Genomic DNA, 72,089 nt, shown 5'->3' with positions numbered 1-72,089 from the left:
CAATAGGTTCATGCTGCCATGCAAGCCTCTCTGCCACTTGGGCCATATGAGCCAACTAATCCAATGGTGCTTAAAGTGGCAGATAGAGATGCTGTTTGGAGTCTCTGGCAGGCCCCTATTGGTTAATCACAGCACAGACCCTTAGGATTTTGGAGCAAAGCCTTGCCATCCTCTGCAGATAACTACTCTCTTTCTGAGAAACAACTTTTGACTTGAAACTGGGCCTTAGTAGAAACTGAACCTCTAACTATGGGTCACCAAGTCACCATGCAGCCTGAGGTGCCCATCGTGAACTGAGTGTTGTCTAACCCACAGAGCCATAATGTTGGACGTGCATGGCAGCACTGCATCATTAAATCGAAGTCGTATATACAGTATTGGGCTTGCGCAGGACCTGAAGGCACAAATAAGTTGCATGAGGAAGTGGCTCAAATGCCCATGGTCTCTACTCCTATTGCATCACCTTCCCCTTCCCAGTCTGCACCTACGGCCTCATGTGGAGTTCCTTATGATCAGTTGACTGAGGAAAAGAAACCTTGTGCCTGGTTTACAGATGGTTCTGTGTGTATGCAGGCACCACTTGAAAGTAAACAATGGCAGTGCTGCAGCCCCTTTCTAGGACCTCCCTGAAGGACAGTGGTGAAGGGAAATTCTACCAATGGGTAGAACTTCAAGCAGTGCACCTAGTTTTTCACATTGCGCGGAAGGAGACATGGCCAGTTACGCGATCGTATACTGATTCATGGGCTGTGGCCAATGGTTTGGCTGAATGGTCAGGGACTTGGAAGGAACATGATTAGAAATTTGATGACAAGGAGGTATGGGGAAGATATATGTTGACAGGCCTCTCTGAATGGGCCAGAGAAGATATTTGTACCTCAGGTGAATGTTCACCAAAGGGTGACCTTGGCAGAGGAGGACTTTAACAATTAAGTGAATAGGATGATATGTCCTATGGAAACCAGCCATCCTCTTTTCCCAGCCACTCCTGTCGTTGCCCAATGGGCTCATGAACAAGGTGGCCATGGTGGCAGGGGTGGAGGTAATGCATGGGCTCAGCAACATGGACTTCCACTCACCAAGGCTGACTTGGCTACAGCCACTGCTAAGTGCCCGATCTTCCAGAAACGAAGACCAACGCTGAGTCCCTGGTATGGCGGTTCCTCGAGGCAATCAGCCAGCAACCTTGTGGCAGGTTGGTTACACTGGACTGCTTCCACCGTGAAAAGGGCATTATTTCATTCATACCGGAATAGATGCTTGCTTTGAACACGAATTTGCCTTTCCTGAGCACAATGCTTCTCCAAAACTACCATCTGTGGACTCGCATAGTACCTTATACACCATCGTGGTATCCCACACAGGATTTCCTTGGATCAAAGGGCTCAATTCACAGCAAATGAAGTGTGGCAATGGGCCCGTGCTCACAGAATTCACTGGTCTTACCATGTTCCCCATTATTCTAAAGCAATTGACTTGATAGAACAATGGAATATCCTCCTAAAGACACAATTATGGTGCCATCTAGGTGGCAATACTTGGCAAGGTTGGCAGTGTTCTCCAGGAGGCTGTATGTGCTCTACATCAGCGTTCAATATATGGTACTGTTTCTCCCATAGCCAGGGTTCACCGGTCTAGGAACCAAGGGATGGAAATGGGAGTGGCACCACTCACAATTATCTTTAGTGACTAACTGTTAAAATTTTTGCTTCCTGTCACAACAGCCCTATGCTCTGTGAGTTTAGAGGTCTCAGTTCCAAAGGAAGGAATGCTCGCACCTGGAAACACAACATGGTTTCCATTGAACTGGAAGTTAAGAATGCTACCTGGCCACTTTGGGCTCTTTATGCCTCTGGATCAACAGGCAAAGAAGAGAGTTAGCATATTGGCTTGTGTGATTGATCCTGATCCAAAGAGAATTCCTACTGATATTACATAGTAGAGGTAAAGAAGAGTATGTCTGGAATACGGAAGATCCCTTAGGATGTCTCTTAGCCCATGGCCTGTGATTAAAATCTATAGCACCCTAATTCCACCATGACTACTAATGGCCCAGAACCCTCAGGTATGAAGGTTTGGGTCTCCCCACTAGGCAAAGAACCATGACCAGCTGAAGTACTTGGCTGAGGGTAAAGGGAATACAGAATAGATGGTGGACGAAGGTAGTTCTAAATACCAGTTATGACCATATGAACAGTTGCAGAAACAAGGACTGTAATTGTATTTCTTTCTTGTTTTATTTTATGTATGTATATATATATATATATATATGGAAACCCTGGTGGCATAGTGGTTAAGTGCTATGGCTGCTAACCAAGAGATCAGCAGTTCGAATCCGCCAGGCACTCCTTGGAAACTCTATCAGGCAGTTCTACTCTGTCCTATAGGGTCGCTATGAGTCGGAATCAACTCGATGGCAGTGGGTGTGGTTTTTGTTTTGTTTTTTTTATACATAGAGAGAGATAGCAAATATTTTTGTTTTCTTCTCTCCCTTACCCCGTCACTTATAAAATATAAGATTTAAATGGGGCTAGTGCATTTTCAGTTGTACGCATGTTAGTTGTATCATGTTAGGCACAAGCATTACTTCATGATTGTCTTTATTTAGAGATTATGTGTGGTTTAAGTAGACATGGAAATCCTGGTGGCGTAGTGTTTAAGTGCTACGCCTGCTAAACAAAAGGTCGGCAGTTCAAATCCACCAGGCGCTCCTTGGAAACTCTATGGGGCAGTTCTACTATGCCTTACAGGGTCGCTATGAGTTGGAATCAACTGGACAGCAACCGGTTTGCATTTTGTTCTTTTTAAGCAGATATGTATAGGTGTCAAGTTGACAAGGTGTGGACTGTGATAATTAATGTTATGTGACAACTTGGCTAGGCCATGATTCTCAGTATTATGTAATTATCCTCTGTTTTGTGATCTGATGTAGTTATCCTCCATTTTGTGATATAATACAATAACTTCCCTGATATGATCAACCAGTCAATAGTAAGAGGAGCTTCCCTGGGGGTGTTGCCTGCACCCGAAATATATGTGAATGTTCTGGTAAAGTTTACTTGCTTGCTCTGGATCCTGTTTCCAGCTCATCATTGTCTGACCTTCCATTCTTGGAACTTGAGCCAACATCCTGTCCTCCAATATGCTGATTTTGGAATTTGCTGGTTTCTGAAGCCCTGTGAACCAGCAACCTGTTGTCTGACCTGCTGATTCTAGGTTCATTAGCCCCTGCAGCACTTGAGTCAGGAGAAGCTTCCAGCCGGTACCTGACCCATGGACTTTGGGACTTGCCAGCCTCTACAACCGCGTGAGCCATTTCCTTGATATGAATCTCTCTTTTTTTTCTCTCTCTTTATACATATGCTTCACTAGTTTTGATTCTCTAGAGAACCCAACCTAAGACATGCATTCCCCTCTCAAAGGCCTTTTGATTCTATTCAAGAAGATTTCAGTGTGGGTTTTGAGCTAGGATGTACCTTGGGGAAGGCTGGCTGACTGTGAGTACCAGAACTCCTCTTCTATCCATTTCCTCTCTCCATTCTGTATTTTATTTTAGAGTGAATTTGCTTCTCTTTCCTCCAGTTGTTATAAAATTTCCCTATTTCCAAGTTTTTGGGAAGATGGGGAGAGACCTCAGTTTCATCTCCATGAGCTAGTAGTATCATCACCTCCATGGATGTTCTAAATTCTGAAAAGAAACCCTATTCTTGTTCTGCTTATGCTGAGATTTGGACTATATTCTTAATCCACAAATTTTCTTTCCCTTCAACCTTTCTGATGACTGCTTGCTCTTTTCCAATCCATGGTATTCTCAAGGAGCCATGGTGGCAGAATGGTTAAGTGCTTGGCTGCTAACAGAAAGGTCCATGGTTCAAACCCACCAGCTGCTCCTAGGGAGAAAAGACTTGGCAATCTGGTCCCGTAAAGATGACAGCCTAGGAAACCCTATGGGGCAGTTCTACTCTCCTATAGGTTTGCTATGGGTCTGAATTGACTGGATGGTACAAAACAACAGCATACTATCCTCAGCTACATTGCCCTGAGGCCTAGTGGAGGCAAATTACTTTTGTAAGCCCATCCTTGCAAGGGCGTTGTGAATTCCCAACACTGATCTCTGACTGGGCTTTGTCTCTTTGAGCTACTTGCATGTTCTCCATTAACAGCTTTTTTTTTAATTACATTTTTTTCAACCATCAATACATATTTGACATTTTTTTCCTAATTACTAACGCATAATTACAGAATACATAATTTTGGAGTCCCTGCGTGGCACAAATGGCTAAGCACTCAACTACTAGCTGAAAGGTTGGCTGTTCGAACTCACCCAGATTCGCCTCAGGAGCTATCAGGAGACCTGGCCATATGCTTCTGAATGGCCACAGCCTTAAAAACCCTGTGGAGCCATTACTCTGTACACTTTGGGTTGCCATGAGTTGAAATTGACTTAACGGCAACTAACAGCAACAACACCGCATAATACATAATTTTGTCCTACACAATCTGAAATCGTTTAGAAAGAATGAAAAAGAAACGTGTCATCCTACTGTTAACTTTTTGTAATCAAGTTATTTGAGCCCATTATATCCTGTAACAGCCAACTTACATCCCTTTTACGATCCAGGTGCGAAGATAAGACTAGTACATAAGAAAAAATTAGAAGTATTCCAATAAAATTCATTACTTTTTTCTTTCATTCAGTGTCTTAGAGATGCACAGGCAGATGCTAACCTAGTCTCTGGAATCTTAGTCCATTTGGAGATAGAATCAAAGAAAGGTCATCAAACTGCAGAGGTTATAATTGAATTCAGAAAAACAGTAACTTTTATTTTTGGATGGAGGGTGGCTGTATCCTTCCATTTTTCTTTGTTGTCGTTAGCTGCCCTCACACAGACCCTGACTCATGGTGACCCCATGCACAGTGGAACAAAATGCTGCCTGGTCCTGTGCCATCTCCATGATCCGTTTCAGATCAGATCATTGTGATCAATACAGTTTTCACTGGCTTATTTTTGGAAGTAGATCATCAAGCCTCTCTTTCTAGGCCATCTTAGTCAGGATGAACCACGGCAACCTGTTTAGCATCATAGCAAGAGACAAGCCTCCAATGACAGATGGGTCATGGCTACACACGAGGTGCTCTGGCCAGGAATCGAACCCATGTCACTGGTATGAAAGGCAAGAATTTACCACTGAACCACCACTGTCCCCAGTTATTTTTCCTTTAGGGGAGTTAAAAGTTAAAATTCGTCATAAGAAAATTTTTTACCAACTCAATTAATAAAGGTGACCAAACCGCGAAGCTTCTAAGTACCATTTTACTAAGTGTCTCTATTCATTACTATGTTTGTGACCAAGTCCAAAAATAAATAAGTAAATAAAAAAGCCTAGAGTCTGGCATGAAAATAAGAACTGACTAAAGTGTGGTAATTTAGCTGGTAACTGTGGTCAGCTTCTCGGGATTGAAATCAAAAGGCCGTTGGAGGTCTGGTTGATGTTCTGTGGTTACAAATGAAGTAGCAAGAATTTCTCTTTTCCTTAGTGACTGATAACCTCAAATGTAATAGCAGGTATGTGAGTGCAATTGTGGCATGTGTGTTCTGGGCAGTAGGAAGTAGGAGTGAGGTTGGGTTGTAAAGCCTAGGCAGTGTTGCCACTGAGTTTAGGAACTTGGATAGCTTTCTTATCTCCCGAGGTCACTCAGAGGGGGTAGAATTGATGGAGGGGTTACAGATTGGCTAGGAATGGGGAGCTAAGTTAGTTGCAGGAACATCTGTGGGATTGATAGTGCCACAGGGTAGGGTATAAAATAAAGGCAGTGAAGGGAGTTTAGAACCCACTGTGCTACAGAATGGTGTGCCACTTTGAACCCAAGGAAGAACATACCAAAAAACGTGACAGTAATCTGGGTGGGAGATGACAAGTGATTGAGTGATTTGTCTTTTCTTAAGTCCCCCTTACCCTCCCCAAATTTACACCTATGTATTAAAAAAAAGAAAGGAAAAAAAAAAAACAGCTGCTGGGAAGTGGATTCCAACTCATGGTGACCCCAAGTATGTTAGAGTAAAACTGTGCTCCATAGGGTTTGCTGTGGCTGATTTTTTAGGAAGCAGATGGCCAGGCCCTTCTTCTGAGGTGCCTCTGGGTCAACTTGAACTACTAGCCTTTCCATTAGTAGTTGAACAAATTAACTATTTGCACCATTTTCCATGTTGTTGTTGTGTGCCATCAAGTCGATTCCGACTCTTGGTGACATTTTTTGTAGTACCAAAACCAAACCCATTGCCATCGAGTTGATTCCGACTCATAGCACCCCTATAGGACAGAGAAGAACTGCCCCATAGGGTTTCCAAGGAGCACCTGGTGGATTCGAACTGCCGACATTTTGGTTAGCAGCTGTGGGTCTTAACCACTATGTCACCAGGGTTTCCTTTCTATAGTAAGCATTTATTAATTTCTTAATTAGAAAAGATAATAAAGATAGGCAACTAGCCTTAAAATAGTGTTGCTATTCCATCTTGAGAAAAAGACTTAAGAAGTCAAATAAGAGCCTCCCTTCTTGATTCATTTTTAAAGGACGTGGTTCCCTCTAACCCACATGTTCACTCCTGTTCCTGTATGTCTGAAATTTTCTCTAAGAGATTTTTTCCAATGTTTTTGATCCTTGTGAAAATATTCCCAAGAGAAGTAACCCATTCCCCTGTTCCCAGTTATTAATATCAATAATATTCAGCATGTAGCTCTTCATTTCAACGTTTGGTTCTTCAAAGCCCTATAATTTCCAAATTGGAACATTATATTCTATTAGACTCTAAATGGCATTTGAGAGGTTCTTTTATGCCTTGTTTTTCTTCTACTCAAACCGTGAGGGGAGGGACAGATTCTCTCCCTACCCCCTTTCCCAGTCCAAGAGTAAACACCAAGCTCCCAAACTTTAAGGCGACACCTCGGGAGGCTTCTAGCCCAGGATGGTGGAGACCTTTATGAACAAGGGGCTCCTGCTCTTGGGAAGCTGATGTGTGGCTACAGTGATAGGAAAGGAAGTACAACTGGGCTCAGACAAGGATGTCCTTGAGCCTGTGTCCTATCCCAGAGTCCTATGCTGTAGGCACAAATCCACTGTTAAGTGCCGAGACAACCAAGAACACAGTAATAGCTGCTCCCTGGGGGCCAGAAGCATCAAGCTATGTTTCTGTCTTGGCCACAGTCTCTCCATTTGCTAAAGGGGAGGAGGTAAGAATGAGACTAGGCCTGAAAGAATAGGAACTCCAAGGTGCCTGAGAGCCATGAATCAGTGAGTTGGTTTTAAAGAAAACATACATTTCCCCCACCCCCCCCCCCCCCCCGCAAATTCCTTCCTCTTTTTTTTTCCAAAGCCAGGAGATGTTGTTATGGATTGAATTGTGCCTCCCAAAAATGTGTGTCAACTTGACTAGGCCAGATTCCCAGTATTCTGTGATTGTCCACCATTTTGTCATCTGATGTGATTTTCCTATGAGTTGTAAATCCTACCTCTATGATGTTAATGAAGCAGGATTCAATCTACAAGATCAGGTTGTATCTTGAGTCAATCTTTTTTGAGATATAAAAGAGAGAAGTGATCAGAGAGACAGGGGGGTCTCCTACTACCAAGAAAGTAGAGCCAGGAGCAGAGCATGTCCTGTGGACTTGGGGTCCCTGTGCTGAGAATCTCCTAGATGAGGGGAAAACTGATAACAAGGAACTTCCCCCAGAGTCAACAGAGAGGGAAAGCCTTCCGCTGGAGCTGGTACCCTGAATTCGAACTTATAAGGCTCCTAAACTGTGAAAGAATAAAATTTCTCTTTGTTAAAGCCATCATTTGTCGTATTTGTTTTAGCAGCTCTAGACCAAGGAAATCCTGGTGGCGTAGTGGTTAACTGCTACAGCTGCTAGCCAAGAGGTCAGCAGTTCAAATCTGCCAGGCACTCCTTGGAAACTCTATGAGGCAGTTCTACTCTGCCCTATAGGGTCGCTACAAGTCAGAATCGACTCGACAGCAGTGGCCTGGGCTTATGAGTTCCAAGAAAGACAATGATACTTTAAAAAATAATTAAAATATATATTTTATTATGAACCTCTATTTACTCACTACTCAGCTTCAACAATCATCAACCCAACACTATACTGACTGTTCTTCCCTCCTCAACCTGATCATTTTAAAGGAAATCTTTAATCTTATTTCCTTTTTATTCCTCACCTATCACTGGACTATGAACTAGAAAACTTGAGTTCTAGACCTGGTTTTGACACTCACCAGATGATTTTGGCATTCACCAGGGACAAGTCGTGTAATCTTTCTGAACTCCCATTTTTTTCACCCAGATGGGTGAACTAGATGACTTCTAAGTTTCCCTCAAGTTCTAGAAATCAAAAATTCTTGCCAGGGTTATCCGTTAAGCCTCCAGAGATTTATCGATTTGGTACAGGATCTGATTCCTGTTTTATTTATTTATTTTGGTGTAATGCCCAATTCAAAGTGGAGACCCTCTCAAGAAAGAGCCAAGAAAGAGTGCAAGAAGCTGCTGAGTGGTGGGATCTTAAACTTAGGGCTTTAGAAAATAAAAGGGCATTTGAAGCCATCCCTTGAAACGGTTTTGTGCTGCCCTCAGTGTCTCTTCTGAAAACCTCAATCTGTCTAAACATTCTGCTGAGTCGTGATGCTGGGAAGCTTAAAGTTCTCAAAATAGGTTCCCCTTTTACTATTATTTTTATTGTGCTTTAGGTGAGAGTTTACCGAAGTTAATAAAAACCCAGTGCCGTTGAGTTGATTCCGACTCATAGCGACCCTATAGGACAGAGCAGAACTGCCCCATAGAGTTTCCAAGGAGTGCCTGGCAGATTCAAACTGCTGACCCTTTGGTTAGCAGCTGTAGCACTTAACCACTGCGCCACCAGGGTTCCCATCTGAAGTTAATATCTCATTCAAATAATTTATACACATTATTTTGTGACATTGGGTGCAGTCCCCACACTATGACAGCATACTCCCCCCTTGCACCCCTGCCTGTCCCTTCCTGCTTTCTCATCCTGCTTTCGGACAGGAGCTGCCCGTTTGGTCTCGTGTATTTGACTGAACCAAGAAGCATGTTCCTCACATATATTATTGTTTATTTTATAGGCCTGTCTGACCTTTGTCTGAAAAGTAGGCTTTAGGAGTGGCTTCAGTGCTGGGTTAGCAGAGCGTCCTGGGGCCATAATTTTGGGGGTTCTTCCAGTCTCTGTCAGACCAGTAAGTCTGGTCTTTTTATGTGAATTTGAATTCTGTTATCCATTTTTCTCTTGCTCTGTCCAGGACTCTCTGTTGTGTTCCCTGTCAGGGCGGTCATTGGTGGTAGCCGGGTACCATCCAATCCTTCTGGTCTCAGGCTGGTGAAGTCTCTGGTTCATGTAGTCCTTTAGTCCTTTAGGCTAGTATTTTCCTTGTGTCTTTGGTTTTCTTCATTTTCCCTTGATCTGGGTGGAATGGGACCAATAGACGTATCTTAGATGGCCGCTTGCAGGCTTCTAAGACCTCAGATACTACACACCAAAGTGGGATATAGAACATTTTCTTTATTAACTTTGTTATGCCAATTGACCTAGATGTTCTCTGAGACTACGGTCCCCATAGATTCCCCTTTTAAAAACACCATGCTGAAACCCATAGCTGGTGAAGAGGCAATGTTTATATTCCTTTTTGGGAGGTTATGTTACTTTCTTAGCTAACAAGGAACTGATTTCTGCCAGGCTCCAGGATAATTGATAGGGAGTAAGAATATCTAGGAAACCCTGGTGGCGTAGCGGTTAAGTGCTACAGCTGCTAACTGAAAGGTCAGCAGTTCAAATCACCAGGCGCTCCTTGGAAACTCTGTGGGGCAGTTCTACTCTGTCCTGTAGGGTCGCTATGAGTCGGAATCGACTCGACGGCACTGGGTTTTGGGTTTTAAGAATATCTACGTCACAGGCAAATAAACTGAACGTGAAGTGAAGAGGGTGTATTTAAGATTGCCTGACAAGTGAAGGTTAAATTCTGGAACAGAATGTGCCTTTTTTAATTAACAGAACATATGCTTAAGTAGACGTTGAGGCTTAGGGGCAGACATGGGTCCTCTTTGGTTAACGAAGGAACCTTTGATGTCAACAACCGCAACCCTCAGTCTTTGCCATGTGACCATCTGCATTTCTCACCTCACTGTCAGAATGATGAAACCCTGAAGAATAAGTGGCCCAGCTGGAAAGTGAGAGAGCTGGGTAGGGACCCAGGATTTCTGGCTGCTCGTATGAATTTGTCTTGCTCCTCTATAGCTTGAAAGAGGGCAAGAAAATGAGACCAGAGGCAGGCTATCTGGAAAAAGAAACTATTAGTTGTCAGCGTGGTAGGAGAAGAGCAAATGCTTATGAATCCTGCAAAAGTTTATTTAAAAAATCACCGAGACCCAGAGAAGAAAAAAGTCAAGTACTCAAATGGAAAAGGCCCCTAAAATTACCGTTTTTAAAGCACAAGCTCTAATCAGCTATGAGAGTTTGCAGGGTACTATTGACAGTTTTGGTGCCAAGGTTTGAAATTGGGGGTTAGGTTTAAAAGTGACCAAAGACGAGGGCTGATATTTCAAGCCAAAACCAATATCCCATAACGGGGGGCTCGCAGGGTTTGTGATTTTCAGGGTTGGTTGCCATACTCAGGAATCCCTGGATGGCAGGGCACACTTCTGGCTGGTTCTGAGGAGGGTCAAAATGTGCACCCTTTGTGTCCTTCCACCACAGCTACTCAGCAGTTGGTTTCTGAGGCCAGCTCTTGGCAGGAAATGGTAAAGGAATCAGCAGGAAGTCTAAAACAAGGGCAGGGAAACTCCTCCCTCCTATCAAAGAACAGGCAAGAGTGAGGAAGAAAATGGAAAGTGGGGGCATGAGTCTTGAAATCTGTGGGGGAGCTGTAGGGATAGAGAGTTCAGATGGAACGTGGTGGTCGACTCCTGAAAGGAAGTACAGATAAAGTAAGTGCCCCCAGGGGAAGGATGTGTGATGAACTGTTGTATTTATTGTGTGACCTTAATATGGAGCCTCTACCTGGTGTTCCTCAGTCCTGTAGAAATCTGCACACCATCCCTGGGACCAGGGAAAATGCTCTGGCTTTATTTACAGGGGAGCCCTGGTGGCACAGTGGTTAAGAGCTCAGGCTGCTACCCAAGGGTCAGCAGTTAGAATCCACCAGTCACTCATTGGAAACACTATGGGGCAGTTCTACTCTGTCCCATAGGATCGCAATGAGTCGGAATGGACTGTATGGCAATGGATTTGGTTTTTGGTTTACTTACCGGGGGCAGTGGTTTGTGTGTTTTCTGAGGTCCGTCAGCCCACTGAGAGGAGAACCTACCTTTGTTCCTGGTTTCCAGCTCATTCAAGACAAAAAGGATCCAAAAATCAAGTTGAATAATTTTACCAGGAGAAAAGATGAAAATACAAATAGAATTGAACCATAAGAAATACTCGGTTTGAAGAGCAGAGGAATGAAAAAATTTTCTGTTCTACCAAGTTCTTTGTAAGTGAAAACCCTCACTGGATTCCTGAGGTAGAGGGAGGGAGCCAGTGATCCAATGGGGGAAACTGAGTCTGAGAAGAAGCTGTTTGTTTGAAATCCAGCAACTCATTCTTGCGGGTTAGAGCAGCTTTGAAGTTTCACTCCTCAAGCTTGGTTCAGTGAGCTATGTTTCTCCCTGATGAAAAAGAAAATTAAGAATATCTTATGTTGATGGCACTCAGTTAGGGAAAGGTGCTTGGCTCCCTGGTCTCATCAACAGTGCCGTGGATCCTTAATGTTAGCAAGCTCGTGTTTAGATTGTTACCTGAAGAAAGTCAAAACAAACTGCCCTGAATGCTGATTTTGCTGTTTCAATGGGAAAACATTTTTAACAGGCAAGTGGCAAAAAAAAAAAAAAAAAAAAAAAAACTTTTGAAAAAAGCAAGCCTGGGGAGTGCAGTTTCATAATGGGTATGAATAGTTATTTTGCTTCTGGGGTTTTTTTTTTTTTTTTGGTTTTGATTTGGATCTTTTTCTATTTGTTCAGGAAATTGTGACGTGTCTGCTGGGCAGGGTTTGAGGTTTTGGAACCTTGTCTAAAAGGGACAGAGATAACCCTGCCCCGCTTCCTAATTGCGAGGTTGGAGTGCAGGCGGCTGGAGTGGGAGTGTACTGGTCACCATGCATAGCCTCCTCAGGTGCAGCAGGCTGGTCCTGGCCCTCTCCCTCATCCTCGTGCTGGCATCTTCAGTTCAAGGTAAGACCCAGGAGTGGTTGGTTTTTCCTTCTGAGCTCTTCTTTGTAAGCCCCCCCCCCCAAAAAAAGGTGTTTATTTTAAGGCATGGGATATATAATATTGTAAGGAAGTAGAAGAGACAGGATTCGGGTGGCTGAAATCCTTAGTGTGAGTTTGGCAACGTTTGGTAACTAGAAAAATTAAACTCTGAAGCAGGTGCAGCCTTGTGAACTCTTACAATGACCGAGATGTGTTATTATACCCTGGCATGAAAATGTGTGGCTTATAAATCAAAAGGCCTAGGAAAGGAAGATAGAAAATGACCCATGCGTTCATCACATGGAAGAGGTGGTACTTCCGAGTCATTGATTTTGACACTGGGGACTGTTCTTTTTAAATAAGGGTTAGTTTGCCTGTGCATATATATACATATATTTTCTTTTAACTTGGGTCTTAGTAAACTTTCACATCTAGGTAGGCATAACTAATGTGATACTTTTCAGTTAGATTTTTTAAAAGAGAGGCCAACGAGTTTTAGTATTTGTGCTGTTACTCAAAGAAACATCACACTCGGCAATTTCTTGGTAAGTTTATCATTAGTCAGAGTAAACAACTTAAAACCTTTCACGACTAAGAAACGGAAAATGATTAGTTTGTAAGAAAAATACAATTTCTTTTCCTTTGGTAAATAAGGGATCATGTCTAAATAAGGCAGAAGGCCATGGGCAGCCAAATGGATGGCCAAATTAATAGTAGAAAAATATTCAGTATCCCCAAATCATAAAGGAAATGTTGAATCACAGTGACACACATCCTCAATTTGTTTCTTCGAAGCAACTTCTAGTTATCATGTTCTTATTTCCAATGGAGGTGAAATCTTACAGGTGATCTCAGGTACCTTCATCATATATTGGAAAATTCTAAGATTATTTTCTTCTAGTTGCGGAAAAAAAAACAGCAAGTAATGTTGATGAAGCATTTCCATTAACCTTATTTCTTAAGAAAGTACAGCGAAACCTGTGAGAGCTGGAACTTGACGGGACTGCCTTGTTTTTTTGAGTCTCGAAAATTTTTGGCCTTTGACAGGGTGTAGTCTTTTTTTTTTTTTAGTCTTACCATATTTCCATTGCTCTCTATTAGTGGAAAATATTTGAATTTTCCTTCTCTCACAGGTTTGAGTGTTTCGTTCTGTTGTGCGTAGGGTCGCTATGAGTCGGAACCAACTTGACGGCACCTAACAACAACAACAAAGACAGGTTTCTGTCTTACACAGTTTCTGGTTTTTGCAGGTTTTACTGTATAAAACATTGTTGATTGTAGGGAACAGGCTTTACTTGGGTCTTTTGGAAAAAATCTTCAACTTATGAAATAATTCCCTAATAACTATCTGCTCTGATGAGATTGAGATACTGAAATCCATGACTGTAGCACAGAGCTGAGTGACCAGTTGGTGCTGGGGATACCCTGGTCTTTATTTTTCCAAAATTTCCCAAAAGTGCCACTTCCTCATTGAGATTCCATAGGTAAAATAGACTTAACACAGACCGAAAATAAAAATAAGAAGTTCCTTTTATAGTATGTATTGGAATGAAAGGAAGAAGTAGAAAAAGAAACCAAAACAATATGAAATTGGATAAAATACTAACATTTATATCATCACCTGGTAGATTTAGATCTTTGTTGCAAATGGAAATCAAGAAAGAGACAATAAATGAACTGAAAAACTTGGAAGCTTCTAAAAGAAAAAGGCATTTTGCCTTGGGTTCAAGGCCTTGACAGGTGTCCCCATCTGAATACAAAAGGACACCGTTGCTGTGGTGTATTGTATTGCTTTGTGTGTGGCCTTTCTAGCCTTGGTCTTGGAACTCCCACCTAGGTGATTGGGTGGGGTTGTATGATAAGGTAATTGTAGTCCACCAAGGGGATTGGTCAGTTTTGCCATCCCTCTGGGCTTGAAATGAGCCACCCCAGAGGCAGGAAAGGAAGAGCCCACCTCCACCAAGGAAGGAGAGACCCGAAACAGGTGGCACAATGGGTTTCCTGGCCTACAGAGTGAGAAAGCTGAGTGCCTTTGAGCAGAGACTGAGGGCCAAGGAGAAGCCTATGCCTGACCCATGAATTTGGGACTTGCCAGCCTCCACAACTACATGAGCCACTTCCTTTATGTGGTTTGTGAGCTCTGTGAGACATTGCAGCGAATTAGGGAACCCAAAGACAGGTGAGAGAATACTGAGGGGAGAGGGAGTAGCTGATGTTAGAGATCACGGAGCGGTACAGCAGCTTGGAAAAGTTGGACATTTGGGACATCTTTAACCTCCACCTCATAGGAACCAGCTTTGTGCTGATCCTTACAAAAGAAATAACTCATTTAGATACCAACCCCTGGCTGCCTGTATAAGTGATAACGATACAGGCTATAATACAGTCAGGCCACCGTTTCATTCTATGTCCATGTGATGCTAAATATGATTTGATAACATTCTTTTCCCACCCTTTACACATGTTTTACTTAACCCATTGGTTTGACTTAACTGTGCAAATTAATTAGACTTGTCACTTGCATTTCCTGGGCATATTCCAAGAGTCTTATGTTACTATAAGCCAACCCGAAGTAAAGACACGTTGCAAAATCGGGTCTACAGAGTGCAGAGTGAAATGGAAGTTTACAACAAGTGTGAGACCCTGGAGAGTATAGATGGCTAATCTATTTCATTCAGAGCTCAGAGGATTATTGATGAGGCCTATGAGTCCTAAACTCTTTTATTGCCTCTCTGTTTCAAAGGTGCCCAGAAAGAAAGAAAATGGAAAATCTAAGAGCAAGTGTGGCCAGACTACATGTCCCCTCGATGCTGTCCCCTAGATCACAGTAGGGGTAGTAACTGCACGCCTGTGGTACTGCTGGGTGATCTCTGGTAATGATCATCGTCTTCCCTTTGAGGATGAGTTAGCGCTAATTTCTAGAGGCAAAAACAGGATCTGACAGAAATCCTCTCTTGCTCTTTACATCAGCCTCATGCAAAAGGCTTAAGAGACTTACGTAAGTCTCCTTGCAATTAATTAATGGCTATTTTTAAGGTTAGAGTTAACTTTCTGTTGCAACTCAGCAGTCTTCTTAGGTGGATGAGAGGTTTTCCTTACTTAAAACAAAAAGCAAAAAAAACCTTCCTTTGCCGGGAGCCTGGCAGTAACGTTTACCAAGTGGCTTCTGACTCATAGCGACCCCGTATGACAGAGTAGAACTGGCCCACAGGATTTCCTAGGCTGTATTTCTAATCTTTCTGGAAGCAGATTGCCAGGTCTTTTCTCCTGGAAGCTGCTGGTAGGTTCGAACTGCCAACCTTTCCGTTAGCGGCTGATCACTTAACCACTGAGCCAGCAGAGCTCCTTCCTTGAGAATTTTTTTTCTTCCTGTTGCCTTCTAGTCCATTCCAACTCATAGTGACCCCGTAGCGAGTTGAGGATAGAGAGGGAGAAATCGAAAGTAAACTTTGAGCTTTTTATAGCTTGTCAAACCAGGCAAGGGTGGAGGGATCTTGTGGAGCCCATAGGCCGGAAGGAAGTAACTTTAACTTAGATAATGAAGGCTGCCGTTTAAGTGCTACCATTTTGAATGAATCGAAATGGTCTTTTTTTTTTTTTTTTAACAAGGCAGTTTCTTTAGCTTGCATGCAGTAACTCTCCGTTAAGAACAGGAAGTTAACAAATTGTGATAAAAAATAAACCAACCAAACCAGCTGCCCTGGGGCCTATTCCTACTCCTGTTTGCCCCATTGTTGTTGTAGAGTAGAACTGCACTCCATGGGGTTTCAAGGCTGTGACCCTTCGGAAGCAGATGGCCAGGGCCTTCTTCTGAGGCATCTCTTGGTGGGTTCGATCCTCCTACTTTTGTTTAGTAGTCAAGCACTTAACTGTTTGTGCCACCCAGGGATTCCAAATTGTGATTACGTTGCAGAAAAATTGGTACTACAATATAGAAAGATACAGACAGATTCAAGTGGGGAAGTTGTTTGCTCCGGTAACATTTACCCCTAAGAAGTTCTTGGTGAAGCAATGCTAGTGACCTTTGTGTGCGGGGGAGGTGGAAGCCAGGCAGTGAGGGAAGGGATTCCAAACACAAATCCTTCTTCCGTTTGGAATCCACCACAAAATTAACCAGCAGATGCTGTAAGTAGGCCTTTTTAGTATGATAACATTTCCATCCATGAAAGTACATTCTTTTATTTCTTAAATTATTATAGTAATAAGATATTTATCTTATGTAAGATAGAGTCAAGATACTCTCACATCAAGGGACAGTCCTGCTGGTGAATTTTCATATCCTGCCAACACCATTGAATAGTTACCTCAGAAATTTTGTGTCTGTAACCATGTTCTTATTTTCGAGTACATTTAAAATCATCAACCCCAAATTTAGATAGACTTTGGGGGTGAAGGTGTTCTACCTTCTATTTCTTTATAAATTTTAAAAGCTGAAATTCTGAACTCTGGGAGAATTTTGTACTTTAGGAAATTTTCTTTCTTTTTTTTTTTCACTATGTACCAAAATTATATTTGTTATACCAGTGGAAAGATGCAGTCTCTCACTTGGCTGCCTCCTCCTAATATTGATTTTGTTTTTTCTGTTTCACCTCCTATTCAAGCAAAATTTTCTTGAGCTTGATTTTCAGCGCATCAGCTTCAGGTAGAGGAGACAGCCTAGAACTGTGCTGTCCGGCTATTGAGCACCAGAAATGTGACAAGTCCAAATTGAGACGTGTGTAAGTGCAAAATACACGACCGATTTCAAAGACTCAGTAGAAAAAAGGAATGTAAAATGCCCCATTAAGAACTTTTATATTGATAATATGTTAAAATGACAATCTTTTCAATAGATTGGGCTAAATGCATATATGAAAATTAATATTACCTGTTTCTTTTTAAAATATGGCTACAAGAACATTTAAACTTCCGTATGTGGTTCACCTTTTAGTTAGTTGTATGGAGCAGCGCTGGTCTGGACAGCGTAGGGTGTGAAGACGTCGCCCTCTGCTGGAGAAGAAGTTGTACTTTTATCCCAGCTACAAGAAGGGCTTCTTAGTTGTTAGATGCCAAACTAAAGCCTACGATGCACAAAGGACCGTGGTGCTTCACATACTTTTATCGCATTTAAACAGGACCTCTTTGAGGTATAATAACAATACATAAAATATATTTGAAATATGAGAATCAGAGAGATAGTTAAGTGGTAGAACGGGAATTTAAATTCCGGTCTCTATGAGCTGTCTACTATCAGAAACGGGTTGTCATACTCTTCCCCCCCTCACTGCAGCACCTGGTGCTGTTGTATCCCTGGGTGGCACACATGAGTAAGCAGCTAAATGACTGACTGACAGGCTGGTGGTTTGAATTGAACCAAAGGTGCTTTGGAAGAAAGGCCTGGCTGGCAATCTACTTCCAAAAGATCATACAGCAGAGTGCAGTTCTATTCTGAAACACACAGGGTACTATGAGTCAGAACTGATCATGGCAACTGGTTTAGCTGGTTTATCATGGTGCTAGGTACTATCCTAAGAAGCTAACATTTATTATCCCATTTATTCCTCTGAGCAACTGAAAAAGATGGTCTATTTCTATCCTCATTTTAAAGATGAGGAAATGGAGATACATACAGAGAGGTTAAGTAAGTTGACCAAGGTCACACAGCCAGTAAGAGGCAGACCTTGTTGATATCATTTTGCCTGCCTTGTTCACAGCCTCCAGGTAGAGACAAGAACTGACCCACTTTGGACAACTAGTGGTCCCAGATCAAAACCAAAAACCAAACCCATTGCCATTGAGTTGATTCCGACTCATAGCCGACCCTATAGGACAGAGCAGAACTGCCCCATAGAGTTTCCAACGAGCAGCTGGTGGATTCAAACTGTCAACTTTTTGGTTAGCAGCCATAGCACTTAACTACTATGCCACCAGGGTTTCTGGTCCCAGACCAGGCATTGTAAACTACACTGAGGAACCATGGGGAAGACTGCTAGAATAGGAATTCTAAAGAGAAAAAGCCAGTGGGAGAATACTTTTTTTCTACTTGAGAGTCCTTTTAATGCTTTTATTTTTAAAGTAATATTGCTTATCACAGCAATTTGGAAACCAAAATGAGAGGGAAAAGTCACTAATAATTCTACCACCTTCATACCACCATAGTTATTTTTGTATACTTCCTCCTATTTTTTTCCCCAATAGCTGTTTATGTAGTTGTAATTATTATACGTACAAAGTGGTATTCAGCTTTTTAAATCCATTTTTAAATATAGGTTTCCCTATAATGCTCCCTAATCTTTTTCATAACAACTACTTTTTTACTGTTTGATTAATATTTTCTTATGATGAGTATATGTCTCATAATTTATCTGAGTATTTATTTACTATTGTTGACTCTTTAGTTTGCTTCCTGTGTTTTCCTATTGTAAATAAGACTAAGGTGAATCGTTTTGTGTATTTTTTATATTCTAATCTTGTAATGATTTGGTAATACTGTATTTATAAAGGAAACCCTGGTGGCGTAGTGGTTAAGAGCTATGTCCGCTGACCAAAAGGTTGGCAGTTCGAATCCACCAGGTGCTCCTTGGAAACTCTATGGGACAGTTCTACTCTGTCCTATAGGGTCAGAATGGACTCAGTGGCAATGGTTTGGTATTTATAAATTTATAAAATTAATCAGAGATATTGGCTAGGACAAAATTGAATGTTAATAGTCATAAAGGAAGAGGACATTTTGAAAAAGTTCCCAGACTCTGCAGACTTTGAAGAACAAAGTCGTTGGCGATCCTATTGAGATGGAAAGTGAAGTTCCAGTTCTGAAATGGACTCCCCTTTTCCACCTCTGATAGCTGCTTGTGCATACTCACCTACAAACACAGGTGCCTAAGGGGGAAAAATCAAAAACAAAACTCAAATGCGTGGTTTTTGAGTGGTTGAGTAATGAGACGAGGGACAAATTTTCTTTTTGTTTTCCATATTTTTCAAATTTTTCTATAATGAACACGTTCCTTTTATAACATAAATATTATTTTTAAAAATTACAGTGAAAGCAGTCTAGATGTAAGGAATACCCAAATAGACTCTCCACTTCTAGGGGAGACTACTATAGGTAGAAACCCTTCTCTGCTACTCCCTGAGCTAAAGCCAGGGAACACTTGGGCAAGTTGCTATATCAGTCTATATAGCATTCTAGAAAATACAAAGTCATCTATTGTGATCTAAAGCAGATTAGGGGTTGTGTGGGGGAAGGAGGGACCAAGAGGAAGGAGAGGGTGAGGATTACAAAAGGACACAGGGAAACTTTTGAGGGTTATAGATATGTTCATTACCTTGGTTGTAGTGATGATTCTATGAGCACATTCATATGTTAAAACATTAAATTGTACACTTTAAATAAGTACAGCTTATTATGTCAATGCAATCTTAATAAAGCTGTTAAAAAATAATAATTCATTTTGAATAGGTGATGCATACATGTGGCTCAGAAATCAAAAGGTTGAAAATGACATACAGGAAAAAGTTGGTCTCCTTCATGCTGCTCTCCCCAGTGTGTTCACAAAGGTCGCCGTTTGTTGTGTGTCTTGTCAGGAGACGTTCCGTACATTAAGCACATATGTAAATACATTCTCAAAGAATGCAAACACACACTAATGGTAACACACTATGCATACGGCTCCTTGCTTTTTTTTACTTAATAATATACTTTGGAGAGGAGTCCCTGGGTGGTGTAAACAGTTAACCTGCTTAGCTGTTAACCGAAAGGTTGGAGGTTAGAATCTACCCAGAGGCACCGCAGAAGAAAGGCCTGGTGATCTATGTCTGAAAAATGAGCCATTTGAGAACCCTGTGGAGCACAGTTCGGCTCTGACACGTGGGATCACCGTGAGTCACAGTCAACGGCTGCTGGTTACACCTGGGAGATTATTCTCCACGAGCACACGAAGAGCTGCCGCGTGCCTTTTGATAGCTGTATAGCACTGTAGGGCTATCCTTTAATTTCTGTAACCAGTTTGTGGCTGATGGACATTCCATTTTTCTGTCTGTTGCTGTTACAAACAATGCTGCAGTGATTGCCAGCAACACCGGTTTTTGTCTTTTTTTTTTTTTAGTTCTTATCATTTACACGCCAATCTGTAGGGGACAACCAAGTGCTGGTCTTTAAAACCACCTTTCCTGCTTTTCGAGAATTCTAGACAGGCTCTTTTTTGCTAGGTGGTTACTAGTAGCACCTGTTTGAATAAGGCATCTGGCTGGCACGGGGAGGAGGTGAGCTCTTCAAAGGGTGGGGAAGCATTTCTCACCAGCAGCCCTCAGTCCTGGCGGAGCTGAGGAATGAAGAATTCATTTCAGGCTAATAAAGGGTCTCCTGTAGAACCTCCTAATACCAGGTTCGAAGTCTTTTTCATAGAAATTAAAAAAAAAAAAAAGCTATGACAGACTGGGATGTTAAAATATACTCCTCTGTGACTAGAAGAGGCTTGTTTTTGTGAAGTCTCTGACTGATCTGAGTATACGTAGAACACAGAGGATGAGTTTTGAGCTAATTTTCATTCCTAAAAATACCTTATGACCCTAAAACACGAGGACTAAGGCTACGTACTTTTCCAGGTATTCTTTAACTATTCTGAACATGTTTTAAGTCACCTCTGCAAAAAGAGGTGGGCTGTGGAGTCAGCTGCGGGTTTGAATCTCCAGTCTGCTACTGTGTGACCTCGGTTTTCCATTGTGTAAGATGGGATAATAGTACAAAAATAATAATAGTTAATCTTACCAAGTGTTTACCATGTGCCTGGCACTATGCGAAGGTCTTTACGTGCATTTTCTCATTTAATTTTTGGGACAAGTTTATGAGATAGAGACCTGTTGGTACCTTCATTTTACAGTGGGGACTTAGGGAAGTTAAGGTTTCACAGCTGCTACAGAGCTCCTGATTCCAAAGGCAGCTGGTTCCAAAAGACTGTTCTAACCTTAAATGCTCTGTTTCATTACCGGGGTGTTGTGAAAAGGACAAACAATGTGTATACAAATTGTTGTTGTTGGTTGCCATTGAGTCGTTGCTGACTCATGGCAAATCCCATGTGTTACAGGGCAGAACTGCTCCATAGGGATTTCTTAGCTGTAATCTTTACAGAAGCTGATCACCGGAGCTTTTCTTCTGTGATACTGCTAGGTAGGTTCGAACCACCAACCTTTAGGTTAGCAGTTGAGTGCAAACCATCTGCACCACCTAAGGGCCATGTCTATACCAATAATGTATGTAGAAGCCTGGCACATGGTGGGTGCTGCTGCTATATTAATGGGCATAAAGCTTTTATCCACACCCCACCTCCTACCATGTTTAGAATATATTTAATTCAAAATTTCTCAGGGAGTGTGATTAGAAGCTGTGTAAGACATACTCATTAAGCACGCGGGTTCCTTGTTTGGGCAGGTCATCCTATGCGGAAAGCCAGACACCAGTGGGTACGCTGCAACCCAGACAGTAATTCTGCCAACTGCATTAATGAGAAGGGACCAGTGTTCGACCTATCTCCAGGCGAATCCAACAGAATTCTCCCTCCAAGGAATGACCCTTTTTCGTAAGTAGGATTTCACAGATTTTAATGTGATCATAACTTCACAACCTCTGCTGAGGTCCTGTCATGGTGGTGGGAGGATTGTTTAGAGTGTTTCCTTCAGGCTTCTGTTTTGCTGGCTTGGTTTTTCACTGCCATCCTCAGAATGCAGGTTGGCGGTCCTTTGCCTGTGTTTTTACTCTTAAGTCCACAGTACTGAGTTTGAACTTCTGGTACTGTGCTTTCCTTCCTGTCCCTGTGGATGAATGATCCCTGCTTTTGTGCCAATCCTGCGCCTGTTTGCCCTCAGATCCATTCCTTGTCTTTCTCCGGCTCTGTTCTGTAGCAAGGGAGACTGACCCTTGTGGACTGCATTTCTCAGGCTCCAGGTCGGTGGCTGAATTAAGCCAATGGAAGCCATGGAAGGGAGAGTGCAGAGCATGGAAGAAGGGAGAGACCAGGGTGCTTCCTCTCACTGTCTGCCTTGGTGGCACTTCTGGCAGGGCTGTGTCTCGTCCATGGCTTCAGCTTCCACCAGGTGGCCAATCCCTGGGCTCAGGTAACACCACCTCCTTCCATCTTTCCCCCAGCCCAGGATACAAGTGTCTTCTTGCTGTCGATAATCTTTGGGCTACCTCACCATCCCCCGTTTGGCTTCACTTCTCTTCCATCACATGTATACCAATTCCTTCTCTGTTAAATATTCAAAGAAATTTCCTTATTGGACCCTGAGTGTTGCAGCTTTTAAGGCCACACCTCACGTATGTGAATCTCCATGCACCTTCTCCAGGGCTTCAGTTCTCCAGTTAACCCCTCTGAACTCTTCAGCATCTTTGCCCAGTCAGCATGCAAATGTTCTCTAGTATCTCCCTTGTTTGGATAAAAGCCCTCCTTTGACTCAACCTCCCTCCAGCTGTTGCCCATTCTCTGCTCCTGTTCACGTGACCCTTCCTGTGAGTGTTGCCTATACTTGCTGTCACCACCTTCTCCTCAACCACCTTCTGTGAGACTACTGCTAAGGTCACAGTTACTCCAGGTTGACACATCCACTGGTCTGTTTTTAGCTTACTTCATTTCTTAAGTCCCTTCAAGAACAATTGACCACCACCTCCTTTGAAATACTTTCTTCTGGGCTTCCACAACCCCGCTTCTCCTGGATTCCCATGACCCCACTTCTCCTAGGTTCCCACTTGCTTCCCTGGCTGTTCTTTGTCCCCTGCTCAACCTTTAATATGTTGGCATGTCCCTGGCTCTGTCCTGGGCCCCCTTATCTATCTATGTGCTTTTCCTAGTGACCTCATTCCATTCCATGTCATTTAATTCCATATACATGTCAGTAAAGGAGCCTTGGTGGCACAGTGGTTAAAGCACTCAGCTGCCAACCAAGAAGTAGGTGGTTCGAACCCACTAGCTTCTCAGCAGGAGAAAGATGTGGCAGTCTGCTTCTGTAAAGATTTACAGCCTTGGAAACCTTATGGGGCAGTTCTACTGTGTCCCATAGTGTCACTTTGAGTTGGGATTGACTCGATGACAGTGTTTTGTTTTTTATCAGTTAAGTACTAAATCTGTGTTCCAGCTCTGATTTCTTTTCCCTGATTCCCCAGTAAGGTAGCGACCTGGTCACCCTCTATCACGTTAGTCTATTTTATTCCTCTGCGTAGTACTTAGCACAACCTAATATTTTCCTGGTTTGTTTGTTTTGTATTGTCTGTCTTCCCCATTAGATTATAAACTTCCCAAGAGCAGAGGCCTTGTTTGCCTGTCCCTGTTCTTTTCCTTGGCTTTCGGAAGAGGGACCAGATTTTCTGTAAATATTTATGGATTGCTTGCATGTTGTATGGCTTGTGGTTTATTATTTTCATTGAGAAAATTACCCAGAGGCTGTGAAACTCACCTCTTTGCTCTGATGCTTTGTTGTCCTCTTCTGGCATTTAAAGGTGGCACCATTGCTCTGGTCACGTGGTGCTCAGGGGACTTGTAACCACTACACTCAACCCAGACACATCAGCCCTACCTTTCAGCCCTCTTGAGATGAAAGAATGGCCATTGAAGGCAGGATAATTTTTGGATATATTTTTTGGGAGGAAATTCAATGTTATATGGTGGCAGATATAATACTTCACTGTTACAAAGAATTTCTCAGGAGTGAGTTTTGTTCAAGTACTGTAAATTATTAGAACGTTTTTGGAAATTTTAAATTAAGAGAAAATATCTGTTTAGGCTAACTTAGATGTTTATCCTTTCTTTAGCGGGAGAAATGGAAAAAGAAATCTTTGTTTTTGATAAATGACCCCTTAAGTAAATTCCAAATATAAGGTTTGCTAACGGTTAAGAGCTGGACTACTAGCTGAAAAGTTGGTGGTTCAAACCTACGCAGAGATGCCTTGGAAGACAGGTGTGGCAATCTGCTTCCGAAAGGCCGCAGCTGTGAAAACCCCATGGAGCAGTTCTACTCCTCACACATGGGGTTGCTGTGAGTTGGAATCAATACACGGCAACTAACAACAACATGCTGGTTGTAAGAAAATTAACACTGCTTGTATGAGTCTGCAACGGGTAGATGTGGAATTGATAAGTGACATGCTGATTGGTAAGTTAGGCAGGATAAGTATAGCTAAACAGGTGGGAAGGCCTGACGTATATTTTTTTGCTTTAAATTGGGGAGCTTTTACTCTTTTCATTTGAGGAACAAGTGCCCGCGTTTGTTTCCTTATCTTAAAATTTGTTGTTATGATTATCTTCCTTTTGTCTCAAACTTTACTGTGTGTTTTCTTTTGTCTTCTTGTCATACTTCAGAACGAGGTTCCAGAACTTGCAAGATGTCTTCCCTCTTTCTGAGGACTTCTCTGGATCAGGCTCCGGCTCCGGCTCCGGCTCCGGCTCTGGCTTAAGCTCGGAAAGCATCTTCCCTAACGAAATCAACCAAGAATACCAGCCAGTAGACGGAAACAATGCTTTCTATCACAACTTCAGGCCTCGTGGGAGGGATCTGCCCTCAGACAAGCAGGACTCAGCTCAAGATGGATCGGAAGAAGATTTTAGCATATAAAGAGAGGGTTTCACCACCTTGACACCAGGCGATGTGTTCAGTATCTTTTGTGTGCCATGGTTAAATGATTAATTTTGGGAACAAAAAGTTTTATAGAAATCTTTAAACATTTGACAAAGAAGCTTAAATTTATATCTCTTTTCTGTTTCTTATAAAGTTTTCAAAAGACATATGCTTACGCTTTAACACTGTTATCTGTCCTATTGTTCTGGAAAATACTTGCATTTCCTTTCTACCATATTCAGCCAACCTTACTACGAAATTAACAAGGCTCCCATGTCTATAAAATTGCTTGAAAGAATAAGTTATACTTAAAAAAAAAATTCAGTTTGAGAAGCAAATTGACAGGCCATGCCTTTTTGTCTCCAGGAAGCCAACTGATTGTGAAGGAAGGTTATGCCTCTTTTTTTATGGCGGAAAAAAAAATCAAGATGCAACACACAGTGAATTTTTAGAGTGGGTGTTTGTGTTTTACAGTGTGAAGTGTGTTACCATAATACCCCGACTGGCTATGTTTGCAGAGTAGAAGGCATTGTTTATCTAGAAGTAGGATTGCCGTTAGAGTTGGAAATTTAAGACCCAAGTTAAAGCACGGCTGTGCTCTCTGTACCTCATATTCTTTACTTTTTTTTTTTTCTGGGTATCTTTGTATTTTCAAATGTTACTCTATTAAAGCAGAAGTATAACCAAAGACTTAAGCTGTCTGATACCTCTGTTCTAAACTCGGAATAATCGTTTTGGTTCAGGTGTTTCTAGAAGTCTTATCGACAAAATATCTTCAAAATTACTTTACAATCAGTACAAAAATTTTTTTTAACTAGAGTCAAATCATATTAACTAGCATGTGATAAAAGCAATCATGCCTTAGCAACGAGGTTGTACTTATGAAAGGACTTCCTCTACCTAAGGATATTCATTCTCTGTTCCCTTTTAGTTCTCAAATCCTGTCAGCATCACGGTCGTGCATTCTGTTCTGGCCCGTCCAGATCCATCCTTTAGAACCAAGGACATAGTCAAATTAGTCTCTGCTAAAGAGACCCACATCATCCAAATTCACGTCCCTTCCCAGGGAAGCCTGAATCCAATGACTGGTTGATGTGGGTATATGAACACCTGGCCCCTCAGTGAACTTGGGCAACTCAGGAAGACCACCACAGTTTCAGAGCCCCCTGAGCGCTCATCTGAGGCTTTGTTGGGGCTATTTTTCAGCTCAGTTTCTTCCTTTACTCATTCTTTCTTCTTCCCATTGTCCTCCCAGGTATTTATCCCAAGAGTACTCCCTTAAAAACTTTCTGCACACTAGTCTCTATCTCAGAGTTTGCTTCATGGAGAATCCAACCTGTGACAGTTGGTGCCAGGAGAGGTAGAAAGCTGATACTAAGGTGGAATTTTGGAGCTCCATCACCTGCTGCCTGAGTGGCAATGAGGACCTCATCCTTGGCTGTAGATAGTTGTAGATGCAGGCCCAAGATGCATTGCAATTGTTCACCTTTTCACTGATGATGAACTGAGATGGTATACCAATGGAAGGAAGTGCACTGGGGGGCAATATACCAGGCATTTGAGAAATATGGGGCAATGGTAATTCTAAAGACAATGGAATTGGATGGCTGTTACTGGAGGTAATTAATGCTTTTGGAAGAGACAAGGAAAGGCAGAATACTAAAAAACTCTCCTCCTGTTGCAGAAGGGCAGAGAAAGCTCTGGACCAGGACTAATCACAATAGCAGAGTTCCAAGAATGTTAAATTTTCAACCTAGGCAAGTCAACTATGCGACGTCAAGGTGCCAGTCAGGAAACAAAGGAACCTTAAGATACAGTGACAACTAGATTGATCCATTCAAATCTTGAAACCCCAGACTCTCCTGAACCTTGGAGTCTATAGAAAAGACCCACTCCTCCTTAAGAACTAATGCTTTCCTCTCTCTTGAAGATGATTAAGAGACCTGTGTCCTTCAAAATAACATGTACCTTTGCCTCAAGATCTGTCCCCATCTCCCCTCCTGGCCACTAGGCAATAACTGAAGATAAGTTGCAATATAAACCAACAGAGGACGTGCTGGGCCTACTAAGTAGGAAGGGTAATACATCCTGAAGATTTTGCAGAGCCCAGCTAACGTGTACCTCAGAAGCTGAGAGAGTGTCTATGAGATCTGATTCCAAGAGTATGGAATCAAGGACAGAGGTGGAACATAAAGTTGCACAAGGGAATGTCTTAGGTTGCTAGTGGTGCCATAACACAGATACCACAAGCGGGTTGCTTTAAAGGGCAGAAAGTAATTTCCTCACAGTTCAGGAGGCTGCAAGTCCAAATTTAGGGGGAGGTCCTTCCTTGTCTCTTTCAGCTTCTAGTAGCTGCCAGCAATCTTGGTGTTCTTGGGCTTGTAGATACATCTGTCTGGGTTGTCTACCTTCCTTTCCCCCTGTGTGTTCCCCTGTGATGCCAGCTGCAGTAGCAGGAGCTGCAGTTAATTCCACTGACCTTTCTAAGTTTTCCTCAGGAACTTAGCCCTCCAGGGTCCTGAAGGGGCAATTCCCAGAATTTATATGAAGCAAATGGATCTTAGTGGCACAAGGAGTGGGCAGTTTGGGGTGCTGTGCTGTGTCACTTAGATTTCCCATTCAGTACTGGAGGACTTAATCTCCCAGCCGCTGGGAAGATGGCTGACAGCTGCAGGCTCTTAGATGAAGAGTGCCACCTAATCCAAGGCCATGATCCCTTCTCTGGACAGCTCACAGCTGAAGACTTACCTGTGCACAGGTATAAAGGCTTGAACCTCATGCCCTCTTGGAACTACTTTGAAGGACCATTCCAGTGTCAGAACTACCTGTGGTGTCATCCAAGGCCTTGTTGTGATTACAGTGCAGTTTTATTTATTCCTCTGTCTAATCCTGCTTCCTTCTGGTCCTGCACAAGTGTTGCTTTAAAGAATACTCCCTAATAAACTCTCCATGCTATTCTTCATCTCAGAGTCTGCTTCCCATGGAACCCAACTTACAGCAATCATCTTTATAGCATTTTACTTTTGGTGACAGTTGCTAAATTATACCCAGATCCCTTTGTTAATGAATCTATTTATGATTATTTAACATATTTATCATGAATTTAGTGAGTTTTTATGCCCAGTAGGGTGTTACTGTAACAAGACCAATTTTTTGGCTCCTGTAACTATTATAATATAGCAGAGAAAATAAGGCATGCTGCTTTTTCTTCTGTAGTTAAGTGCTGGTTTAACACATTTGAAGAGGGGATAGGTAGTTTAGGTTGGCTTTATCAAAAAAATGACACTCTTGGGAAGCGGGGCCAAGATGGCAGAATAGCCAGACGCTTCCTGCGATCCCTCTTACAACAAAGACCCAAAAAACAAGTGAAACTATTATATTTATGACAAGCTAGAAGCCCTGAACATCAAAGGCAAAGTTAAAAAACGGACTGAGTGGCAGGTGGAGGGAGAAACGGTTCAGAAGCTGAGGGGAGTTGCCGGACCTGAATTGCTGGGATCCCTCAGGCACCATTCCCAGGAGCGGCTGCGGCAGGCTGGTGGTAGTGTTTGGCTGCAGTTTTCTCAGGGAGAAGCAGCCAGGCGCACAGCCTACTCATACCTCTGGAACCAGAGAAGAACTGTGCTCTCGGCAAATGCTAAGTATTTGCATATATTTTACCGCACCCCCAGCCCCCAGGCCGGCTTCAGTGGCTGTTGCTTTCCCTGTTAATAGGCCCTATTAACCACCCTGAGCCATCCTCCTGGCTTTAGAGTAGGAATAAATTCACAATTGGGGGAAAAGATAATTTGCCAGCTCCACTAACTTGGGGAGCTGAGAACAGAAGTGGCTCCTGTCCAGGCATAAACGGTCTGTGGACTTTGAACACCTTTCCCCCCTGTGTGGTCCTGTGTGGGCCTATTTCAGGAGAATAGGCCCTTGTTGGCAGGCTCCAACTGTTTCAGCTGTGCAGTGAAGAGGTGGGTGTTTGATATTTGACACTGCCTTTCCTATTAAACAGGCTCCTCACCTACCCACATCAGGGGGCATAAGAACTGGTGGCTCTGCTCAGGTCACCCAGCCACCTGCAACAGGGACCCAAGGATAACTGGTACCTCCCAGTCCTTACAACCAAAAGCATTGGGCGCCCACGGTCCGTCTGCAGGATCCACCCACCTGTATGCTCTAGGGAACAAGGACACGATTTCCTCACAGACACTCAGAGGACGGTTCTCAGCCCCCTGCCTTGTTCATAGTGTGACCCCCTGCTGCAACCAGATACTGGTACCTACACCAATCACCCCTGCCCCTCTAAGACTGTAGGACAGAGCCTGTACCACACACTTGAAGATCAGCTTCCTGGACACCTGAGCTGAATTCTTACAAGAAAAGTGAATGGAATCCTAGACTGATATACCTGATAATAGCTCTAGCCATCCGGTGACAGGACGTCAGAGCTTTAAAGGCAAAAATAATCAGGCTAGCTCACTCAAGCAACCCATATGGGCATACCAAAACAAAACAAAGCAATAAGCCAGGATATAGTAAGCAAACATAAAATAAACTAATACAGTAACTTATAGATGGCTCGGAGACAACAGTCAATATCAAGTCACATAAAGAAACAGACCATGATTGCCTCAATAAGCTCTCAAAACAAAGAATCAACGGATCTTCTGGATGAAGGTGTCTTCCTAGAATTACCAGACACAGAATTCAAAAGATTTATATAAGGAACTCTTCAAGACAACAGGAACGAGACTAGGAAGGTGATCAGGCAGTACACAAAATAAGCCAAGGAACACACAGATAAACTAGTTGAAGAAATTAAGAAGATTATTCAAGAACATAATGAAAAATTTAACAAGCTGCAAGAATCCATAGAGAGACAGCAATCAGGAATTCAGAAGATTAACAATAAAATTGCAGAATTAGACAACTTAATAGAAAGTCAGAGGAGCAGAATTGAGCAAGTGGAAGGCAGAATTGGTGAGCTTGAAGATAAAAGACTTGGCACCAATACATTTGAAGAAAAATCAGATAAAAGAATTAAAAAAAATGAAGAAAACTTAAGAATCATGTGGGACTCTATTAAGAGAAATAACCTACGAGTGATTGGAGTACCAGAACAGGGAGGGACAATAGAAAATACAGAGAGAATTGTTGAGGATTTGTTGGCAGAAAACTTCCCTGATACCGTGAAAGATGAGAAGATATCTATCCAAGATGCTCATTGAACTCCACATAAGGTAGATTTTAAAAGAAAGTCACCAAAACTTATTATAATCAAACTTGCCAAAACCAAATATAAAGAGAGAATTTTAAGAGTAGCTAGGGATAACGGAAAAGTCACCTACAAAGGAGAGTCAGTAAGAATTAGCTCGGACTACTTGGCAGAAACCATGCAGGCAAGAAGGCAATGGGATGACTTATATAAAGCATTGACGGAAAAAAATTGCCAGCCAAGAATCATAGCCACCAAAATTGTCTCTCAAATATGAAAGTGAAATTAGGACATTTCCAGATAAACAGAAGTTTAGGGAATTTGTAAAAACCAAACCAAAACCATAAGAAATTCTAAAGGGAGTTCTTTGGTTAGAAGATGAATAATATCAGGTATCAACCCAAGACTGGAACACTGGACAGAGCAATCAGAGATCAATCCAGACAGGGAAATCACAAAAACAAATCAAGATTAAAAAACGCTCAAAACGGAGAAACAGTGATGTTATTATGTAAAAGAAGACAACATTAAAACAGTAAAGAGGGATTAAGAAATGTAGTCATAGATCTTTCATATGGAGAGGAAGGCAAGACGATATAAAGAAATAAAAGTTAGGATTAAACTTAGAAAAATGGGGGTAAATATTCAGGTAACCACAAAGGAGACTAACTATCCTACTTATCAAAATAAAACACAAGAAAAAAATAGAGACTCAGCAGAAACAAAATCAACAACAACAAATAAGAGGAAAAGACAATATATAAAGTACTCAGCACAAAAAAAATAAGTGGGAAAAAGAAACTGTCAACAACCCACAAAAAAAAGACATCAAAATGACAGCACTAAACTCATACCTATCTATAATTATGCTGAATATAAATGGACTAAATGCAGCAATAAAGAAACAGACAGTGGCAGAATGGATAAAAAAACATAATCTGTCTATATGCTGCCTACAAGAGAAACACCTTAGAGATGCAAACAAACTAAAACTCAAAGGATGGAAAAAATATATCAAGCAAACAACAATCAAAACAGAGCATGAGTGGCAGTATTAATTTCCAAGAAAATAGACTTTAAAGTTAAATCCACCACACAGGATAAGGAAGGACACTATATAATGATTAAAGGGACAATATACCAGGAGGATATAACCATATTAAATATTTACGCACCCAATGACAGGGCTTCAAGATACCTAAAACAAACTCTAACAGCATTGAAAAGTGAGATAGACAGCTCCACAATTATAGTAGGAGACTTCAACATGCCACTTTCGGTGAAGGACAGGACATCCAGAAAGAAGCTCAATAAAGACAAGGAAGATCTAAATGCCACTGTCAACCAAGTTGACCTCATAGACATATACAGAACACTCCACCAAACAGCAGCCAAGTATACTTTCTTTTCCAATGCACACGGAACATTCTCTAGAGCAGACCACATACTAGGTCATAAAGCAAGCCTTAGCAGAATCCAAAACATCGAAATATTACAAAGCATCTTATCTGATCATAAGGCCATAAAAGTACAAATCAAGAAGAGAAAACGTAAGGAAAAGAAATCAAACACTTGGAAACTGAGCAATACTCTGCTCAAAAATGACTGGGTTATAGAAGAAATAAAGGTTAGAATAAAGAAATTCACAGAATCCAATGAGAATGAAAACACTTCCTATCAGAACCTTTGGGACACAGTGAAAGCAGTGCTCAGAGGTCAATTTATATCAATAAATGCACACATCCAAAAAGAAGAAAGGGCCAAAATCAAAGAGTTATCCCTACAACTTGAACAAATAGAAAGAGAGCAACAAAAGAAACCCCCAGGCACCAGAAGAAAGCAATAGTAAAAATTAGAGCAGAACTAAATGAAATAGAAAAACAATTAAAAGAGTTAACAAGACCAAAAGCTGGTTCTTAGAAAAAATTAACAAAATTGATAAACCACTGGCCAAACTGACAAAAGAAACACAGGAGAGGAAGCAAATAACCCGAATAAGAAATGAGATGGGCAATATTACAAAAGACCCAACTGAAATTAAAAGAATCAATCATGTTAGAGTACAAGAAAAATTGTACTCTAACAAATTTGAAACCTAAAAGAAATGGATGAATTCCTTGAAATGCACTACCTACCTAAACTAACACAAAGAGAGGTAGAACAACTAAATAGACCCATAACAAAAGAAGAGATTGAAAAGGTAATCAAAAAACTCCCAACAACAAAAAAAAGCCCTAGCCCAGATGGCTTAACTGCACAGTTTTAAACTTGAGAAGAGTTAACATCACTACTACTAAAGGTATTCCAGAGCATAGAAAAGGATGGAATACTCCCAAACTCATTCTCTGAAGCCAGCACACCCTGATACCAAAACCAGGTAAAAAAACAACAAAAAAGGAAAATTACAGACCTATATCCCTCATTTTTTTTTTTATCCCTCATGAACTTAGATGCAAAAATCCTCAACAAAATTCTAGCCAATAGAATTCAAAAACACATTAAAAAAATAATTCACCGTGACCAAGTGGGATTCATACCAGGTATGCGGGGATGGTTCAACATCAGAAAAACAATTAATGTAATCCATCATTTTTTTTTATCATATAAATAAAAGTCAAGAACCACATGATTTTATCAATTGATGCAGAAAAGGCATTTGACAAAGTTCAATACCCATTCATGATAAAAACTCTCAGCAAAATAGGAATAGAAGGAAAACTCCTCAACATAATAAAGGGCATTTATACAAAGGCAACAGCCAACATCAACCTAAGTGGAGAGAGCCTGAAAGCATTCCCCTTGAGACTGGGAACCAGACAAGAATGCCCTTTATCACCACTCTCATTCAACATTGTGCTGGAGGTCCTAGCCAGAGCAATTAGGCTAGATAAAGAAATAAAGGGCATCCAGGTTGACAAGGAAGAAGTAATAGTGTCTCTATTTGCAAATGACATGATCTTACACACAGAAAACCCTAAGGAATCCTCGAGAAAACTACTGAAACTAATAAAAGAGTTCATCAGAGTGTCAGCATATAAGATAAACATACAAAAATCAGTTGGATTCCTCTACATCAACAAAAAGAACATTGAGGAGGAAATCACCAAATTAATACCATTTACAGTAGCCCCCAAGAAGATGAAATACTTAGGAATAAATCTCACCAGAGATGTAAAAGACCTATACAAAGAAAACTACAAGACAGTACTGCAAGAAACCAAAAGAGACCTACATAAGTGGAAAAACATATCTTGCTCATGGATAAGACGACTTAACATTGTAAAAAAGTCTACTCTACCAAAAATGATATACAGATACAATGCAATTCCGATTCAAATTTCAACATTTTTTAATGAGATTGAGAAACACATCACCAACTTCATATGGAAGGGAAAGAGGCCCCCGATAAGTAAAGCATTACTGAAAAAGAAGAACAAAGTGGGAGGCCTCACTCTACCTGATTTTAGAACCTACCTTTTTTTTTTTTTTTTTTTTAATCCTGCTACAGTAGTCAAAACAGCCTGGTACTGGTACAACAACAGACACATAGACCAATGGAACAGAAGTGAGAATCCAGACACAAATCCATCCACATATGTGCAGCTGATATTTGACAAAGGCCCAAAGTCAGTTAAATGGGGAAAAGACAGTCTCTTTAACAAATGGTGCTGGCATAACTGGATATCCACCTGCAAAAAAATGAAACAAGACCCATACCTCACTCCATGCACAAAAACTAACTCAAAATGGATCAAAGACCTAAATATAAAACCTAAATCGATAAAGATCATGGAAGAAAAAACAGGGACAATACTAGGAGCCCTAATACATGGCATAAATAGTATATAAAACATTACTAACAATGCAGACAACTAACAAACCAGATAACTGCGAGCTCCTAAAAATCAAACACCTATGCTCATCCAAAGACCTCACCAAAAGAGTAAAAAGATTACCTACAGACTGGGAAAAAATTTTTGCCTATGACATTTCCAATCAGCGTTTGATCTCTAAAATCTACATGATACTGCAAAAACTCAACTGCAAAAAGATAAATAACCTAATTAAAAAATGGGCAAAAGATATGAACAGGCACTTCACCGAAGACATTCAGGTAGCTAACAGACACATGAGGAAATGCTCACGGTCTCACGGTCATTAGCCATTAGAGAAATGCAAATCAAAACTACAGTGAGAATCCATCTCACTCCAACAAGGCTAGCATTAATCCAAAAAACACAAAATAATACATGTTGGAGAGGTTGTGGAGAGACTGGAACATTTATACACTGCTATTGGGAATGTAAAATGGTACAACCACTTTGGAAATCGATTTGGTGCTTCCTTAAAAAACTAGAAATAGAATTACCATATGATCCAGCAATCCCACTCCTTGGAATATATCCTAGAGAATTCAGAGCCTTTACACGAACAGATATATGCACACCTATGTTCACTGCAACACTGTTTACAATAGGAAAAAGATGGAAGCAATCAAGATGCCCATCAACAGGTGAATGGATAAATTATGGTATATTCACACAATGGAATATTATGCATCAATAAAGAACAATGATGAATCTGAAATATTTCATAATGTGGAGGACTCTGGAAGGCATTACGCTGAGTGAAATTAGTTCCAAAGGACAAATATTGTATAAGAGCACTATTGTAATAACTGGAGAAATAGTTTAAACTGAGAAGACAACATTCTTTCGTGGTTACGAGAAGGGGTAGGGAGGAGGGGTGGGAGAGGGGCATTCACTGATAGTAGATAAGAACTACTTTAGGTGAAGGGAAAGACAGCACACAATACAGGGGAGGTCAGCACAACTGGACCAAACCAAAAGCAAAGAAGTTTCCTGAATAAACTGAATGCTTTGAAGGCCAGCATAGCAGGGGTGGGGGTTTGAGGACCATGGATTCAGGGGACATCTAAGTCAGCTGGCATAATAAAATCTATTAACATTCTGCCTTCCACTTCGGAGAGTAGCTTCTGGGATCCTAAATGCTAGCAAGTGGCCATCTAAGATGCATCAACTGGTCTCAACCCACCTGGAGTTAAGGAGAATGAAGAACACCAAAGATGCAAGGTAAATACGAGCCCAGGAGACATAAAGGACCACATAAACCACAGACTGCCTCGGCCTGAGACCAGAAGAGCTAGATGGTGCCCGGCTACCACAACTGATGACTGCCCTGACAGGGAGCGCAACGGAGAGCCCCTGAGGGAGCAGGAGAGCAGTGGGATGCAGACCTCAAGTTCTCATAAAGAGACCAAACTTAATGGTCTGACTCAGACTAGAAGGACCCCAGAGGTCATGCTCCCCAGACCTTCTGTTACCCCAAGACAGGAACCATTCCCAAAGCCAACTCTTCAGACAGGGATTGGACTGGACTATGGGATAGAAAATGATACTGGTGAAGAATGAGCTTCTTGGATCAAGTAGACACATGAGACTATGTGGGCATCTCCTGTCTGGAGGGGAGATGAGAGAGCAGAGGGGGTCAGAAGCTGGCCGAATGGACACGAAAATATAGAGTGGAGGGAAGGAGTGTGCAGTTCATGGTGGGGGAGAGCAATTAGGGGTATATAGCAAGGTGTATAGAAATTTTTGCATGACAGACCGACTTGATTTGTAAGCTTTTACTTAAAGTACAAAAAAAATTAAAAGAAAATGACACTTATGGAGAAAAGTCTTAAGTTTGTCACAAAAGAAATGCAGAAGATTTCTATTTTTGGAGAGGTAATTAGACTGGTGGAAAGAATATGAGCTTTAGAATGGCAAAGTCTTGGCTTAAATATCAGTTTCACTCTTTGTTAGCTGTATAACTTTAGGTTACTTAGCTAAGATTTTCTAAGAAAAGCAGTACAGTGACGGGGTTAATTGCATGGACTCCAGAACCAGGTTACCAGGGGTACAAAATTCTGTCACTTACCAGCTAGGTAACCTGAGTTACCTCAGTTTCTTCCTCTTTGAAATGAGGGTAATCTCATTTTAAGGTACCTTTACCTTATAGGTTTGTTGAGATAATTAATATATGAAGTGCTTGCAACAATATTATTGAGTGAGTGACCAATAAACATGGGCTATCATTATCTGTACTAAAGGGTAACAATACTCACAGAGTCACGGTGAGGATTATATGAGGCAATGTATGGGATATGATTAGCTTAGTGCCCAGCACATAGCAAGCTCCAAAAATTATCATTATGAAAATATTTTTCATAGCTACGTCATAAGATTCTTTTAAGGATTCCATCTATATGCCAAGCACTGCTACATGCTGGGGATACAGAGGGAAACAAAGACACACCAGATGACCTTTGTTCTCAAGTTTAGAGTCTCTCAGGGATTAAATGAAATCTGTAAGTCTTTCCCAGCACAAATGAAAGTAGATAGACGGAAGTAAACATTACCTGACACATAGGGGAAATAGCACGTTGCTCATGTAGGTTCTTTGTAATTACTCTTTTGGGGTTCAGTTTGTTAATCAACCAACTATCACCATGATTATAGGTTTTTGTTTTTTTTTTTTTTGTGGTGGGGTGCTTCTTCCAATTTGTACTTTTGAATAACTCTCTAAATTCATGACGATTTTTAAAAATCTGATATTATTCAATTAAAAAAAAAAAAAGGACCAAGGCATCAGGAATAAACAGTTAAGACTGCTCACAATTTAGTGGAAGAAAGACATAAATAACTGTAATACATTTTACATTATAGACATGTCTCCAAATCTATAATTATAAACAAGGTGCTGAGGTAGCAAAAAGAAAGGAATGATTAATTTTGCAGAAGCTTTTGGTCTGCATTCCCTGAACATGTTATCTGTTTTACCATTTGAGTCATTGCTTAAAATATTAATACAATTGATTTTTCAGAACTCTATTTGTCCTCTTAGGTTTACGCTAAACCAGGATTTCTCAACCTCAGCATTACTGACATTTTGGACAGGATATTTCTTTGTTGTAGGGGGCTGTGCATTGTAGGATATTTGGCAACATTTCTGATTTTTACTCACTAGATGCCAGTAGCACTCCCCCAGGCCTGATAATCAAAAATATTTCCAGGCATTGCCAAATGTCCCTTGGGCAGAAAAATCCTTTCATCTGGAAAATCACTACATTGAAGCAATGATTATTTTTGAACTAAAGTCTTATCAGGTATGTTCCTACCTTATAACAGTATAGTATGATTTATCATTTTTCCACAATATTTACTAAGCTTACTTATCCACAGGAATTAGGAACTTTACTATTGCAGTAATTCAGGTACATGATTTGGGATACTTGTGCGTCTTCATGATATGGTGACTGGCTTTCCTCACAGCAAGTGATCCAAGACAGCAAGGTAGAAACAGCTTCTGAAGTCACGTACTATCACTTCTCTTATCCCGTTGGTCACACAGACCAATTCTAATAGAATTTGAGAAGGAACTACACATGGGTGTGAATAGTGGGGAGCAAGATGACTGTGGGTCATCTGCAAGGCTGGCTACCATCATGCAGTAATAAAAAAATCATTATAAGAGTTGGAACATAAAATTGGGGAAATCACCCAGAAACAAGAACAGAAAGACAAATAGATGGAAAATAGGAAAGAAAAAGTAACAAAATTACACCACCAATTTAGACCTAATATTGTATGTTTACAAAACTAATGTGCTCCTTCTATGTTTGTTTGCCAACTGCTCCCTCCCTGCACAAAGTATTTTCACAAACACCTGCTATGCCATTTTTTTTTTTTACGTTGCTGTAAAAAAATAAATTAGCATAGAGTGCTGACGAAAATGCCTCATGGGGGGAAAGGGAGCAGTTGGCAAACAAACACAAGTCGTGCATTATTTGCCTAAAATATGGTATATGACTAATAAAAGATCTAGGAAGAAAGAGGAGTGCATAGAGATGGGAGAATATTATCAAATAAATTTCGCAAGGTGGCAAGATACAAAGTCAATATAAAAAACATACATACACAAGCAATAAACAATTAGAAAATGAGTATTTTAAATTCTATTTACAAATACATACACATAAATTTAACAAAAGATGTGTACAGAAAATAGAGAAATATACCATGTTCATGGATTGGAAGGCTCAATATTGTTAAGATGTCAGTTTTCCCTAAATTGAGTTATAGGTTCAACTCAATCCCAATCAAAATTCCAGCTTTTCTTTTTTTTTTTTTGTAAAAGTGGATTAACAATTCAAAAATTTACATGTAAATACAAAGGATATAGAATAACCAAAGCATTCTTGAAAAAGAACAAAGTTGGAGTAATTATACTACCTTATTTCAAGGCTTACTATAAACCCACAGAAATCAAGACAGTGTGACATTGGGTAAAGACAGACAAATAGATCAATAAAACAGAACAGAAACTCCAGAAATAGACCTACAATTATACAGTCAATAGATTTTTGACAAAGGCATGGAGCAATTAATTATTTTTAAATTTTGATTTCTTCTTTGAACGAGAGGTTTAGAATTACGTTGCTTTGTTTCCAAACATTTGGGGGATTTTCTAGCTATCTTCTTATCAATTCCTAGTTTAGTTCTATTAGGATTAGAGACAAAAAAAATTGATTTCGATCCTTTTAAATTTCAGACATGCTTTACTGCCCTGCTTCACAAACTTGATTTTATTTTGTCACGGTGGGAGAATTATAGTCCATTTAGAGCATCAGTTTTTCCCTGCTTTCATTATGTGCAGAGTGCACTGTGGTGGTTCAACACTAGGGTCTGTTTTTGAGTTCTAAACAGTATTTCGTTTTTTGGAGGTCTTTTTTCTAGGCTTACACTATAATGATTTAGGATGCTGTTAAGGCCAGAGGAGTTTTTAGCAGCATCTCCGGATTTTCCCCCTTTCACAGGGTATCTTTTGTTTTCAACAAGGAGTTACAATTGATTTGAGTCCTCTATAATCGGGGTAGAAAGCTTATGGAACTATCCGTGGACTTCAGGAGCCAGCGGAAGCAGAACTCTTAAGATTTTTCAGTTGGTCCCGTCAGAGGCGATAAATCACAGAGCTAACAAAATTTCAGAATGCAGAAGTTCTCAGACGAGGGTTAACTGGGTAGAGTTCAGGAAACGTGGAAGAACGCCTCATCCCCGGATTAGGAGAACACGTCTCACCGCGAGGCCTCAGGAAGCGGGGCCTCTGTAACGGTTCCCATTCTCCTCCGCGACCCAGCACCCCACCCACAGAGAGCGCCTCCGGCACAAACGCTTCATCCCGCCCAGCCACTCAAACTTCCACAGGGAAGAAGCCCCCGGCGTAGCGAAGAAGGCAGCCAGCGACCCGCCAGTCACGTGACAGAAGGGAGGCCCCCGCGCACCTACGGCGCTGACGCCCTCCCCAGCCCCTCCCCCTTTGACGTAAGCGCAGTGGCCCCGCCCCTCCGCCTCAGGGTGGAGCACTAGGCCCCGCCTCCAAACGGCCTCTCCTACGAGGGAGCTGGCTGGCTAGTGGGGCGGGCCGAGAGGCCGGTGCGGGGGCGGTGCAGGGGGAAGGGAGGAGAAGAAAAGAGGGGTCACGTGCGGCAGGCGGCCCGAGGTCACGTGACGGGGCGCCGGGGCGGAGGAGCCGGGACTGGGAGTTCTCCGGAGAAAAGCGGGGTGAAGTGGGGGGGACGCGGCGGTGGCGGCGCTGACAATGGTGAGTGCACGGCGGCCCGCGCGCTCGCCTCCCGTCGTCGGCCCGGAGCGCGCGGCGGGACGACCAACGGCGGCGGCGTCGCGGGAGGAGGGGGCGGACGAGCAGGGCGGGGAGCGGGCGTAGGCCTGTCGGGCCACCCCCGGGTCCGGGAAGAGCGGGCGGCGCCGCTCCTTCCCGGTCTCGGCGAGGCCCGAGCACCTGCCGGCGGCGGCGCGCTCTCCTGGCCATGTCGGAGCCCGTGCCCGCTTTCCTCGACCGGCTGTGGGGGCCCTGGCTGGGCACTCGGACCCCGCCCCTGCGGGGGCTCCGCGTCGCCCCCCCTTCCAAGGTAGCCGGCCGCTCCGCTCCTCCCGGGCAGCCTCGCTTTCCTTTGGCTGGGTGACCCGGGAGTCCCCCGGTTCCGGGCCCTGGAGGACTTGGTCCCTCTCTGCCCGTGTGTCACGAGCTTGATAGGCTCTGCTTTTTAAACCTGCATATGGGACCCTCTGCAATTTCGTGACCCCGGTTCAGGTTGGCGCTGACACTTGTGGAGTGGGCGAAAAAAGGAAAAGGACGTTGGGAGGGGAGTCCTCTTTAACTCAGAAGACACTAGTTTTGTGCCCGCGTTTTAAAGCGTTGCCTCTGATTTCCGTCCCCAAGCCATTTTTATAAACTTAACGCTTTGGGGTGTTGAAATGGCCTAGAAAGCAGAGGGCAGAGGGAAATCAGAATACTCTAACCACAGTTACTGGGGAGTACAGGGTAGGCACCGTGGCGGTTAACTGTGTGTGTCGACAGTCTCCTCTAGATAGGATCTCATTTGGGTCATTTGATTGTAGTAGTCGTTTGATTTAGCAAGCATACGTTGAGCGTCTACTATTTGCTCTGCTTTTATTACCTGCACTCCCAAAGGTCCTGATTCTTTAAACTGCTTGAGACTTTTGACTAAAGGCCTAGCTAGGTTTATATTATATATATAAAAAACTAACTTTGAATAAATAAATTTTAAAGTCAGAAATCGTGTTACTTTAATTAAAAAGTAGACTTGTGCATTCTTAAACTTGGAGCCTTTTTTTTTTTTTTTCTTCCTTTCTACAAATAATTACGGAGGTGTGCCCAGGGGTTATGAGCAAGATTTGAAGAGCCCTTGCTCTTTTGTAGTTTACAGTCTAGGGGGGGTAGACATTTGTTTGTGTAATTTCCTTAATGTGTCGATTATAATTGTGGTAAATACTAAGAAGTATTGGGAGGATCTTGCCTAATCAAGGAGTTAGGGAAGACGTCTTTAATTAAATGTCATTTGGAAAAACTTAAAAGGCCCCCGTTTTTTTTTTTTTTGCTTACATTTATAATTATTGCTTTTCATAAGCTTTTTGAATCATGTTCAAAGCAATTTATTTTTATTTTCAAGCTACTCATCAAGCATAAACTAAATTTTAAAGCTTTAGAACATGGCAATGGGCACGAATGTAACATATGTATGAAAATTTGCTGTTTCATTGTGTATGGGCTCAGTAAATAAAATTTTGAGAGCCTCCCATCCCACCTTGAGTCACATTTCTTTACATCCACTGGACTTAGTGAAATTTCTTCAGTGAGGGCTAGAAACTTTGTCGTCTTTTTATATGTCCACATATAATTTTGGTAGGTGGTGATGCTCAAAACTGGATTTACAGATTATATGAAAAACCTTAACTTAAAGTCAGTTATAGGAGGCTGAGGCTGAGACCAGAAAACTGTAAAAAAATAATTGCTGTAATGGTTGAATAGTCGTATGTATTGCAGTATAATTATTTAAAAGCTACCTAGGATTTTTTAAATGGTGTCTGAATTGAGTAGTACTGTCCAGTACTAGTGCAAATTCCATTCTGAATGCTCACTTGAAGATGCCTTTGCCCAAGAACTGAGTAATAGTCTTAAAAGTCCTCGAAACTGCCTTTAGTAATTGCAGCAAGTCTACGTTAACGTACAATTTTTATTCCTTTTCCTTTTTCTAGTCTTCACCATCTTGACACTTCTGTATTTTACTCTCTCTTTACACCTTAGGAGGAATATAATTTGATTGTGAATAATTTTAAAAAGACTTTTATTTCATGACTTTATTTGAAATGCCAGAAGATGCACATCTAGAGAATCCTTTTCTTTGTACCCTGTTTAAAGGGAAATAAAAAATCTTTTTTCGCAGATATTTTTACTTTCTGTTGTCTACTTGTCAAGTGTAAGACATCAGAATTTTTTGGAGGTTTTAAGTATAGTAAGATAGTTCATTTTTGATGTGTCCTAATGTGAAAAACCTGATGTTATTCCAGTGCTAAATTCTCATGGCATACCCTTGTTGAAGTACCGTAGTTTATTATTCAACCTTTACTCTTCTGCATATGCTATCCCAGGCTTTTTTAAAAATACCTTCTGATCTCTCCCAACTTCAGTGTTTTGATTGTGTTAAAAAGTAAGTCTACCAACCCCTGAGACCGTGACTTGAAGACACCCTTCTGAGGTGGAACTGAAGCCATTACCGGAGACCATCTCTCAGCCAAACAATAGACAGGCCCATAAAATAAACAATAACACTCTAGAGGAATGTGTTCCTTAAAACAATCAATTATTCGAGATCAAAAGGACCTTTGCCCAAGAAGCAAAGATGAGAAGGCAGGAAGGGGTACAAAATCTGATGAAATGGGGAAGCCCGGGGCAGAAGTGGCGAGAGTGCTGACACATTGTGGGGGATGCAGCCAACATCATGGAACGTTTTATGTACCAACTATCAGATGGGAAACACTTTACTCTGTAAACTTTCACCTAAAGCACAAGAAAAAAGAAAAGTAAATCTACTGTTAAGTTTTAATTATAAAATAGATTGTGCATAGAAAAAACAAGGGGATAATACATAATTTTTACATGTATTTTTAATGTTTAGGAATTTTTAATTTTTAAGAATGGTTCAGAATTCTTAAAGAAATGACATTAGACCCATTGTATAGTTACCATTGTGTTATTGATTATAAAGTTTCATGAAACTGCATTTATATCATTTTAATTAGTAGCAGTTTAAGTTTTTATTTGATCTTTTAATATCAGCTATCAAATCCCGCTTCAGCTCTGTGGGTTAAGTATCTGTGTATGTGGAAGTTACTGTGATGTTTCAGTGGTTCACTGGTAGAATTCTTGCCTTCTTTGTGGGAAACACCAGTTCCATTCCTGGCCAGTGCACCTGATGCATAGCCACCACTCATTTGTCAGCGGAAGCTTGTGTGTTGCTGTGATGCTGAACAGGTTTCTGCGGTGCTTCCAGACTCAGATTGACTAGGAAGAAAATCCTGGCAATCTACTTCTGAAAAACCAGCCACTGAAAACCCTGTGGAAGCAATGGTCCTATCCCGTTGTGCATGGGGTCACCATGAGTCAGTGGCCAACTTGATAGCAGCTAAGAACGACAAATCTATAAAACAATTTTTATAGTTTTCAGATCTCATTTTTCCTTGAAGCAGCTCTGGGAAGTGTTGGGGGAGTGAGGAAATTAATTTTAATTTTCCTGCTTCTATTTTATAACATTTAGACTTACGTTTTGTCATAAGGAAGGAGAGCTCATTCTCTTACTGTTCTCACCACCAATTGGCAATAATCTCTTTACGTATCTAATTTTATTTCGGCATCTAAAATAGACAGCTACCTGGAGGCATTGTCTTCCACCCTTTTATAATTGCTCCTTCCACCGCAGCCCTCCCCATACTCCTTTGCTGGCTCAGTGCGTTGCACATAGTTGGTAAATATCAGCTGATTGATTTTGAGCTTCTGTACATTCTCAGATCTGTCACCCTTAAATGAAGATGTACAATTTCAAAATTTACTGTTCTAAGTAAGTGAAAGCTGTCTAGTAAGGAACAGTGCATGTGACCTATAATTGATGCTTCTCATTCTCTCTCTTTTAAATTAGTTCAGAGTCAGATTTGGTTTTTAGTTTCCTAGTGAAAATTGAGTTTACGTGTTTGTAATGTTGCCAGGAATTAAAACATATTGTCAAAGATAAAATTTACTGTTTTGAGTATGTGAAAAGTATCGACCTGGCAATTCTGTTACTTGTCTTCTTGAAATTACAGTCCCTTTCATTAACGTGGAAACCCTGGTGGTGTAGTGGTTAAGTGCTACAGCTGCTAACCAAAAGGTCACATCTACCAGGCGCTCCGTGGAAACTGTACGGGGCAGTTGTACTCGGTCCTACAGGGTCGCTGTGAGTTGGAATCAACTGGATGGCAACTGGTTTGCTTTCGGCTTTTTCTTTAACATGGGGTTAATACAAAGAAGCAAGCTCAAAATTTAGAAAGACACTCTCTCATTTGAGCACAGGGTTACCTATAATTCAGATGGCTGCGGGAGGGTCACTGGCCTGCTTGATTTCACTCTGGCACTTCGGGGCAGAGCTGAGATTTAGCACAAGGTTCTTGACAACTTGGCTCTAGACTTTGCTGCCACACCAGCGCTCATTTCCTGGGAGAGGGATAGTCTTACCAAATATTTCAGATTCTCACCTTTTTTCTCTTGTGTATTTGTTAATTTTCTGTTATTAGGGCAGTGTGTTTTATTAAAAATTGACGTTCAACAGGTACTTGGTTGTCTTTTTCTGACTGCCACGCAGCGCCCTAAGCATCGTGTCTTCAGTGAAAATGGGACAGAGTATCTGTTCTCGTGGAACTTGCAGTTCATTTGAGGAGTCAGATACTAAATAAGCACACAAATTATAATACATTATGAAGTAAAACTACATAGTGCTGTCAGAGCTACCCTTGGAGAGCCTAATTTTGATTGAGAAGTTAGGGAAAGCCTATTTTTGAAATGAGCGAAAACAAACTGGAAGAATGAATTAGCTAGTTTAAGGATTTTTAGCTTGACAATAGGACAAGTATTATTGAAGCTGGTGGCAACGGCTGTGGTGTGACTGGAGAGATGGATAGGGCCAGATACATGTAGGCCCTGGTAGGGAATACATTGTTTTGTTTTGTTTTTTAACACTTAATTGAAGTAATGAAGGTAATGATGTAAATATTACCTACAGATAAGTACATACATAAGTGTATAGCTTGATGAATTGTCACAAATGAACACACCTGTGTATCGAGTTCTCCGCCCAGAAAACATTACCAGCATTTTGGAAGCTCCCTTTGTGCTCTCTTCCAACCACTTTCCTGACTTTTAATACCACAGTGTTAGTGTTTCTGACTTTATGTAAATGGAATCATACAGTGTGTATGCTTTTTGTGTGTGGCATCTTTCACTCAGCGTTATGTGTGTGAGATTCATCCATGTTATGTGTAGTTGTATCTCTTACATTCTATTGCTTTTCAGTATTTCGGTTTTGTGAGTATATACCAACATTTATATATCCATTCTCTCATTGATGAATATTTGGATTGCTTTCAGCTTGGGACTATTTTGAGTAATTCTGCCATGAACATTTTTTTTAAATTGTGCTTTAGGCGAAAGTTTACAGCTCAAATTAGTTTCTCATACAAACATTTATACACATATTGTTATGTGACCGTAACTGCTCTCTCTACAATATGGCAGCACACTCCCTTGTCCACCCCAGATTTCCTGTGTCCATTCAGCCAGCCTTCTGCCTTCGCATCTCACCTCCAGACCGGAGCTGCCCGTTTAGTCTCCTGTATCTACTTGAACTAAGAAGCACACTCTTCATGAGTATTATTTTATGTTTTATAATCCAGTCTAATCCCTGTTTGTGCGGTGAACATCTTACACCTATCTCCTGGTTCATGTGTGTAAGCGTTTCTGTCTAAGGTGTGTACCTAGGGATGGAATTGGCATAGATACATCTTCAGCTTTGCCAGATAATACCAAACATTTTCAAAAGTATTACAGTTTATACTCTTATCAGCCTACTGAAGGATTTTAAGCAGGGAAACTTGTGTTTTTAAAACATCAATCTGGTAGTTGCGTAGGGCAGGTAAAAAGAGATGTGGGAAGACTCTAGAGGAGACTGTTCTCTTTGTAAATTAAACAAAGACTGGAAGACTAGCTTTCATTGGTGACAAAAATAATCCACAACTATATCCAGTATCAAATGAGGGCAGTGGTGGTTCAGTGGTAGAATTCTTACCTTCCGTGTGGAGACCCAAGCTTTATTCCTGGCCAGTGCTCCTTAAGCACAGCCCCTGCCCGGCTGTCCATGGAGGCTTGTGTGTGCTGAACAAGCTTCCGTTCTAAGATGGGCTAGTCGGGGACTGATTCCAGGGCAGCTAACAACATTGGATATCAGAGTTGTCAGTGCAGTCTCTATTGTTGTTACCAAATAACGTGTTTTGGCGCTGGTGAGCAATCGATCTTTGTTCCTTATTATATTTTTGCCATATTTGGGATTTACAGAACAAGGCTTATATATTTTCTTTGGGAAAATTCACAGAAATTTCATTAGCCCTGACCATTAGAGCTAGTTTTCCATGGGCTTATCCAGTGCAACACACCCTGTTCGGAGCTATTGTAGTATTAGACTTTACAGCAAGTAAAGCGTTGTAGTACTCATTTGGATTGGTAGAGGGCATTTGGATTGGTTGTGTGAGTTCTACTATAGTGAAGGAACCTCACAGGAGTAAAACTAAAGGTAAATTCAAATCCAGATATTAGCAATTAACAGTTTAGATTTCGGGTGCATTTGATTATTTATGGTGGTTACCTATGGAAATGGTTGAAATTATAGCTTGTTTAAATCTGTTTAGTTTTGATGTAGAATTTGATAGAAATTTCTGTCATTCCTTTGAGACCTCGCAAATTTTTAGTCTCTTCAAGGTCATAAAAAAATCAGAGTTTTGAACTGGTTTGTTCCAGTTGAACCCCTGCTGAGAATTTGCCCAACAAGTTCCCAAGCAGTGCTTAGGGCCCAATTCTTAGAGCCACTAATAGAGCCAGTGGTTCTCAAAGTTTATGACGCGTAAGAATCACACCTGGAGATCTTGTTAAAATGTCGGTTCAGGCTCAGTGTACTTGGGGTCGAAATGCAGGTTCCCAGTAGGGATTAAATTCGAATTACAAAATGTAGTGACTGACTAAACTCGGTAATTGTGAGCATTTCCCTTCTATTGCAGAGTTTTCTTGGAGGCTTTTTTGGTCCCATTTGTGAGATCGATGTTGTCCTTAATGATGGGGAAACCAGGAAGATGGCAGAAATGAAAACTGAAGATGGTAAAGTAGAAAAACACTATCTCTTCTATGATGGAGAATCGGTTTCAGGAAAGGTAAATCATTTGTTTGGGGGTATTACCTATTTGTTGGACTAGAATTAGTCATGAAAGTGGTCTGTGTTTTTAAATTTGAATGATTTTATTAGTGATGGAAATTTTTTTTTTCTGAAGGTCCACTAAATCCCTGAATATGATCAATTCTTATAGACAAATTCAAGTTATAAAACATGAAATAATTTTTTAAAAATATAAAATATTAGGGTTTTTCACTCTTGGTTGTGAAGTAATAAACATATATGGTATAGTTTGGAAAATAAAATAATTATAGTCCCATCATATGGAGATAATTCACTGTTGAAAATTTGAGTGTCTCCTTGTGATCTCTTTGCATAAATTGGTGTTTCTGTGTTTATAGTATAATAATCATATCATTTTCCTATTGTTGGATATTTAAATAGTTCCTGTTTTTCAGGCTGCTTCTAGTATACTGGAGCCCTGGTTGTGCAGTGGTTAAGAGCTCAGGCTGCTAATCAAAAGGCTGGCAGTTTGAATCCACCAGCCGCACCTTGGAAACCCTATGGGGCAGTTCTACTCTGTCTTGTAGGGTTGGTGTGAGTCGAAATCGACTCGATGGAAACAGCTTTGGTTTGTTTTTTTTTCTCTAGCATATTACCATATATGTGGTAGTACTTCTATATGGATTATATTTTCTCTAGAATAAAATTTCTGGATGTGGGAGTTGCTGGAGCAAAAAATACTTATTAATAAATTACTTTCTCGGAAATTTGCATCAATTTACATGTCCACCAGTAGTGCCTTGTTTTGCCTAAGGCTTCATTGAATGTGATCACTTTTTAATTTTTGCTATTGTGGTAGGCAAAAATGGTTGTCTTATTTTAATTTGCATTTCTTTGGTTACTAGATAGGTTGAACTTAAGTTTATTAGCTTTCGAACTTCTCTCTATTTAGATCTTTTGCCATCCTACCTATTAGCATCTTACTAGTGTCTCATCTGAAACAAACTGTTTGGTTTTCAATTTTATTTCCCTAATGCTCTTCCTTTAAAAAGATGGAGAGAAAGTGAAGAGTCCTAAAGGAGAGCAGACAAAATCATCACAAGGATGGGATATGTCAAATGAAAGAAGAGTACAAGAAATAGCGTTTGGCCAGTGGAAAAGAATGCTTGTTCACGTGCTTTGAAATAGGGCTGGAAGGGGGTAGGGATACCAATGAAGTCTTCTTTAAATTCAGATATTTCCGTTTATAGTTATGACAAGTAAGTAAATATATCTCCTGCTAGATGGTAAGCTCTTTAAGATTAGGGCATCAGAGCAGGCTTCTCTAGTCTCCATAAAATACATCACCATGCTGATCATATAATAAAAAAAGTAGGTCCTCAGTAAATGTTTACCTGATGTGTTTATTTACTGTTTTTAAGTCTGGTAAGAGGATGTTCCCTATTTGGCTTAATCTTAGTCATCTGGGACAATAAAATGTGCATGGTTGATGTTTATGGGATAAATAAAGGAAGAGGGGGAACGTTTAAGGTAAAACTGAAGTTAACTTTAATGTGTTTTAAAAAAAAATAGCTGGTGTTCAGAGTACATTTTTGGAATTTCTAGAAATCACGTAGCCCTGATAACTATAGAGTGCATTTTCTACCCAAATCTGTTTTAGGTAGATATTTTCTGTTGCTGAAAAGATACTGTATCTTGAATCTGAACATTTATTGTCCTGAGATTTTTTTCATTTTTAACCTTTTTATTATAAAATGAAACAAACTAGTATAAGGCATATTTTCTTGTAATCACCATCAAGTTAAGAAGAAGAACTTTGCCAGCCACTCCATGTGTCCCAACCCAGTCACAGCCCCTTTGCCTCAAAAGTATCCACTATGCTGACTTTATGGTACCAAACTTCCTAGTGTTTCTTAATTGATTAGTCTTGTTCATTTAAAAAAAAAAAAAAAAAATCTGCTATAGGTTTTAAATCTCTTAGTTTTCAGGTTCCTTATAGTTTATCTATATGTAATATAACTGAAGAATGTGGGCCTTTTGAACTGCAGAGTTTTCCACAGTGTGGATTTTGCTGATTGCTTACTCATAATGTGGTTCAGGGTAACCTCTAATCTCTATGATTGCCTGTAAATTGGGAGCTGGATCTAGAGTCCAGATCAGGCTCAAGTTCGAGTCCTTCGTCAAGAATATAGGTGGTGTGGGAGAAAGATGTGGCAGTCTGCTTCCATAAAGATTACGGCCTTGGAAACCCGGTGGGACAGTTCTGCTCTGTCCTATAGGGTCGCTATGGGTCAGACTCAATGGTAACAGGTTGGTGTTTTCTGGTTAATCTTCAGGGAAGCAGATTGCCACATCTTTCTCCCGTGGAACAGCTGGTGGGTTCCACCCACCGATCTTTCAGTTAGCAGCTGAGTACTTGACCACTGCTCAGCCAGGGCTCCTTCAGGTCGTGGTTAAAACAAACCAAAAACCAAACCCAGTGCGATCGAGTCGATTCTGACTCATAGCAATCCTATAGGACGGAGTAGAACTGCCCCATAGAGTTTCCAAGTAGTGCCTGGTGGATTCGAACAGCCGACCCTTCGGTTAGCAGCCGTAGCACTTAACCACTATGCCACCAGGGTTTCCAAGTGGTTGTTAAAAAAAAAACCCAGTGCCGTCGAGTTGTTAGCAGGATTTAATTCCTCGCAGGCTATTAGCCAGAGGCCTCCTTCAGTTCCTTGCCATGTGGGTCTCTCCATAGGGCAGCTCGCACCCAGCATGGCAGCTGGCGTTCCTCAAAGTGAGCCAGCAAGAGGGCAAGAGAGAGTCCTAGCATGAGAGAAGTCGGTTTTTTATAGCCTAATTTTGGGAGTGACACACCCTATTGCTTCTGCCTGGTTCTACTCATTGGAAACAAGTGATTAGGTCCAGCCTACACTCAAGGGGAGGAGATTATACAAAGGCCTCAGTACCAGGAGGGGGGCATCATCGTAGAAGGCTGCCTACCACAGGGGGTCCTCTGTAAATGAACATTTTCATAATAAAATATTTGGGGAAATTAAAAAAAAAAATATGTGTGGTGGTGTATTTTATCATGGAGTGTGTAATGTCTGGTTTTCTTACTCTTTCTATCTCTTGTTTTTTGCACCTATTGATGCTCAGAACCTAGGTTTAATTCATTGGGGGTTACAAAAGGCTCATATTTTAAATTCTATCATTTTGTTTTTATTCATCAGATGGAATACTTTTATAAAGAGATGCTACTCATATGTTGTTTTATTACCTAATGGTACAGTTCATATAGGAAGGAAAGGAAAAGCTTTACTCTTTCCCCCTTTGCAGTTTTTAAAATAGTAAATCATTTATTTGCTTATTTTAATAATTTATATTTTGTTGAGAATATACACAGCAAAGCATACACCAATTCAACAATTTGTACATGTACATTTCGGTGACACTGATTACATTCTTCAAGTTGTGCAGCCATTCTCGCCCTCCTTTTCCAAATTGTTCATAGTGTGTTTTTTTTAAATAGCATTATGTATTCCGGATTTAAACATACTTGATAAATTTTAATATATTTGCAAATATTATCCTTATCAAAGCTCCAGTGGTCCCATGTTGGGCTGGCTGAAACTTCTCCATTGTATTAGTTTTCTGTTACTGCCTAACAGATCATCACAAACTTAGCAACTTAACACAAATTTATTGTCTCACAATTCCTGTGTGTCAGGAGTTTGGTATGGATTAGCTGCGCTCTCTGTTCAGGGGGTCGCCAGGCCTAAACCAAGGCGTTGGCGGAGGGTGCTGCAGGGTCATCTGAGGTTCAGGGTCTTTTTCCAAGCTCACTGGTTTTTGGCGGAAGTCATTTCCTTGTGGCTCTAGGACTGAGGTCCCCATTTTCTTGCTAGCAGTTAGCTGGGGACTGCTCTCAACTCGAGAGGCTAGCCTCAGGTCCTCGCCACACAGGCCCTTCTCTCACCACAAGGTAGTTTGCCTTGTCTTCAAGGCCAGCAGGAGAGCATTTCTCTGACGCTTCACCTTCTTTTAAAAGGGCTTATACTTGATTACATGCCATAAAATTCACCCTATTAAAGTGTACATTTCAGTGGTTTTTAGTATATTCACAAGGTTGTACAATTTCAAAACACTTTCATCGCCCCCCCAAAAAATCCCTATATTTCTGTATATTTTTGAGACGGTCATATTTATAACTTTCCTTACCTAGTATGTTAAAAAAACGTTTACTTGTCATTAAGTTTTTCCTCTTCACTAGCTTTTTTATTAGCTTTTCAAATGCTTGGCCTATCAAATGTTCAGCAACTCATCAGAGGGCTTGAGTATTAGTAGTAATCTGAAGTATTAATTTCAGAGGGTGTTTTCAATTTAATATTAAAATTCTTGTTTGTCCACAGCTTAATTTTGAGTTCTGCTCTTGTTTTTCAATCCAAATTTATAATGAAGTACAGAAAGTAAAAACTCACTCGGAATGGAGGAGAGGATATCTGTCCTTTAAGTTATGCAATTTCCAGATGGCAACTTTAGGAAGAAATAATTTTTCTCCTGCATTGCGTTTTCATGTGAAAATAATCCGTTCTTGTCAAACTATAGGTATTGCTGAGAAAATTATTCCTTTTATAAATACGTATTAGCTACTGTCACAGTTGGAGCCCTGGTGGCGTAGTGCTTAGTGGTTAAGGGCTCAGGATGTTAACGTAATGGTCATCAGTTCAAATTCACCAGCCACTCCTTGGAAACCCTGTGGGACAGTTCTACTCTGTCCTATAGGGTCGCTATGAGTCAGAATTGACTGACAGCAATGGGTTTAACGGGTTTACTGTCACAGCAGACAGAGAATAAGAATACTTCTTACTGGATCTCTTTAAAGAGTAGTATTTTGTAATTAAGATAGTCGGTAATTGATTTAAAGTGATATTTTAGAAATCAACTTTTACTGTTTTCTACTTCCATTTATAAAAGCATTTTTATTATTTGACTTCAGAAAGGAGCTAGATTGGCCTCTGAAAAGTAAAAAACCTTGAGGTAGTTATACTAGTGCCAAGCCATTCACAGTGAACTCTGCATCTGTTCCCCGTGGCAGAAGAGAATAAAGGCATGTGCTCAGTCTGAGGTTGTAGGATTTTAGGTATTTCAACAAGGAGTATTTTCATAGTATCTTTCATCAACATGGATATGAATCATGCTCTCTGATAGCAGTTGGAAACTAATCTTGGATAACCATCAGATCCAGCAACAATGATGTACAAATACCTTGGTACCTCACTAAAAAGGACCCTATCGATGGCTTATAGTAATTGGTACCACATGTTTGTCTTAATCCACAGGAACGTCACTCCTTGAAGACAGCATTGTTGGAGACAAGTATATAGCATTGTATCAAAACAAGTTTGATAGGGCCTTGAATGTATTTTATATATTCAGCTTTCCTAAATTGTTTTCATGGCCTATTAAATATATTTGCATATTTGCAAATATCTCCACACAAATTATTTAATAATAGCAAAGGAAAAAGTAGTGACTTTTCAGTGGAGAGCCCTGGAGGATCCCCTTAACTAGGTTACCATCAACAACGTTGGATAAACTGATATGCTTTCTAATATGGTCACATTGAGGACACAGCTGCCCTATGGTGGTTTTCTTGCCAAAAACATGTAACCTGAATTGTGGTTAAAACATCAGACACAGCCATTTCCAGACAAATAAAGACATTCTCAAAAACCAGCTGAGAAATAGACATTTTAAAAGATAGACTGTTTTGTGTGTGCTTTATTGGTAGAAATTAGAGAACAGCTCTAGGAACCAGCTGTCTGGTCTAGGAACCAGCTGGGAGTTAGGCTTCTTTCATTTGTTGTTCAAACCTAAAATTAAGTTTGTTAGTGTGTGTGAAGCTTCTTTAAGTATTGCCTTTCTTTTTTTTTTAAACAATTTTTTTTCTGACTTCGAAAATATTAGCTGCCTGTTATAAAAAAAAAAAAAACTTGAAAATTACAGAAAACTCTAAAGAAAGCAAAAATTACCCAGAATCAGAAGTAACTGCTGTTAAGAGTGTTTACTTTCTGTAGTTTTTGAACATACACTTACGATTATACTTGTATACAGTTTTGACTTCCTTCACATAACAAATCACACACATCTTACCGTGTCATTAAAAGTTCTTGACACCATTATTTTTAAATTTTTAATAATATTTCATCATATGGATATACCACTATTTATTTACTTTGTTTTCTGAGGTATTAATTTCAAAAGCAAGTAGCTAACTCCTCATCTTGGTTACACAAGTGGAAAATAGAGAAGTGAATATTTTAATTTATATAATTTACAAACAAGTAACTGGACCTCTATTTTTATTATTCCTTGGTTTCTAGGCTCTTTTGAGAAGTACTTTTTGGGAGAAAAGCTTTGAAGAGTCATGTTGTCAATATTTCTTATAGAATAAACCGGGAAGTGTGCTTTTTTGTATGAAAAACGATTGTGTACTAGCTAATCCTTAAATGTTTGGAATTTTATTTTTAATATGTATATACTCTGCAGAAATTTTTTCTAACAAAAAATCATAAATTTAATGTTTCCATTTGGCAGGTATATGAATTGAGGGATCTTGAGATTATATATTTTTCTTCAGAAGTATGTGCAATAAATCATACTCAGAATTTAAATCTTTGGACATTACTGTTTTAAGATGAGTGACAGACTTGGCAGTATGCATTGCTTTTAAGGTTAGGATTTATAACAATATATTCTTGGTTACAAAAAGCTGAAAGTGATCTTTTAGGTCAGTTCGTGGAATTCGTGATTACCCCACATGAGAATCTGTTACTAGTCATAGAATTGTTTTTGACCAGAAAACATTTGAATATTTAAAAGTTTTCCCTTTTTTTTTAATTGAGACTTTTTATATTTTTCCACCTATAAAGATTCTTTCCTAACAGAGCAGATACTTTAAGTGTATGTGTAACCAATAGGTTCATTAGTGATTGTGTTTGAATAAATTTTACCTTCTCTCGTGCTATAAGGTCACCCTGAACTAGGTATGTGATGGTGTCCCAACTCCAATAGTGAATATCTGAAATACATATTGCATTCATCTGGAAGGAATCTACTAGTAGGCCCAACTCAGAGGACTGTTAACATCTCTTAAAATTTCATGTTTTGGCAGGTAAACCTAGCCTTTAAGCAACCTGGAAAGAGGCTAGAGCACCAAGGAATAAGAATTGAATTTGTGGGTCAAATTGGTGAGTTTTAAAATAGAATTCCTTTTTTTTTTTTGATAGCTGAAGGTGAAGAGGGTTGGATTTGGCCCTTAAGTAATTGAATTAGAACTTAGATTTGTGGAAGGAAGGAGTTGATTTTGCATAATAAAAGAGGACTTATTTTATAAACATATTAAACCTTGTTTTTTTTAACTGCATTAAATAATGTTTGAGTTACCCTGCTTTTGTTCCTGGACTTAATTACTAAAAATGAAGGACATTATGTAAACTAGCAGCCTTTGAAAAATAATTCAAGTAGATTAATTGACTTACTGAAATTTCCATCTGCCTACATTTTTCATCAGCCTCAGAATTACCAGCTTCACCTTCATTCCCCCCTTTCTAATGAGCCATGCCGTTTGCCTTCCTGACCTAGCACGTGCCTGTAGTCAGATTCACCCACCTGTCAACAGGAAATCCCATGTGGAAAGGAAAGATGTAATTTCCTCTTGCTACAGATCAACTTGTGTACAGTTCCATATGTGTATTTCAGAGACCTTTTTGATTTAGCAGGGAGTTAAACTGTATATAAATCTTTTGGTATTGTAGATTCACAAAAGAGAGAAAAGAAAGTACATGTTTTTAACACTTTACATAGGCTAGGTTTTAGTTTTCGCTTTATAAGTTTTACTGTACATTTTTAAGGTATCCAAATTAGTGAATATATGTTTATATATCCATTCTAAATGAGATTATACTCGAAGGGCAAATTATACTAATGAAATGTAATTGGTTTTAGTTTTTTCTGTATTATAGTTTTATCAAGGTAATGTATTGGCCTAAAACAAAACAACAAAACAGTGTTTGCTTTGAAGGGAGAAAGTTAAAATAATTGCTGGTAATATTTCAAAACAGCTTCATAGTGGGACAGTCCTAACTATACCAAAGGAATGAAGAATTTTTTTTAATTGGAAATTTTTATTGTGCTGTGCTACTTGGAATTTTTATGCCTAGGTAGAGCATAATAATGAGGGTAATGGAATTTCAGATGATAGCTCTAGGTTATTAAAGTAGAGACAAAGGAACTAATTCTGTTGGTAAAAATTATTTGCTTTGGAAGAAGCAGCTAGAGTTTTATTGAAATGAGTATTAAATCTCACTGGTCTTTTTGTTTTTTTAAATTTCTTAGAACTTTTCAATGACAAGAGTAATACTCATGAATTTGTAAACCTAGTGAAAGAATTGGCCTTACCTGGAGAACTGACTCAGAGCAGAAGTTATGATTTTGAATTTATGCAGGTTGAAAAGCCATATGAATCTTACATTGGTGCCAATGTCCGCTTGAGGTATGTATGTATATCAGAAACTGTAAACAGAGTTAAAACCAGGAAGTAATGGCCATTACGGGATGTCTCACTAGAATTCCAATTATAGTTCTGGACTGGCAGACTTAAAAGATTTCTGTTTTTAATGATCTGATTTTATTTATTCATTTTATTTTTTAAATAACATTGTATTTAAGGTGAGTGTTTAACACCAGATTCCCATTTAAGAATTTCTATGCACGTTATTCAGTGACATCAGCTACGTTTTTCACAATGTATCATCACTCCCATTCATTCCTTTCTAGCTGGACCATTTCCAGTACTCTAGTTTCCCTGTCCCCTTATGTTCTCATCTTTGCTTCAGGGTAGTTTTTCACCTTGTGGTCTCACATAGATGATTTTCTAAAGGAGATCATTACTCACGGGTGATACTCTTTATTTTGTGAGCCAGTCTTTTGTTTAGCTAAAAGGTGGCTTTAAGGGGATAATTTCCATATATGGTTTAAAGAGTATCTCAGGGTGATAGTCGTGGGGAGTCCTCTAGTCTCAACCAGTTCAATAAGTCTGGACTTTTTTTTTTTATTATTGTGCTTCAAGTGAAAGTTTACAAATCAAGTCAGTCTTTCATACAAAAACTTACACACACCTTACTATGTTCTCCTAGCTGTTCTCACCCTAATAAGACAGCACACTCCTTCTCTCCATCCTGTATTCCCCATGTCCTTTCAACCAGCTCCTGTCGCCCTCTGGCTTCTCATCTCGCCTCCAGACAGGAACTGCCCACCTAGTCTCATGTGTCTACTTGAGCCAAGAAGCTCCCTAGTCTGGACATTTTTAAGAATTTGAGTTCTGTTCCACATTTCTCTCCTATTCCATAAGAATCCATCTATTGTGGCCCTGATCTGAATGGTTGGTAGTGGTAGCCTGGCATCATCTAGTTCTTCTGGTCTTAAGTAGATGAGGCTGTGGTATGTGTAGACTATTAGTCCTGCAGACTGCTTTCTTCTCTGAGTCATTGGTCTCCTCCTTTCTTTTTTGTTCCGGATGAGTAGAGATCAATAGTTGTTGTCTTTGATTGCCATCCACGAGCTTTTAAGACCCCAAACACTACTCACCCCTTTGGGATGTAGAACATACACTTATGAACTGTATTATTGCCATTTAACTGAGTTGTTCAAGGAGACTACGTCCTAAGCCTTCAAACCCCGAAAACCAATCTCATGAGGTGTTTGATTATGTCTAAGAAGTATCTGTAACTGTATCCCCTATGTGATTTATTATATATGTATGGATGTACATGCATGCACATATATACCTGTACGTACATACCCCTGTAGATACTTCTGTCTGTGCACATGAAAAAAAAAAAACCCAAACCCATAGCGGTCGAGTCAATTCTGACTCATAGCAACCCTATAGGACAGAGTAGAACTGCCCCATAGAGTTTACAGGGAGCGCCTGGTAGATTTGAACTGCTGACCTTTTGGTTAGCAGCTGTAGCACTTAACCACTACGCCACCAGAGTTTCCTCTGTGCACATAAGTACCCACATATTCATACACATAAGCATGTATGCCTAGATACATATTTGTGTAACCACGTATGTATTTTTTGGTTGTTGCAAAATTATATTTGTCATAACCTTTATCAAAACTGCCCTTTTCCTTGGTGCACTTCTTAGTGAGATCATTTACCTTGGTCAAGCTCTGTGCACTTCACCTACATTTGATGCTACCTTTCCCATCACCGAAAACAGCAAGTGTCTGCTTTCTTGAGAGTGCTTCCCCTGTCTCCCCCCTCCCATCCCTGCTAGCCACCAATGAGCGTTGGTCTCTCTCTATATATCTAGTCTTGTCTTTTTATAAAAGTGCGATCTTAAATTTGTCCTTTTGATTGAGTTATTTCACTCAGCAAAATGTTCTCCAGATTCATTCGTGTTATAAGAGTTTTCAAAGATTCATCATTATCCTTTATGGTTACATAGTATTTCATTATATGTGTGTACCACATTTTGTTTATCCATTCATCTGTTGATAGGCACTTCGGTTGTTTCCATCTTTTTGCTAATGTGAGTAATGCTGCAGTGAACATAGGTGTACATATGTCAGTCCATCTCTTTTTCATTAGATCTCTAGGGTATATACCTAGGAGTGGGATTGCTGGATCATAACGTGTTTCTATTTCTAGCTTTTTGAGGAAGTGTGATAGCGTTTTCTGTAGTAGTTGTGCCATTTTACAGTCCCACCAGCAGTGGATAAGGGTTCCAGTCTCCCCACATCCTCACCACATTTGTCGTTTTCTTTTTTTTCTATCAGTGCTGTTTTTATAGGGGTAAAATGGTGTCTCATTGTAGTTTTGTTTTGCGTCTTTCTCATGGCTAATGATCCACAAGCATCTTTTTATGTGTTTGTTGGCAGATCGAATGTCCTCTTTGGTGAAGAGTCTGTTTGTGTTGTTTGCCCATTTCGTAACTGGATTGTTTGTCTTTCTGTTGTTGAGTTGTTGAAGTTTTCTATAGGTTTTAGAGATTAGACCCTTATCAGATATATCATTCTGGAAGATGTTTTTAGGAGGTCCCAGTTACCTAATGTGTCTTCTGTTTTTCATGCATTTGTAATTGTGTTTGATAATCTTTTTTTTTTTAAAACAGGTCCCATAGTTTTGTCCCTGTGTTATCTTCCAGGAACTTTATAGTTTTATAGCTTTAACGTTTAGGTCTTTGATCTGTTTTCACTTAGTCTTTGCATATGATGTGAGGTATAGAATCCTGTTTCGTTTTTCTGCATATGGGTATCCATTTTTGTCAGCACCATTTGTTAAAGAGACAGCTTCTTCCTCATTGAATGGACTTTGAGTTCTGTCAAAAGTCAGCTCCTTTGGATGGATGGATTTACTTCTGCATTTGCAATTTTCAGTTGTGTTCCGTTGGTCTGTGTGTCTGTCATTGAACCAGTACCAGGCTGTTCTGATTACTGTATAATATGTTTTTGAGTGTACAGTATATTTGAGATTGGGGAGTGTGAGGTCTCCTACTTTGTTATTCAATATTGCTGTGGTTGTTTGGGGCCTCTTTCCTTTCCATATAAAGTTGGTTATTAGTTTTTCCATTTCAGTAAAGAATGTTGGAATTTGGATTGAGATTGCCTTGTATCTGTAGATTGCTTTGGGTAGCATTGGCAGTTTTCACAATGTTAAGGGCAGACTTAAGATTTTAAAAAATTGTCTGATGTTTTGTCTGGGTAATGCTGATCTGAGGTAACAGGAGTTTTCTATCATAATAGATTTAGAGAACCCCATTACGTGAAGTTTCGGTAATACACTTCTCTCGTATGTTGTCCCTTAGGTACTTCATTTGTGGAATAAAGTGAATTACCCTCTAAATTCATTAGTTTCCCAGTATTTGGTTCTAGAAATCTCATTTAGTATATATGGTTAAGAAAAGATCTAGAGAGATTCCTTCAAGTTGGCTTGATGAGAGCCCTCAAAACTCATCTGAAAAGTGTGTACATAATTCTTAAAATTAAATTTTGTATTTTCTTCCATGGTTGGTGAGTTTTTTCTTTTTTTAATTAGAACTCTTTCATTAAGTAAATGACAGCGTAAGTTGATCCCAAAGGAAATCCAGCAGGAAAGGGAAAGTTCTGCAGTTAATGTTTGCTAATTTAAAACACTTAAATTTATAATAGGAGAATTAACTGTCCTCTCCATTAACTTCGCAGGTATTTTCTTAAAGTGACGATAGTAAGAAGACTGACAGACTTGGTAAAAGAGTATGATCTTATTGTTCACCAGCTTGCCACCTATCCTGATGTTAACAACTCTATTAAGATGGAAGTGGGCATTGAAGACTGTCTACACATAGAATTTGAATATAATAAATCAAAGTAAGTACCTTTTGCAAGCAGGTAGCTTTTAAATGTTCTGGGAAGATGAAGAAGTAAGCTTTTCAGGTCCTTATAAATTGGTGAGACTAAGGATAGAATTGACACTAATCTGGTATAAACAGACCAACAGAATCTGTGAGCTGAAGAAAACTATAGGAGTTTGTTCTGGCTTTCAGCCGGTGTAGGTGTCTTTCGTACTCTACTCCTCATCCTTCTCTGCTTGGCTGCTGTTTGTAGATGATTTCACTGTCCCGTAAGGAAGCTGAGCCCATTGTATTGGTAATACTTCATATCACTGGCTTCACATGTCTTCAGTCTAGCCATCTCTTTAAAACTAGCAAAAAAACCTTTCTTTCTGACTACATAACTAATACATTTTCATTATTGAGAATTTGGAGGATGTACAAAAGTGATAGGAAGTAAAAATACCACACATTTTTGTCTTCACCATTTAGTCATTATTAATGTATTGTTGGGAGCCCTGGTGGCACAGTGGTTAAGAGCTCAGGCTGTTAAACAGAGGGTCAGCATTTTGAATCCACCAGCTGCTCCTTAGAAACCCTGTGGGGCAGTTGTACTCTTTCTTAAAAGGTCACTGTAAGCTAGAATTGACTTGATGGCAGTGGGTTTTTTTGGTTAATGTCTTGTTGAGGAGCAGTGGTGGCACAATGGTTAAGTGCTTGGCTGCTTACTGAAAGGTTGGCAGTTCGTACCCAGCTGCTCTGTGGGAGAAAAGACCTGGTGATCTGCTTCTGTAAAAATTGCAGCCTAGGAAACCCTATGGGGCAGTTCTCCTCTGTCCTATTTGGTAGCTATGAGTCAGAATCGACTTGATGGCACACTACAATAACGTCTTGTATATCTTTCCATTGAGGGGATATATGTTTACATGTGTTGTATTTTTACAGAAATGGACTCCTTTTTTTTTTTTTTTATTACTTAATGCTTTTTGTGTGAGAATGGCATAGGACCAGGCAGTGTTGCGTTTTGTTGTACATAGGGTCATTATGAGTCAGAACTGACTCGACAGCACCTGACGACAACAACAATGCTTTTTTAAACTTTATTATAGGAAATTTCAAACATATATAAAAGCATATGAACAGTATACTGAACACTGTAATGAATCCTCATGCACCCTTCAACAAATGTCAACCCATGGTGAGATTTGCTTTATCTGTATTCATCCCCCCACTCTCCCTATAGGTTATATTGAGGCAAGTCCCAGACAGCATGTAATTTCATTCAGAAATATGTATCATTTTTAATATAACCATAATACTATTATTATATCTAAAAATTAACAATTCCTTAATATCTTTGAATATTCAGTCAGTGTTCATATTTCCCCAGTTGTCTCATAAATGTCTGTTTTTCCCACATGGTTTGCTCAAATCAGTATCCAAACAGGGTCTACACATTGCATTTGGTTGTTTGACTCATAAGTCTCTTAATTGATAGATTTTCACTTTTTTTTTTTTTTAATTTTTATTGTGCTTTACGTGAAAAGGGTCGCTATGAGTCGGAATCAACTTGATGGCACTGGGGTTTTTAAGTGAAAGTTTACAAATCAAGTCAGTCTCATACAAAAATTTATGTACACCTTGCTGTATACTGCTAGTTGCTCTCCCCTTAGAGAGACAGCACACTCCTCCTTTCCACCGTTTTTGTGTCCATTCGGCCAACTTCTGACTCCCTCTGCCCTCTCATCTCCATCTAGACAGGAGTTGCCCACATAGTAGATTTTCACTTCTTATCTGTTTCTTTAAAGTTTATGAATGTGCCCTTTTTTGTTCTCTCCCTACATTCTTCTGTTACATGGTTTTACAGTAGGTAAGGCTTTTCCAATCAAGAAATACCATAATTTAATTAGTTCCTTTTGTTTGTCCAGACTATTATTGAACATATTAGTTGTCACTTCTGGGTTTCTATCAACGAAAATGTGATACATGTGCCTTCAGAGCCTTAAACCATATTGCTGATAAAATTATCAGATAGTTTAGGACCTAAAACTTGTCACTGGAAGCCTCCCTTGAGACTGGCATAATTGATTACTCAACTCTTAGGGTATTATTTTGAGATCCAAACCTGGGAGGAGGCTAAAAAATCCTCTGGAGATTGTAGGGATTCCCAGGTTGATGACCACATCATTTCAGGGTCCCTAGGAAAGGTTTCTGGTTATTAGGTTAGGTTACAGCAACAAACTCAACCCATGGAGGTGGTCTCTGAATTCTTTCATTGTGGCCAGACAGTTTATGGCAGCTGTGCTGTTCCAGCTCTTAGAATAATGAGGACACTGAACTCTTGTGTAGCACTTGTAATGTTTAAAAATACCTTCGTGGACCAGATAAATATTGCAAGCATAAAAATCTTAATTTTCCATTCCAGTTAAGTGCTCAAGTTCTCTGAGAACTAAGTTTACGTAATAAGGACCGACAATTAATTAGGCTGAATCCTTCCCTTTGAGGCTTATTGGTTATCAAGTAAATGTTTCAGTCCTTATTTGCATAGTAAATTGATGAGCACTTTCTTGAAAGTAAGACACATTAGACAATATGGATAGTCAAATTGACATTCTTTATTACCTTAAAGATGTCTAATAAGGATTTTCAGAAGGATGTATTTCACTCTTTTTGTCTTGAAAACATTTAGTAAGTGAGGTATATTCTTTCCCTAAAGGTATCATTTAAAGGATGTGATTGTTGGAAAAATTTACTTCTTATTAGTAAGAATAAAAATCCAACATATGGAGTTACAGCTCATCAAAAAAGAGATCACAGGAATTGGTAAGTTGAAAAGAGAATTTGAATTAAATTTCCAGAATGTCATATGGTTGGAATCATATAGTATGTAGCCTTTTCACTAAGCACTAGGCGTTTAAGGCTCCCCTATGTCTCTTCATGGCTTTTTAGCTGCTTTCTTTTTATTGCTGAGTAATATTTCATCATATGGATGTATCACAGTTTGTTTATCCATTCATCTTTTTTTTTTAAGTTGAATTAAAAAAAAAGAAAAAAAACTTTATTGAAATTCCTGCAGTGAAAATCATTTTGGTATTGCAACTCTGAAACTCTCTGGCTCCATTCCCATTTTTCCCACTATTTAGCATTGATTTTGTTTGTTTGTTTTATTGAAATTTACATAACATTTTAAAGTGAACAATTTTTCTATTCCAAAATCTGTATCAATCAGGGTTCTCTAGAGAAACAGAACTAGTAGAAGATACACGAATATATATGTATGTACATATCTTCTATGTATATATAGACACTGTATATATATGGAGTGGGTACAGGGGCTGGAAATTATTTTCTGGAAATAGTTAAGCATATTAACTCATATATATATATATATATACACACACACACATTATATATATGATTTTGGGGGCAGGCAAGTCTGAAATCTGTAGGGCAGGCTACCAGGCTTGAGGCAGAATTTCTCTATTTTTCCACCTGTTACTAAAAGATTAAGTGATTTTAAGACATTAAAACCAAATTTCAGGTTATCATTTGTTTAAAAAGTAATCGTTTACTTAAACTTACTTCTGATTATAAAAATAGTTTTAGTCTAGAAAAATCTTAAATAAAAAGAAAATCATCTGTACTGACCATCCAGAACAGACTTTTGTCTGTGCATATTGGTATTTTACAACATTGGGGTCATTCTATGTATTTTGGTACACTTTTCTCACTTTTTAAACGTCCAGGTTCAAATAATTTCTCAGAGGGTGAATCCCCAAATTAAAAATTTTAAAGAATTACATAAATTTGAATTGACTCGAAGGCAGCTAACAGCAACAATGTGTGTGATTTGTTGTTTTGCCAGCGTTAAAGTTAACAACTTCCTTAAGTTGGGGTGTTGCAGAGAAAACCAGCATGCAAGAGATTATTTAATTCTGATGCCTATTGCTAGTTTGTATTTTAGCAAATGTCAGAAATGATAGCAGGCACTGAATGAAGAAGAGTCTTTTTAAACTATATATGACACCTTTGGGAAGAAGAGACCAAACCTTCAGCTGACGGATGAGTACGTTAAGTATACATCAAGAAACAGAAAAGAATGATCAACATTGTTAAAAACGGGACGATGAGCTAGCTAGTACTGAAATAACTGGAAAATAGGGAGCAGGTACAAGGCTGGAAATAATGTTCTGGAAATATTAAATGAGTACCATTTACATTATTGCACTAGGACCCAGTACCACAACAGAAACAGAAACAATCGCCAAATATGAAATAATGGACGGTGCTCCAGTAAAAGGTAACACACTGTTCAGTTACTTCTCTTGTGGTATAGGAGGTGCAGACAGCAGCATTCAAGGGAGTTTAGTTTGGAATTGTTCAGTGTGAGAGTATTTATGGTTTCTTAAAATAATTCTTATGCTGGTTCTTAAGATCACCTTTTTATAGATGGTGAGAAGACTGTAATGGTACTTCCTCATCTGAAATAAGGTTTAATTTTTCAGTTGTTTAAATTTAGAATTTAGAAGAGGTGTTTATGTACTACCCCTTCTTTCATTCTGAATGTGTAATACTTGATTGTCTTCTAATAGTTTATCTCCATAAAGCTTTTTTTTCTGATGCTGAACACAAGATGTAGTATGGTGAGCATTAATTCCTGTGGGATTGTGGTGTCCTTAGAGCCCCCTCAAAAATAAGCAGTTCCATTACTAGATCATCTTCTGTGTCTAAGACATTGAAGCCAGCATTTATCATTTTTAAATTCATGCCTTTGAATTTTTCTCAGTCTGTTAATAATTGTTTCAAAAAACAGCTAATATTTATTGAGTGCCAGCTGCAGATGAGGGAGCCCTGCTGGTGCAGTGATTAAGTGCTTGGCTGCTAACTGAAAGGCTCAAACCCAGCCAGCGGCTCTGCGGGAGAAGAGACCTGGCGATTGCTCTCCTAGCCTAGAAAACACTGTGGGGAAGTACTGCTCTGCCACATGGATTGCTATGAGTCAGAATTGACTTGGCAGCACGCAACAGCTGTAGCTGAGGCTTTGTACTCTTTGGTATTCTCCAGCTCCCTACTACCTTTTGAGTTAGGTGCTGGTGTCTCTTATTTTACAGACAAAAAAGAGATCCAGAGATGTTTAAAAAAAAAAAAAATTGCTAAAGGTGATAAAACTAATGATTGCAGAGTTGGACTTTTGAGCCCAGGCCTTTCTGACTCTGAGCCCCATATGTATATACCCTTGTGCTGTGCAACATAACTTCGTAATATAGAAGGGATAGGCCTTACATGTTTCAGGAAATAGATGTGCATGACAAAAGCATGACAAAAATACATTTCAAAAGAATACACAAATAATTACCCTTCTTAGGACATGAGAAGCCATGAGAATCTGAACATCAATCTTTTTGGCTGTGAAGGAATGTTGTCCCTCTGTACCTGCTTGTTGCTTTGGATAAATCAGTAATAGGTATTCCAGAAATTTACACACGATTAGAAACTAGGATAAACTTTGAGAAAGCAGAAAATAGCAAAATTACTTACATACCACTTACCTGCTGGGACTGTGCTAAGCACTTTACATATATTAACCTTACATATATTGTTCTTAGAGATTCCTCTGAGGAGAGTATTATTGTTATCCTCGTTTTGCAGATAAGGAACTTGAAGCAGAGAGGTGAAGTGACTTGGCCAAAGTCACACAGCCAGTAAGTGGTTGGGATTTGAATTCAGGCATTCTGGCTGTAGAGCAGTGGTTCTTATCCAGGGTCAGTTTTGCTCCCAGGAGACATTTGGCAATGTGCAGAGACATTTTTGGTTGTCACACCTGGGATGTGCTACTGGCATCTAGTAGGTAGAGGCCAGGGATGTGGCTAAACACTCTACAGTGCACCAGGCAGCCCCCACTCCCAACAGTTATCCAGCCCAGAATGTCAGTAGTTGCCGAGGCTGAGAGGCAGTGCTCCGAAGTTTTCGTTAGGCTGCATGTCACCCGAGGCACTGATGAAGCATTAGTGTGTCTTTTTGCAGTGCTTTGTCCTAGGCATCTTGTGACTACATTTAATGAAATTAAATGAAAATTACTTTTCTTCCAGGTGAATCAATTCCAATAAGACTATTTTTAGCGGGGTATGACCCAACTCCAACAATGAGAGATGTGAACAAAAAATTTTCAGTAAGGTACTTTTTGAATCTAGTCCTTGTCGATGAGGAAGACAGAAGGTACTTCAAGCAGCAGGTACGGTTCCTCCCAGGCTGGTATTTTGTTCTGTGGCAGTTTTAAAAACATCTAGAAAGCACTCACTTTTCTAAGCTTTATTGCACTGGGCTATAAATAAGTATAAGGATATGGTAAGGAAGTAGGCGAGAATGGAATCCTGTTGTGACAGGTCCCTCCCTAATTGTCCTACAGGACTCCTGAATGGGGTTTAATTTGGCAGGAGTTTTCTTTTAAAAGTTTTTTTTTTAAATAATAAAAACAATATCTGCTTTTTGTTTTTTAAAAAAAAATGCGGTCAATAAAGAACAGAGGATGAAGTAAAAGTCTCCGGAAAATCCACCACCACTCACTTGATTCGTTTTCCAGAAGAGTTGTTTTTTGTTTTTCTACTAAGTGTCTTGAATGTGTGTCCCTTGTGAGCACAGAGAGACCTCCATTACCACTTTCTAATGGGTACATAGTACCATGTGTACTTGATGCATTTTTTCATTTACACTTTTCCTTTCTTAAGCAATTGTTATAAATGTCCATGAGATGACCCAGTTCTAATACTTTTTCATCTAAAGTGTTCATCATAAACCTTGTTTTCATATGAACATCAATTAAAAGCCTTAGGTGAATTTTGAATTAAGACTGATTAGAATGGGGTTTTATGTTCTGAATTAGATCGATAAATATTTGAATGTCAAATATTTGTGTTCAAAGTGAAGAATACAGAACTATTTTTTGTAAACATGGTCTATCCTCAAGGTTCTCACTTTGCAGATGGGGGGAAATAAAAACAATTATATAAGTTAATTAACAGAGTTAAATAAGTTTGACAGTCATTTAGAAGAGACAACACTTAGTCCAGCAATCTTGCCATAATGCTGTATAATTTAAACATAAGAAACTTATAATTTCAGAATAAATGACATGAAATTTACAATTTCGCCATCAATTCTATTATGGCAGCACTGTTGGAGTAAGTGTATTGCTTCCCATGGGCTCACATGTTTAGTCTGGTACGTGGGTTTAAAACAGCCAGTCATGATTCGACGAAGCAAATTACAGAAATTGAGAAGAGATTTCAGGATGGATAGGTTAAAATTTAGATAGGCAGAGGCATAGGGATTTGAAGAATATATAGGGCAAGAGGCTGGGCAAGTTTATCTGGAGTGCATGAGAGGTACAGAGTAACTCAGTTTGGCTGGTGGAGGAGGGAGGTGTAGCTATGGAAGGGGTAACATTGGTAAATTAGATAAAGGTTTTAGAAGGCCATGAATGCCTGGATGGAGATTTATCCTGGAGGCACTGAGAACTGTTGAAGAGCAATCCAAGCAGTGTCTTAGGAAGATCAATCTGGCGGTGAGGCATTGGTGGGTCAGTGGTAGAATTCCCAGCTTCCCTCAGGTTCGATTCCCAGCCAGTACACCTTATGCACAGTCACCACCCATGTGTCAGTGGAGGCCTGTGTGTTGCTGTGATGCTGAACAGGAGCTTCCAGGCTAAGATGGACTAGGAGGAAAATCAGATCTTTCAGACTGTCTACGTCTGAAAATCAGCCAGTGGGAATCCTGTGAATCACAATAGTTCAGTCTACAACTGCTCATAGGAATGGCGCAAGGCCGGGCAACGTTTTCCATCATGTATAGGGTCGCCACGAGCCTGAGCTGGGGGCCGACTCATTGGGAGCTCACAACAACAGTCTGGTGGGGCTATGAAGAAAGGAGCCTTAGGCAAGGGAGGCAGAACCATCTACCAAGAAGCTATTTTAATATCTAAGGTTGAAGTGACAAGGGCCTCAATGAGGGCAGTGGAACAGAAACCAAAAGACTTTTTTTGAGAAATGTTTTAAATCAGTTAATAGCTAGGATTTTGTGCTGGTTGGGTTAAGGCGGTGATGTGCTGGTCTGGGGAACAGGGAAGGCAGAAGAGGCAGTCTAGGATTAGAACTGGAAGAAAGTGGGTCAGTTAGGAAGGAGGAGGACTTTTGGAGAGAAGAATTCAATTCTGTTGCGGTTAAAATTGAGGTGGTCTGTCTAAGGTGAAAATTTAAGGCGTAACACGAGACCGTTCATTTGTTGCTATTTTGCATTTATTTTACTAGGAGATCATTTTATGGCGAAAAGCTCCAGAAAAACTGAGGAAGCAGAGAACCAACTTTCACCAGCGATTCGAATCTCCAGAATCACAGGCATCTGCTGAACAGCCGGAAATGTGAACTGAAAGGAGAAGACAAAACAGAATGCCCTCCCGAAACTGCTGAGATTCAGTTCAGCGGGTTAAAGGTGGCTGCAGTGTGTAGGGGGAGAAAAGGCCAAAACTCCATTTGTAATAGTCTTCCTTTATCTTACAGTGCTGCATTTATTTTATGATATAACTAAATATTGTTCATGTATATACATTTTTAAAAATGTGCTTTCTTTTAAACACTGGAATTTTCTTAAGCTGCCTTTTTTTTTTTTTTACTGCTCTCTTTGATTTGATAAGCACTCAGATATGCATAAGCATAGGCATTAAAGATTTTCCTGTGAATAGGCTGATATTTGTAATTTTGCTTTCTTTCTGCATAGTATTGATTATCAGTCTTTTTCTTCTCCCTTTTGATGCTAATTCGCTACATGCAAAAATTTAAATATTTGTGTTCGAATAAAATTAGAAAACCTGAGTGGCCCTTACATCCTGCAAAGTTGTAAAACCTGGCATATCTTTTTTTTGGAGAACTACATTTACGTGTTTAATGTGTATTTGAGAAATACGTAGGGAGTGTTTCACTGTAGGTGCTTCTGAGTCTACCATTCAGTGGCTTCCTAAATTTGTATCCTCTTTGAAGTCTTCTGTGGTATGAATATTTATTGTTTTTCAAGGGATTATGTAGCATGTCATTGTGGCGGCCTTACTCTTTTTTTTGTGGGGGAGGGGACACATATTAAGTAACTATTTTGCTACTTTCCAGCAGTACCACTGTGTGTGTTTCCTGCAATGTGTAGTTGACCCTGTGTTGGCATTTTTGAATTTGTTAAAATTATAATTTTTCTGTAAGTACTTTGACATGTGTACCCCTTTTTTAAATGTAAGGAGTCTTTTCGCCACATATACACAAATACGTTATCTTGACCTCAAAAATGTATTCTCTTCACTTTTCAGGGGAAATTTTTGCAATGGGAGACTCAGCAGGACCTGTGAAACACACAGTTACCCAGATCTGGACAATTTCCTGTTTGTTAAACTGGAACTTTGGCTAGTTCACACTAAAACTTAAACCTCACGCACTCTTTTTAGTTTTTTTAAACATTGAATTCAGTTCACTTGTTCAGTGTCTCTAAAACAGGCTGCAGTCATCTGTTCACATGCATGGGGTCTGATACACTAAATGTGGGGTGTAGGTACCAAAATGAAGCCTGCTTTGTGGAAACTACTTTCACTTATGGTTTTTGTACCAATATTTTTTATACACTTCAGTGCAGATCTTGTCAGTTAACCTTACTTTATGAGTAAGCTAAGTAACCCCAACTGCTTTCTTTAAACCTGTTTACTATTAGGGCACTTTGATAAAAAGAGCAGTAACCAACTTCTTTACTGGTGAAAGGTTCCATGTACCACGTGCTTGAGCGTCCATTTTACATGTGGGTATCTGTGAGTGGTAATGTTTTCCTTCATGTAAGTGCCTGTTTAGAGTTTCAAAATTTTAAAAATGCCAGATATTTTCATGGTCACTTGCATGTAGTAATCTAGAAATATTCAAAGAAATTTTGAAAATCAGTTGTATTTAACCAGCCTCAAATTGTGCAGCCATGATGTACAATAAAGAATTTGAAACATACTGAGCTTGCTTTTTCAGTGATTAAAATAGCTCTGTTCTCAAATTTGTTCACATTGTCAGATCATTGCTGAAGACAGGACTGTTCTGTGGTTTAGGAAGCACGATTACGATGATGAGGTTTTTATAAAAGTTACCTGTTTCAATTTTAAATGGTCAGCTGGCTTAACAACACTGTCCGTACACAGGATGTTTATTCATTTTTGCTTGAAACTTTCTGCTGCATAACCAATTTGAAAAATAAAATGGTAGTTTAATATTTGGTGATTTGAGTCAAAAGTCTGCCAGTTAATTAGAAATAAACTTGAGAATGAAATGTCTTTTAAAAAGAGTATGGTGTCCAATCCAACGGTTCTCAACCTCGGCTGCTTAGAATCACCTATGCAGCTTTTTAAAATATCCATGCTCAGGTCCTACCCAGGCCAGTAAAATCAGAATCTCTGGGGCTGGGACATCAGCATTAAAAAAGCTACCCAGGGTTGAGAACCACTGAGCTAAACCATTTGTTATTTCTCCCACTCACCTGAGATGCCATCAAGTTGATTCTGATGCATGGTGACCCCTGTGTGCCAGAGGAGAACTGCTCCATAGGGTTTTCAGCGGCTCATTTTTCAGAAGTGCATCACCTGGCCCTTCTTCCAGAGTCTTCCAAGGAGCCTGAGTGGATTCGAACCTCCAGCCTTGCTGTAAGCAGTCCAGCATGTTACTAACTTTTTGTACTACCCAGGGACTCCTTTTCTCTCACTAGTGAGGCATTTTTTCATTGTTTTGATCCTGATAGAGCAGAATATTTAGTTAAAATTACCAATTACCACATGAGCCAGTCAAATCTTAAGTTTTATGCTGTTCCTTTGATATTCAGTTGAATCTGCTGAGTATATACACGAGTTGACACTCGACGGAATATGTATGCCTTTAGGTTTCAGCCACATAAAAGCACAGTGAAGAAAATGTGTGACCTTAAATACAAGACTTGGGGTCTTCTATGAGCATAAATCTTATGTCACTCCCCTATCTAAAATCTTCGAGTGACTGAAATACTTCCAGGATAAAGTTCAGATTGAATACTGCAAAACACACATTCAGCTCTAGTTATGCCACACTGTTTTGTGTTTTCAAAAATCACTGTGCAAAGTATTAAAAAAAAAAAGTTGCCATCGAGTCAATTCTGACTCATAGCAACCCTATAGGACAGAGCAGAACTCTGCCTCATTGGGTTTCCAAGGAGCAGCACCTGGTGGATTCGAACTGCCAACGTTTTGGTTAGCAGCTGTAGCTCCTAACTACTACGCCACCAGGGTTTCCAACAAAGTTATGGAAGTAGAAATTATATATATAGCTATGCAATAACAAATATAAATTATATATATATAGCTATGCAGTGATGGGAAACCTTGGTGGTGTAGCAGTTAAGAGTTACGGCTGCTAACAAAAAGGTGGTCAGTTTGAATCCACCAGGCCCTCCTTGGAACCTCTATGGGGCAGTTCTACTCTGTCCTATGGGGTTGCTATAAGCCGGCATCGACTTGATGGCAATGGGATGCAGTAACCATCCTCAAGTACATACTAACTCCCCCTTTGGCCTGTTTCTCCCAATGTTAGCACTTCGTGGTGGAAAGAACAATTTGCTTTGAAGTCAGAAGGACTTAGATCCGTATCTGACTCCACATAACACTGAGACAAGTTACTTAACCTTACTGAACCTTATCAATAAACCTGGTGACAATGGTACCTTTAAATGGTTGTCAGGCATATTAATAGATTAAAAGGAATAAAAGCACTTGCCTCAGCTGCATATTAAATGTTTGGTTTGTTCCTCATTCTCTCAGTTTTCAAATCTAATGAGACATCCTAGCTTAATGCCATTTTCTGATGCCATTTTCTGTCATATGTGGTCAGTCACTAAATTGTCTAGGATTCCTTCATAGTTTCTCCATTCCCGTCCTTTCCACACACACATTCCCTAACATAATCCACACTAATCCACTATCTCCTGCTAGAACTATTACTGTAGTTGGTTTGCCTTTTTGGGGGGGTCTGTTTGTCCCATTCTAGGCACTTTCTAAATGAACGACTTCTCAAAAACGTAGGGACTGATTTGAAAATTCTTCAATATGCCTTTTCCAACATTAAGCCCTGCTTACTTTTTTTTTTTTTACTTACTTAGTTACATCATTTCCTCTGACCACAATTTCCTTACTGCTTCTGTCTTTATTAAGTCTGGCAGAAATCTCCGTTGTTAGTTGCCGCCAAGCTGACTCCGACTCACGGTGACCCCATGTGTGCAGAGTAGAACTGTGATTCATGGGGTTGTCAAGGCTGTGACCTTTCAGAAGCAGATCGCTGGGCCTGTCTTCCGAGGCACGGGGGGGCGGGGGGGGGGCGGAGGGTTCAAACCACCAAGCTTAGGGTTAGCAGGCAGGCGCTTAACTGTGTCACCAAGGGGTGTCTATGGCTCTGAAACTGCTCCTTTTTCTGAACTCCCACTAGCCAATTAGAGTAAGTACAGTTTAATGTAAGGAGCCCTGGGGGTGCAATGGTTACATGCGTAGCTGCTAACCGGAAGGTCTACTGTTGGAACCCGCCAGCTGCTCCATGGGAGAAAAGACCTGGCGATCTGCTCCCTGAAGATTAAAAAAAAACAGATTACTGCCTAGGAAATCCTGTGGGGCAGTTCTACTCTGTCCTAAAGGGTCGCTGTGAGTCGGAATCGACTTGAGGGCACACAACAACACATTGTTTAACGTGTGCCTTTCTTATCACCAAACCAGATGAGAAGCT

The 72,089-nt window shown here is 40.0% G+C and overlaps 2 protein-coding genes across 3 annotated transcripts; both read left to right on the top strand.

Annotated features, from left to right (window-relative positions):
- The first annotated feature begins 12,117 nt into the window (after positions 1 to 12,117).
- SRGN (serglycin) lies at positions 12,118 to 25,562 on the top strand. Its single transcript, XM_049855611.1, has 3 exons — positions 12,118 to 12,272; positions 21,697 to 21,844; positions 24,617 to 25,562. The coding sequence occupies exons 1-3, from the start codon at positions 12,197 to 12,199 to the stop codon at positions 24,867 to 24,869; spliced, it is 477 nt and encodes a 158-aa protein (XP_049711568.1). The 5' UTR covers positions 12,118 to 12,196; the 3' UTR covers positions 24,870 to 25,562.
- Positions 25,563 to 39,647: 14,085 nt separating this feature from the next.
- Positions 39,648 to 69,591, top strand: VPS26A (VPS26 retromer complex component A). 2 transcript variants are annotated; one of them, XM_049855397.1, is made up of 9 exons: positions 39,648 to 39,738; positions 46,812 to 46,961; positions 54,087 to 54,162; positions 55,310 to 55,466; positions 59,165 to 59,329; positions 62,009 to 62,115; positions 63,524 to 63,592; positions 65,382 to 65,524; positions 67,596 to 69,587. In XM_049855397.1, the coding sequence occupies exons 1-9, from the start codon at positions 39,736 to 39,738 to the stop codon at positions 67,707 to 67,709; spliced, it is 984 nt and encodes a 327-aa protein (XP_049711354.1). In that variant the 5' UTR covers positions 39,648 to 39,735; the 3' UTR covers positions 67,710 to 69,587. The 2 variants fall into 2 exon arrangements, with proteins under 2 accessions (XP_049711354.1, XP_049711355.1); XM_049855398.1 differs by lacking the exon at positions 39,648 to 39,738 and adding an exon at positions 39,746 to 40,066 and having other exon boundaries at positions 67,596 to 69,591.
- The last annotated feature ends 2,498 nt before the right edge of the window (positions 69,592 to 72,089 follow it).

The sequence above is a fragment of the Elephas maximus genome, chromosome 16 (genome assembly GCF_024166365.1).
Source record: "Elephas maximus indicus isolate mEleMax1 chromosome 16, mEleMax1 primary haplotype, whole genome shotgun sequence".
In the NCBI taxonomy this organism is placed as follows: Eukaryota; Metazoa; Chordata; class Mammalia; order Proboscidea; family Elephantidae; genus Elephas; species Elephas maximus.
This window is presented reverse-complemented; position numbering and strand designations above follow the sequence as displayed.

Bases quoted from the DNA above. Each gene is read 5' to 3' on its own strand.
- SRGN (XM_049855611.1), top strand. From the start codon at position 12,197: ATGCATAGCCTCCTCAGGTGCAGCAGGCTGGTCCTGGCCCTCTCCCTC. The intron at 12,273-21,696 runs GTAAGACCCAGG...TTGTTTGGGCAG, and splicing joins GCTGGCATCTTCAGTTCAAG to GTCATCCTATGCGGAAAGCC. The intron at 21,845-24,616 runs GTAAGTAGGATT...GTCATACTTCAG, and splicing joins CCAAGGAATGACCCTTTTTC to AACGAGGTTCCAGAACTTGC.
- VPS26A (XM_049855398.1), top strand. From the start codon at position 39,965: ATGTCGGAGCCCGTGCCCGCTTTCCTCGACCGGCTGTGGGGGCCCTGG. The intron at 63,593-65,381 runs GTAACACACTGT...CTTTTCTTCCAG, and splicing joins GGACGGTGCTCCAGTAAAAG to GTGAATCAATTCCAATAAGA. The intron at 65,525-67,595 runs GTACGGTTCCTC...TTATTTTACTAG, and splicing joins GAAGGTACTTCAAGCAGCAG to GAGATCATTTTATGGCGAAA.